General features: G+C 45.2%; 2 protein-coding genes across 2 annotated transcripts; both read left to right on the forward strand.

Moving 5' to 3' along the window:
• The first annotated feature begins 11,498 nt into the window (after positions 1-11,498).
• LOC149328793 (uncharacterized) lies at positions 11,499-27,333 on the forward strand. Its single transcript, XM_089559092.1, has 5 exons — positions 11,499-11,614; positions 12,030-12,278; positions 13,681-13,702; positions 26,060-26,377; positions 27,254-27,333. The coding sequence occupies exons 2-5, from the start codon at positions 12,036-12,038 to the stop codon at positions 27,331-27,333; spliced, it is 663 nt and encodes a 220-aa protein (XP_089415218.1). The 5' UTR covers positions 11,499-11,614; positions 12,030-12,035.
• Positions 27,334-29,613: 2,280 nt separating this feature from the next.
• Positions 29,614-37,601, forward strand: LOC149328794 (tenascin-like). Its single transcript, XM_089559093.1, has 4 exons — positions 29,614-29,918; positions 33,848-34,147; positions 35,344-35,628; positions 37,279-37,601. The coding sequence occupies exons 1-4, from the start codon at positions 29,684-29,686 to the stop codon at positions 37,599-37,601; spliced, it is 1,143 nt and encodes a 380-aa protein (XP_089415219.1). The 5' UTR covers positions 29,614-29,683.
• Positions 37,602-72,089: the final 34,488 nt, after the last annotated feature.

Consider the following 72,089-nt stretch of genomic DNA (forward strand, 5'->3'; position numbering starts at 1 on the left):
CTCATTACCCTTCCCTTGTTTGCTTAATGCTTAGCGAGGGCCTCGATTCTGGCAGCCTTGACGCCATAGGAAGCATAAGAGGGTTCTCACGCAGCTTCCACCCTCTCCGTTCGATGACGTTCTACGTCACACCTGCGGTAACTCAGGACGTTCTACGTCCGCCGCTTATGAACGTGGGTGGCGCTGATGAACACTCTCAAGGTTAGGTTACTTGTAAACATAAATACCCCCGAAAGCAGAAGAATTGACAGCCGTCGCCGTAGCTCAGAGGTAGAGCACCGGACGCGTAATTCGGAGGTCGTGGGTTCGGATCCCACCGGCGGCATGTGGTTGTTTTTTCTTCTGCTTTTCTAATCAATTATCTTTAAGCGATAACATATTCAGTAATATTCTAAATTGATCAACACCACAAAATAAATTAATAATAAAAAAAAATCCCCTGTGCCCCTTGGTTTCTGTGGCTGTTGGCTTCTGTCATATTTATAACGAGCCCCTCATTACCCTTCCCTTGTTTGCTTAATGCTTAGCGAGGGCCTCGATTCTGGCAGCCTTGACGCCATAGGAAGCATAAGAGGGTTCTCACGCAGCTTCCACCCTCTCCGTTCGATGACGTTCTACGTCACACCTGCGGTAACTCAGGACGTTCTACGTCCGCCGCTTATGAACGTGGGTGGCGCTGATGAACACTCTCAAGGTTAGGTTACTTGTAAACATAAATACCCCCGAAAGCAGAAGAATTGACAGCCGTCGCCGTAGCTCAGAGGTAGAGCACCGGACGCGTAATTCGGAGGTCGTGGGTTCGGATCCCACCGGCGGCATGTGGTTGTTTTTTCTTCTGCTTTTCTAATCAATTATCTTTAAGCGATAACATATTCAGTAATATTCTAAATTGATCAACACCACAAAATAAATTAATAATAAAAAAAAATCCCCTGTGCCCCTTGGTTTCTGTGGCTGTTGGCTTCTGTCATATTTATAACGAGCCCCTCATTACCCTTCCCTTGTTTGCTTAATGCTTAGCGAGGGCCTCGATTCTGGCAGCCTTGACGCCATAGGAAGCATAAGAGGGTTCTCACGCAGCTTCCACCCTCTCCGTTCGATGACGTTCTACGTCACACCTGCGGTAACTCAGGACGTTCTACGTCCGCCGCTTATGAACGTGGGTGGCGCTGATGAACACTCTCAAGGTTAGGTTACTTGTAAACATAAATACCCCCGAAAGCAGAAGAATTGACAGCCGTCGCCGTAGCTCAGAGGTAGAGCACCGGACGCGTAATTCGGAGGTCGTGGGTTCGGATCCCACCGGCGGCATGTGGTTGTTTTTTCTTCTGCTTTTCTAATCAATTATCTTTAAGCGATAACATATTCAGTAATATTCTAAATTGATCAACACCACAAAATAAATTAATAATAAAAAAAAATCCCCTGTGCCCCTTGGTTTCTGTGGCTGTTGGCTTCTGTCATATTTATAACGAGCCCCTCATTACCCTTCCCTTGTTTGCTTAATGCTTAGCGAGGGCCTCGATTCTGGCAGCCTTGACGCCATAGGAAGCATAAGAGGGTTCTCACGCAGCTTCCACCCTCTCCGTTCGATGACGTTCTACGTCACACCTGCGGTAACTCAGGACGTTCTACGTCCGCCGCTTATGAACGTGGGTGGCGCTGATGAACACTCTCAAGGTTAGGTTACTTGTAAACATAAATACCCCCGAAAGCAGAAGAATTGACAGCCGTCGCCGTAGCTCAGAGGTAGAGCACCGGACGCGTAATTCGGAGGTCGTGGGTTCGGATCCCACCGGCGGCATGTGGTTGTTTTTTCTTCTGCTTTTCTAATCAATTATCTTTAAGCGATAACATATTCAGTAATATTCTAAATTGATCAACACCACAAAATAAATTAATAATAAAAAAAAATCCCCTGTGCCCCTTGGTTTCTGTGGCTGTTGGCTTCTGTCATATTTATAACGAGCCCCTCATTACCCTTCCCTTGTTTGCTTAATGCTTAGCGAGGGCCTCGATTCTGGCAGCCTTGACGCCATAGGAAGCATAAGAGGGTTCTCACGCAGCTTCCACCCTCTCCGTTCGATGACGTTCTACGTCACACCTGCGGTAACTCAGGACGTTCTACGTCCGCCGCTTATGAACGTGGGTGGCGCTGATGAACACTCTCAAGGTTAGGTTACTTGTAAACATAAATACCCCCGAAAGCAGAAGAATTGACAGCCGTCGCCGTAGCTCAGAGGTAGAGCACCGGACGCGTAATTCGGAGGTCGTGGGTTCGGATCCCACCGGCGGCATGTGGTTGTTTTTTCTTCTGCTTTTCTAATCAATTATCTTTAAGCGATAACATATTCAGTAATATTCTAAATTGATCAACACCACAAAATAAATTAATAATAAAAAAAAAATCCCCTGTGCCCCTTGGTTTCTGTGGCTGTTGGCTTCTGTCATATTTATAACGAGCCCCTCATTACCCTTCCCTTGTTTGCTTAATGCTTAGCGAGGGCCTCGATTCTGGCAGCCTTGACGCCATAGGAAGCATAAGAGGGTTCTCACGCAGCTTCCACCCTCTCCGTTCGATGACGTTCTACGTCACACCTGCGGTAACTCAGGACGTTCTACGTCCGCCGCTTATGAACGTGGGTGGCGCTGATGAACACTCTCAAGGTTAGGTTACTTGTAAACATAAATACCCCCGAAAGCAGAAGAATTGACAGCCGTCGCCGTAGCTCAGAGGTAGAGCACCGGACGCGTAATTCGGAGGTCGTGGGTTCGGATCCCACCGGCGGCATGTGGTTGTTTTTTCTTCTGCTTTTCTAATCAATTATCTTTAAGCGATAACATATTCAGTAATATTCTAAATTGATCAACACCACAAAATAAATTAATAATAAAAAAAAAATCCCCTGTGCCCCTTGGTTTCTGTGGCTGTTGGCTTCTGTCATATTTATAACGAGCCCCTCATTACCCTTCCCTTGTTTGCTTAATGCTTAGCGAGGGCCTCGATTCTGGCAGCCTTGACGCCATAGGAAGCATAAGAGGGTTCTCACGCAGCTTCCACCCTCTCCGTTCGATGACGTTCTACGTCACACCTGCGGTAACTCAGGACGTTCTACGTCCGCCGCTTATGAACGTGGGTGGCGCTGATGAACACTCTCAAGGTTAGGTTACTTGTAAACATAAATACCCCCGAAAGCAGAAGAATTGACAGCCGTCGCCGTAGCTCAGAGGTAGAGCACCGGACGCGTAATTCGGAGGTCGTGGGTTCGGATCCCACCGGCGGCATGTGGTTGTTTTTTCTTCTGCTTTTCTAATCAATTATCTTTAAGCGATAACATATTCAGTAATATTCTAAATTGATCAACACCACAAAATAAATTAATAATAAAAAAAAAAATCCCCTGTGCCCCTTGGTTTCTGTGGCTGTTGGCTTCTGTCATATTTATAACGAGCCCCTCATTACCCTTCCCTTGTTTGCTTAATGCTTAGCGAGGGCCTCGATTCTGGCAGCCTTGACGCCATAGGAAGCATAAGAGGGTTCTCACGCAGCTTCCACCCTCTCCGTTCGATGACGTTCTACGTCACACCTGCGGTAACTCAGGACGTTCTACGTCCGCCGCTTATGAACGTGGGTGGCGCTGATGAACACTCTCAAGGTTAGGTTACTTGTAAACATAAATACCCCCGAAAGCAGAAGAATTGACAGCCGTCGCCGTAGCTCAGAGGTAGAGCACCGGACGCGTAATTCGGAGGTCGTGGGTTCGGATCCCACCGGCGGCATGTGGTTGTTTTTTCTTCTGCTTTTCTAATCAATTATCTTTAAGCGATAACATATTCAGTAATATTCTAAATTGATCAACACCACAAAATAAATTAATAATAAAAAAAAATCCCCTGTGCCCCTTGGTTTCTGTGGCTGTTGGCTTCTGTCATATTTATAACGAGCCCCTCATTACCCTTCCCTTGTTTGCTTAATGCTTAGCGAGGGCCTCGATTCTGGCAGCCTTGACGCCATAGGAAGCATAAGAGGGTTCTCACGCAGCTTCCACCCTCTCCGTTCGATGACGTTCTACGTCACACCTGCGGTAACTCAGGACGTTCTACGTCCGCCGCTTATGAACGTGGGTGGCGCTGATGAACACTCTCAAGGTTAGGTTACTTGTAAACATAAATACCCCCGAAAGCAGAAGAATTGACAGCCGTCGCCGTAGCTCAGAGGTAGAGCACCGGACGCGTAATTCGGAGGTCGTGGGTTCGGATCCCACCGGCGGCATGTGGTTGTTTTTTCTTCTGCTTTTCTAATCAATTATCTTTAAGCGATAACATATTCAGTAATATTCTAAATTGATCAACACCACAAAATAAATTAATAATAAAAAAAAATCCCCTGTGCCCCTTGGTTTCTGTGGCTGTTGGCTTCTGTCATATTTATAACGAGCCCCTCATTACCCTTCCCTTGTTTGCTTAATGCTTAGCGAGGGCCTCGATTCTGGCAGCCTTGACGCCATAGGAAGCATAAGAGGGTTCTCACGCAGCTTCCACCCTCTCCGTTCGATGACGTTCTACGTCACACCTGCGGTAACTCAGGACGTTCTACGTCCGCCGCTTATGAACGTGGGTGGCGCTGATGAACACTCTCAAGGTTAGGTTACTTGTAAACATAAATACCCCCGAAAGCAGAAGAATTGACAGCCGTCGCCGTAGCTCAGAGGTAGAGCACCGGACGCGTAATTCGGAGGTCGTGGGTTCGGATCCCACCGGCGGCATGTGGTTGTTTTTTCTTCTGCTTTTCTAATCAATTATCTTTAAGCGATAACATATTCAGTAATATTCTAAATTGATCAACACCACAAAATAAATTAATAATAAAAAAAAAATCCCCTGTGCCCCTTGGTTTCTGTGGCTGTTGGCTTCTGTCATATTTATAACGAGCCCCTCATTACCCTTCCCTTGTTTGCTTAATGCTTAGCGAGGGCCTCGATTCTGGCAGCCTTGACGCCATAGGAAGCATAAGAGGGTTCTCACGCAGCTTCCACCCTCTCCGTTCGATGACGTTCTACGTCACACCTGCGGTAACTCAGGACGTTCTACGTCCGCCGCTTATGAACGTGGGTGGCGCTGATGAACACTCTCAAGGTTAGGTTACTTGTAAACATAAATACCCCCGAAAGCAGAAGAATTGACAGCCGTCGCCGTAGCTCAGAGGTAGAGCACCGGACGCGTAATTCGGAGGTCGTGGGTTCGGATCCCACCGGCGGCATGTGGTTGTTTTTTCTTCTGCTTTTCTAATCAATTATCTTTAAGCGATAACATATTCAGTAATATTCTAAATTGATCAACACCACAAAATAAATTAATAATAAAAAAAAAATCCCCTGTGCCCCTTGGTTTCTGTGGCTGTTGGCTTCTGTCATATTTATAACGAGCCCCTCATTACCCTTCCCTTGTTTGCTTAATGCTTAGCGAGGGCCTCGATTCTGGCAGCCTTGACGCCATAGGAAGCATAAGAGGGTTCTCACGCAGCTTCCACCCTCTCCGTTCGATGACGTTCTACGTCACACCTGCGGTAACTCAGGACGTTCTACGTCCGCCGCTTATGAACGTGGGTGGCGCTGATGAACACTCTCAAGGTTAGGTTACTTGTAAACATAAATACCCCCGAAAGCAGAAGAATTGACAGCCGTCGCCGTAGCTCAGAGGTAGAGCACCGGACGCGTAATTCGGAGGTCGTGGGTTCGGATCCCACCGGCGGCATGTGGTTGTTTTTTCTTCTGCTTTTCTAATCAATTATCTTTAAGCGATAACATATTCAGTAATATTCTAAATTGATCAACACCACAAAATAAATTAATAATAAAAAAAAATCCCCTGTGCCCCTTGGTTTCTGTGGCTGTTGGCTTCTGTCACATTAAATAGCTGCAGCACGACGCACAGAACCCTAGTTTGGCAACAGTGAACATCTTGACACAGTCACTAACGTTTCGTGCAGTTTGCAGGTAAGTTCAATCTTTCTAGGCACTCTGTCTGTGGTTTTTGTGTGTTCCGCGCTGCTGTCAAATAGTTAACGGTGTGCAAGTATTTCTTTGTACAATCGTAAGCACTCTTAGCGCGAGAGTAGTGTATTTCCTTTGGTGTTTTCAAGTGTGCATCGTTTCGTTTTTTTTCGTCGTCTGCTGTGAACCATGACTATCGACCTTGGGATATTTCGTGATGAATTAAGAAAAGCACTTACGAAAGAGAGTGCAACATTGCGAATCATTCTTGAACGTGACTTGAGGAAGGAGCTGCGAGAAGTTTCGCAGAGTATACACTACTGCACCAAGCAATACGATGACATGGTGATTGAGTGTGCTGCCCTGAAGGAACAAAACAAATACTTAAGGGTTGAAAATGCTTAGTGTCTGACTATGAACTAAGGGTCAACAGCTGAGAGCAGTATTCCCGGAACCGAAACGTAGAGATCATCAGCCTGCCGGTTACCGAGAAGGAAAAGCTTTCAGAGGATATTTAGAGGATCAGTGAAGTTTCGAATCTACCTATGACATCCGATGACATTGATGTGTGCCACCATGTGCCTACTCAAAATTCTTCGTGCCAGAACATAGTGCTATAGTTTCAGAAACGCTCAAAACGATACGCCTTCCTTGAAAAAGCCAGAAGACAAACAATTACCACAAGTGATATTGGCCACCCTGACGAAGATGTAAATCATGTCTATATAAATGAGCACTTGTGAACGTCACTTCAGAAGTTGATAGGACTTACTGTTGCTCGTAAGAAAGATAAGCAATGGAAGTTTGCCTGGACGAGGAATGGCCGCATCTTTGCTAAGAAGGATGCAACTTGGTCAGTGATCCGGATCAATTGCGTCAATTACCTCGAAAAGATAGGCTGAAGATTCGTGCGCCTACTGAGAATTCCCTTTTGATTAGGCATGGCTTCCCAGTTCTTTCTGCCTGCAGATATGATAGCCTTTTTGCAAAAGAAGACAACAAAAAAGTAACGCCATTATTTCGCGTTAGCGCACAATCTCTGCGCAGTAAAGAGGCTGAAATAATCGCATTTCTTGGCTTGTTTGATTTTGAGTTGGTCATAATCTTTTTCTCAGAGACGTGGTACCGATCTGATCATGATGCCCATACCATGCCGCAATATAACTCAGACACAGTAAACCGCCTAAATAAAAAAATGCGGTGGAGTAATCATAGCTGCAAAGGAATCCTTTCGGTGTTCAGTTCTTCCTGACTTTACGAAATCATGTGAAGATTTTGAAATACTTTCTCTAAAGGTTGAACAGAACATTTTTTTCTGTTTTCTAGAGACATCCATGTGGCAGCGCCCCAATTTTTCTTTCGTTTCTTGACATTTTTTTTAACATGGATGACAGAAAACAGACGCTTCTTAGTCCTTGGCAGCGACATCAACGTATACTTTCTACACGCGCAACTCAGCAGCATCAGATAAAAAACCGGCTAGAGTGTAATGGTTTCATTGAAGCCATTATTGAACCAGCGCGCTTTCCACATCAACCGCAACTTCACTAGATGCTTTCATAACAGATTTGCATCAGAATCAGTGGTGTCTGGCATTATCTTTGGCAAAGTTAGTGAACACCTACCAATTTTTCACTTCATGGATAGCGGTCTAACACTGTCCAATAAAGCTATTCAGCAACAGCGACAGTTAAAAATAAGGATACTTTGACACACTTTCGGTCTAGACTTGAGCAAATGGACTGGAGTCGAGTTCAATACGTTACAGATCCTGATAAAGCATATGATCTATTTATAGTATCATAAAACCGGTGTATATTGAATGCTTCATATATTGGAACACCAGCACCAAAGAGTGCCCGTAAGCCATGGATAAACAAAGAATTTTTAAAGATGATAAAAAACAAAAGCCACCTGCAATTTTTTTTTCATTAAGAATAGAAACAATGACGAATTTCTGATATTTAAGGCGTACAGACACAAGGTGACATCATAACTTCGTCAGGCAAAGAAAGAATACTTCCATTGTTTATTCAACGAGGATGCACTGAAATGAAGTGATACAGTCTGGAAACAACTTAGTACTACTATTAATCGATCCACAAGCATTAACGAACTGGAAGTCATGATGGATGGCGAGACGTTATCAGGAAAAAGGCGGGCTGATTCATTGAACTATTTTTTCATACCATTCATGAGCCCACTTGCATCAGATCCGCTTCAGGTGCCAAAGGCCCTGGTTCCATTTCTTGCCTCGAGGCAGTTTATTTTTTACTAAAGACGCCGAAACGCGGACAAACCTGCGACACAGCTGCTAACGACAGGATGAGGCATTCAAGGCTTTCGCGCTAAAATTAGACCGATATGGTTTTCCAGGTTGTTTTTGTAGCATAATAAATCATATTTAGAGCCCCGGTTTCCGAACGTTGTAATTGATAACTTTCTATCAGATCGCAAGAGTGTTTCTGCCGCGGTAACACAGGGTAGCTTACTCAGACCGCTACTTTTTAATCTCTACATTAATGACATTGTAAGCATTGAACCTAACACAACTTTTGTAATCTACGCTGATGACACCGCCCTATTTTTCAGAGCACCATGTGTATAGAAACTGGAAGATGCTACAAGGTGCCTACGTTCGCTACACGGCTGATCACTTTCTAATTCGCTTAATATAAATACAAGCAAAAGAAAAGCGGTGCTTTTTAAACCCCGCAAGAAGTCAGTTTCTGTGTTAACGTTATCAATTGGTTCGTCCAAAATACACGCCTGCTCTTCCGGTACAAGCCTTGATGACAAATTTCACGAGATCTTATCGTGCGATCTTCGTGTTGATATTAAAGCTGCCAAAATTTCTAGACCAGCAGGTATCCTGCCCATTTTTCGGTGCTACTTTCCAAAATGCATACAAAAACTTTTATACGACTCTTTGTTCACCAGTGTTATAACTTATTGTTTCTTAGTCTGGGGGTACAACCACTGTCTCCAATACTACATAACTCCATGTACAACCGAAAAAAGCAGTTCTTGCAATTAACAACATGTCAAATGATGAACACACCAAACCTGTTTTTGGGATATTACACATTGCACTTATTGTGCAATTGTACTATATCCTGCTGTTCAAAAAGTGCACATCAAATAATAATCAAGGATTTTGCATTTCTCGCTGATTTGTCTAGACTAATATGCAGAGATCGCCCCTACCATACATGCATTGGAGACAATTGGTAATTACCGTGAACGCGAGGTACCTACGGCAGACAAATATTGTCTTATATTATGCCGTTCACTTTAAACATTTGTAATTAGAGAAGAGTAAAAACATATCGCTCTTTTTTATTGTATTAACTCATACTGCTGTTGTGCCTTCCCTCTTGACATGAATATTTTATGGTTGTTTCCTTATTCATGCCCAGAACATGTTTATTTCGTGCAATGTGCTCTTCATTTAAATATGTCACAGGCATACCATGTACACTACAGTTATATCACTGCGGGTTTTTGCGCACAATGACGCTGCTGTAGGGTGCGGGGACCACCGTCAAGCCTATACAATATTTTTGTACCCGCTCCTAACATCCCTGATGTGAAATAAAATTTGATTAATAGACTGTTTGATTTAGAGGGTGTGGATGAAATCCAGAGAGCATGGCTTCGAGAAAGTAGCAAAACAGTGTTTTATTGTCGGAGGCGCTTTTGGATGGAGCTCCTTATTTATGCTGTGTGGCTGTTGTGTTCCAATTTACATTCGTCTATGTTTGTGTTTCATCTTCGATCTTTAAGCCCATATCGGACAATCAGCCCTTGGTTAAGAAAACTTTTCAATGCAGGATGTTTGGCTTAATGAGGTCGTCCATCGTACGAAGAAGCTTTCACGAATGTGGATTTGTGCCGTGAAGTGATCAAGGGCGCACAGAAATAAGTTGAACGATCATTCGCAATGAAATGAAGCTCTGCAATTTCGGATAAATAATTGCGTTGGTTTATCTGAAGAGACGGCAGTGCGAAAAAGACAGGGACGCAGACAAGGTTGCAATGACGGCCAAATTCATTGTGAATGGTTGTAAATTGTGTGTTCTTTGTGACTGAATCTGAATATACATTCAGCTAAAACTGTGGGCATTACCATGAGCACACCGATCGCCACGACCCGAGCAAGTGTAATAATGCGCGGAACCATTCACAGTAAATGCTCTTGGAAGCTCAGTTCCGTCTTTGTCGTCTTGTCTCCGTACCGGCCCTCTTTACGCTGCGGTCTCATCAAACATGTACCAGCACACCCAATGCGCCACATTCTTCAAGGTTTATCTCATTGTTAGAATTTATTTTGTTATCATTAAGAAGATATATAAATGAATGATGGCGTCTAATAAACCAAACTAACTTCTCTATTTTCCAGGTACACCCGCTTCCAGTGCACTTGGCGATACTTTAAATCTCATAAAAGTCGTCACTGCGTAGTTACTCTGTCGCTGGTTTTACAGTGTGAGAAATAATAACCTCGTCAAAGCAGTCATCATTTTTCGCAGTGTTACGCTGTATTCCATGTGAAAACTGTATCCTTGAAGAATGATTATCTTAAGAAAGCGTGGTGCTTGAAAGGTTAGCTTGTCGATTTCTGTGAGCATGTGATCGTAGGTGACAATTACCGAGTTAGCTATTTAAAAGCATAGGTTGCTTTCTAACTGTCCCACAAAATATTTACAGGCCATCTAATATGTTTTCTTTATTCCACATTTTATCTTCAGAGCCAGCAACAAGTTCATACCGAATGCTTTCTACACTTCATTAAGAGAAACAAACAAGTTTCACCTGAATGTTTTTTCATCGATGGAATCACTGGGTATCGATAATGAGCTGCATTCGCTGATTACTTAAGATATAGGGAGAAACAGTTCCTTCCGTAAATTATCCCGCGTATAGGGCTCTCTGCTACTCACTCGAGTCCCTCATATACTCGCGACTGAGAAAGAAACTCTGATGGAGTAATCTTAGTTCTGAAGGTCCGTATTATTCAGTCTAATTTATGAACTCAGTCATTTTGCAACTGCAAAATGTAAACCAGTTTTTAATCAATGCGCTGAGTTGAACGGCCAGGCGATTCTTTCTCTGTAAATATTGTGCTCACAGGATTTCTTTACTAAATAAGCGAAAATTGAAACGAAATTGAAAGCAATAAGAAATTTCATTCTATTGATTTAGGCCTGCATTGAAACAAGAACATGTCATGATTGGAGCAAGCGGTTTTGAAAAAGCGCTCCGCGCTATAATATCTTGCGTTCATGTCAACCAGACGAGTTCCGGACGGAACGTCCGGTTGCTGCACTGCCATCCTGCGCGATAATAAAACGGTTCTGCATCTCCGCCAGCGCGTCCTAAGCGAGCAGCCCTTATGTGACAAGAAAAAGCTTCGTCTGGAATTTTCCACGCCATATCTCTATTCCTAACACTTCTCTCTCGCCAGGCTCCTCTCCTCTCTAGCAGTACTAGAAAAGTGGAGTTCAAGACACTAAACAGAGAAACGCTGTTCTACAAGCGGAAACAGCATTTCGAGGCCAGCTTCGGAAGTGTGCAACATTTTATTCCGCGGCCAAGAGGACACGACTCTACCAAAACCAGTGAGGCGCTTCTCCAAGTTTCATACTGTTGCTTTTAGGCTTATTGGCGGTGACTCGTAAGGTCTTAGACATCACCGCACGCGCTTGAAATGTAGTGGCGCCTTGGACTAGGGGTGCCACCCAAGTTGCTCGAGCAACCTTCCTCGATTTAAAAAAAAGTTTTCTCTCTCTCTCTCTCGCTACCAAAGGAGAGCTGGCACTGCTTTGTCACTATCATTGCTATGTGTTTCCAGTAAAAAACAGAAATATTATGAATGTTGCCGAAGGGTGCTCTGAACGACACCCTTAACTGTCTCCACTGTACCGGTTGGGAATGTAAAGCAAATTTGGAGAGCAATAAACCCAGTGCTCGCCTTTGCAACGACTTTGCAAAACACCAGCCTAGAAGGAAGGAGAAAATTTTAAATCTTTGCAGCTCGCAATGGAAAACGAGAATCCACCGATGGATCCGGGGCCGCCCTACGAGGAATACATCTCAGATGACGCCTCTGTGAGATTGCTCAACGACGTAGAAGCAATGTCACCTGGACCCCCGTCGCAATCGGCACGGAAGCCGTGCCGTAGCCGCTGCAGTCCGATGCTGTTCGTGAAGATCATTTTTCCGACTTTTCTCATTCTTATGTTTGCCACATTGACCGTCCACTTGCTTCACACCATTAAAAAGGTAAGTTCATTTTCAGGTGAGTCAACTCGCGCTCTGCTTTTGAAAGTCATATTTTTATTTTTAATGTATGAAGTAGTTTGAGGTGCAGCGAGGAAAAATCTCTAAAAATTTACCCTTACTAGAAATCAACTGCATAACTTCTTTGTAGAAGTATTCGTATTTCTACAACTACAAGAGATGCATTCATTTCTTAGGGAATTAGATTCAACAATTTTCCTCGAAATTGAGTCAAGAGCGTAACATCTTCTAAGAAAGGAACTCTGATCACCGCTTATAGGTGAATGACAGTACAGCCTAGCATTTAGGATCAGCATCCAAGTGACTGTCGCGGTTAACACAGCTTACATCCGGAATCAGCCAGTGGGAACGGCATTCTGTACTTCATTTTCTGGCCTTTTCAAGGTCATAAAGGCTCTGTTTTCAATTAATGTAGCGTCTATGTCATTAGCATGCGGCACTCTCTCGATGCAAACTAGTTGTTTAATAAAACTATTAAGTAATAAAACTGGTACTCTGTTTTCTACACGACATTATTCGCGAAACCATAGCGTACATATTCTGTATGCATTGCGGCGGATGCCATGTGTGTGTGTGTGTGTGTGTGTATGTATGTGTGTGTGTGTGGTTCTCGAGCTTTTGTGATCCTCGTTCACTGTGGCGAGAAATACCGGTGGGTCAGGCCATTTTTTATGCTGTGCGGGCCCGAATATTGGGTCCGCGAAGAAGCCAGAGAGAGATTTTATACTAAGGTCCTCCTCCTTAGACTTCGCAATAAAATCGGACCAACTGCTTTTTTACTTTACTCAGTACTCGAAGCCGTACAGCATAGATAATGTCTGTGACCTACGCCGCAGCGAACGTGTTAAAAAATATGAGGCACATCTAGCGTTTCGAGATATCGTAAAGCCTAGTGGAATTTTTCTATTTATTTTTGCTCGCTTTTTATTGCACAGAGAAATATTAAGGTAAATTTATTTAGTGCTTTCGAAAAGCATAACATAAAACACGGCCGCATGCTGCCGCAGGCATCCGAACAAACAACCTTCATATGTACACTATGATCCCCAAATGAATCCGATACAGCGACAGCTCTCTCGGCCTCCACTTAAGGCTTATCTTTTACCCCGAACCAAACCATACCGGAAAACGTTGAAGTTCGCGTTGTACCAATGCTGAGAAGTATAACATTGTTGAAAGGGTCGTAATGGGCCACGCTTCAACCTTCTATGCTTCCTGTGGTGTCTCGAGTAATGTAGTAGAGACCCGACATTATGTTATCGTAAGTTAGGGCCTGTATGCCCTTAACATAGCTGTACGTGGCCTGTGGGATACGCCGTACTAGATGGTTCAGTATTATATATGATGTGCGGTGTTGTTTAACAAGTACTTTCCCTTGTTTCAGGTTGAAGCTGATGCAAGTGTCGGTGAGTTGAGTTTGCTTAACACTGTAGTACGCATTGTTGCGAGCCCAGTCGTAATGCACATGAAATCGCAGAGACAATAGCGCTTAATTAATTCGTCTCGTGGTGATGTAATCGTTAAAAATAAAACGAAAGAAAGAGAAGATGGACACCGAAATGTTGCATGAAGTAACAATACAAAGAAAAGGTCTTCATTGTGTGCATTCGTCAAATGTGCGCATTAAATACAAGCAGAAAAGTAGCGCACATTCTGGGCCGGCTCATAGATGGCGATAGCCCCACTTGAGTCCCCGCCCGCTCCTTTGGCTGCGGCATCGACCGGCTGCCTTCTTCGCCGGCTTTTGTTCTTCCGGAAAGGAAGTGCGCTCGGGTTACCTGCCGCCGTCCATTGCTTAAAGTATGGAGTCCATCAGTAGCCTCCATTCGAGTTACAGATACGCGCGGCCTCAGATCCTGAGTTTGGCGATGTATGTTTCCGCTTCGTTCAGCAGCTGAAGCAGCTGTCGTCAAGCTCGCCACGACCCAGGCCCTCAGAATTACCCAATCTTTTTACAGCAAGTTCACGGCAATAGAAGCTTTCTTAAGGCTTGGGCTCGTAGCTTTCTTCGAATACAGCCCTTGAGCGGAGGAACCTAACTCACCAAGCAGGCCGAACATCTTGCATACCGTTACGGGTGCGAAAATATGCAATATGACCTCTAATAACATTCAGATATCTTGTCTGGTGTAGAAGAAGTTCATTGGTTCTCCAGGTTTATGCTTCCAGCAGGCGTTCGAGGTTGCGAAGTGTTAGCGTAGGTAGAGGAGTCTAAAATTTCTCCATGGTTTCCACATGATTCATAATAACAGCATGGAACCACTCTCGCACGGTCATCATACCGTACGAAATAGCTCTTCCGAAGGGCTACCTACGGACCTGAAAACTTCAACGCTTATCGTCGAGGATGGCTAATTAGGAAGATGCTGTTCGTGGCAGCAAGCTATCAATCTAAGAGGATGACAAACACTGAGGATCACAGCGAATCTACGTGTATGTCTTTCTTTGAAGTTACTATTGGTGGGGAAAGTAATCACTTCTGAAACGAAATCGATGGCTCTGATGCCTTGTCCCGTCTTTATCGATAAAGTTTTTATGAAGGATTGGGCTTTCGAGAAGGAGGCATAGTGGTCTGAAAATACCGTCACTTAGCTCTGGTTTTCTTTGAAGAAATTGGCGACCTTGAATATTGATTCACAGAACTATTAGTTTGTGGCCCAGGATTTGCTATCTGCATGCAAAACATTATCTCATAGACTGGCGTTTTTTAGTATTTCTTTTTCTTTGATGCTACATTTACAAACCATGCTGTACACAAAATTAACTTCATTTGATTTATTTTTTCCTCTTAAAGGCCCGGACGTATAATATAAGGAGCGAGCAAGGTCAAAATTTTTATGACTAGAACATATCAAAACAGGGAAAGAATAACTGGGTGAAAGAGAACAAAAACAAAAAAAACAGTATGTAACAGTTAAATGATATAGTGATGCTTATACAATGCTAAGTGGAATGAACGGGATGGAAACAAGAATAAAAAGCTGAAGACGCGCACGGTACTTCAAGACTGTTTATTTAAAGCTGATGAGGGTGCGACCAGCGTCGACCAAGGCAGGAGCCGAACTGGCCGCCCGAAGAAAGGAGGGAGCGGAGAAGCGTCCACGGGAGGGAGTGGCTTCCCCATAACAGGAGGAGGATGCGGTGGCGCACCGTGGGGGGGGGGGGGGGGGGGCATCTGGCGACAGCGCGCGAAGAGGGGGCAAGTGGCCGTTAGGACGGAACACTGCACTGGTAACACACACACAAAAGCAGTAAGGGGACACACACTTCCTTCCCCCTTAGAAAGTTGCCTGGTAGCGTGCAGGGGATCGGCGCTCACGCGTGGAGGCGCGCTGGCTTTGTGCGCTCGGGGGAGAAACACTTGTAGGCTGGCTGTTGTTCGCTGTGTCTCCTAGGTCTGTCCTGGGCGAAGTCTCTTCTTCCGGGGAGAGGTGCCAGGCTATGTGGGAAGATGGTGCACGCGTTTTCTCCGCTGCCGGACGGCTCTCAGACGGCGTCGTAAATCTACGCAGCTGGTTGAGGTGTCGGCGTGCTACTGTGTCATGTATGTTGACGAGCCAAGAGCGCAGGCCTATGCGTCTGACAATTGTAGCTTCCTCCCAGCGTGGCTTTTTGAGAAACTGTCGGACGAGGACGCGCTGCCCCTCATTAAGCGTACCGCAGCGCGGAATTCGTTTTTCTTCCCGGAACGTCTCTGCCTTTGGCTCGGGGAGGATGGCTGTGAGCGGGGTTCGCATTTCGCGCTCGAACATCTTTTTCGCTGGGGTCTGGCCTGTTGTGCTCTGAACCGTCGTGTGCTGCTTGAAGAGAAAGCGCGCAAGGCGGCGCTGCAGTGAGCCTGTCTGATCTCTTTCAAGGGCTCGTTTTAGCTCGGCCACGTAGCGCTCGTCTTGTCCGTTTGTCGCTGGGTGGTAGGGGGCCGGTGTAACTGATGAGATCCCGTTGTCGCGATAAAACTTGAGGATCTCCGCAGACACAAACGGTGTTCCCTTGTCAGATACTACCTTTCGTGGCAGGCCGAACGTAGCAAATAGTGATCGGAGGTTGTCAATGACTGCGGCTGAAGTCGTCTGCCCCATTTGCCTTATCTCAAGCCACTTTGTGTAGGCGTCTACGACCACAAGAAAAGTGCAGCCCTCAATGGGTCCCGCAAAATCAATGTGCAATGTGTGCCATGGTGTGTGTGGCTTTTCCCATTCTGGGACAGGAGCTTTCGGCGGGGCGCTTCGGCTGCTCTGGCAAGGCTTGCATTCTCGCACCACTGTATCGATGTCGTTGTCAATGCCAGGCCACCACATGTAGCTTCTGGCGCACTTTTTCATTGCAACGATGCCCCGATGTCCAGCGTGGATGAGAGACATAGCTTGTGCGCGTAGTTCTCTCGGAATCACAACTCGGGGCCCAAATATGATGCAGCCGCGATGAGTGCTCAACTCAGTAGCTCGCCTGCGGTAAGCGTCGAAGTTGTCCCCTTTGAGTTTGTGCACGTCGCCTTGTTCAACAGCTGTGTAAACTAGCCGGAGAGCTGCGCACTTCTGCGTAGATGCTGCAACTGTGGCTGCTGTAAGCGGAGGTTCTGGCAGTGCTTCGAACATCAGAACGTCTCCTGGTGGAAATGGTTCGTCAACAGTTGCGTCTAGCGGCAGGCGGCTCAGCGCATCGGCGTTTTGATGTTTATTCCCATTGCGGTAGACCAGATCGTAGTCGTACGCTGAGAGTTTGATGCACCAACGTGTCATTCGCGGAGACAAAGTTGGTGGCATAGGCTTTTGTGGTCCGAGAATGCCCAATAGCGGTCGGCGATCGGTTATAAAGGTCACCTTTCGGCCGGCAATGTACTGGTGAAAATGTGTCGCCGCGTAGACGATGGCTAGCCCTTCTTTGTCAAGTTGCGCGTAGTTGCGTTCTGCTTGCGACAACGTACGTGAGGCGAAGGCGATGGGGGCCTCTCTTCCTTGGTCGTCAGTTTGCGACAGAACCGCGCCGACTCCGTACGGAGATGCGTCGCAAGCCAAAAGCAGAGGCTTCCTTTCGTCGTAGTGGCGGAGGACTGCACATCTTCGAATCAGGTCTTTCAGGGCATCGAATGACTGCTGATGAGGGTGCGACCAGCGTCGACCGAGGCAGGAGCCCAACTGGCCGCCCGAAGAAAGGAGGGAGCGGAGAAGCGTCCACGGGAGGGAGTGGCTTCCCCATAACAGGAGGAGGATGCGGGGGCGCACCGTGGGGGTACGCAGGCTAGAAGGTTTTCCTAGTGTCGCGACCGGGCCGGCGCAGCTGAAATAACTTGCTATGCTCAAGGCATATGGCGCTGCCGCCCGCTGGCGTGCGGGCGGGCTCAAGAAGCCTCTATGGGTAGTGCTCGCTGGTTCAGCCGGTTGATCGTGTGTGGGTTGCTATCACTGCTTTGACAAGGCGTTAAAGTGTTAAATACGGTGCAAACACTGGCATAGGTTCTCTTCTCATTTAGATTCGACATGGACTAGCTGTAACACCGACAGTGTGGCGCGGCAGGAGCAAATGCAAGCGTCACGTCGGGCCTCACCTACTGCGCCGTAAAGACGCGTAAAAACGCATTTTGTACATGATACCGAAATGAGAAAAGGAAGCGGCACAAATTGCAGGGTGGAACGTCTTTATTACACAAGGTTCCATGAAAACAATGTACTAATGCCTTTTTTTGTGCGAAGTGCCCTGTGCGAGGCTACTGACAGCGCCTCATTTTCAGCCACTTTTTTCTTTTCTCGCTGCGCGCCGCGCTCTTTGTTTACCGACTTTACAAGGAAATGCATCCTAGTCAAGGTGTAAAACTTGACCACTTCTGTCGTAATTCGACGTCCATGCTCCGCGCAGCCCACACCTTAAAGCTCACGTCACTGAAGAAAATGCAGAAAGCTGACCATGCTATCTGCGTGTAGCTCATTGCGGCTGAAAAACACCGTAAATGCGTCCTCAAGCTTAGCTATGTGCTGTTCAATTGGCCTTGATGGATAAACTAAGCCTCCATGGTCAAAATTTCGAGTAAGTGAGGCATTGTTGTTTGACTCGGCTTGCAAAGGCGAAGTGCTGAAACAAGTTGCACATTCGGGGCAAGGAAATCTTTTAAGGATTTTTCTTACAACATACCCAGCTACATAAAAAATTAGTCTGCTGTCACTTTTTTTGTCTACAAAGCCCTGAGAGTGGGCAAGGCAACAGCGGCGGCGACACGATGTTAAAGCGTTGTTTCTTCATTGTGCAGATCCTTGGATGTGTCGTCGAACCAGTATCGTGGAACTGTGCGCCGAGTGATGTCATATGCGCGCGCTTCCCCTACGAGTCATCGTTCTACAAGCAGCGCGCGTGGACCTTCGCCCGTGCATCGCCCGACTGCCCTATCGCTGTGTGCGATGGTTATGGCTTGCCAGGGGGATCAGCGGCCTGGCTCCTGCGTGTTCCATGGAACTTTGGCACTTGTGAGCGCACAATTGACATCAGCAGCACTACGACGTCACCGGTCAAGGGTATAAGAACGCCATCTCAGGCTTCGATCGTCAGTGGGCAAGGCAACAGCGGCGGCGACACGATGTTAAAGCGTTGTTTCTTCATTGTGCAGATCCTTGGATGTGTCGTCGAACCAGTATCGTGGAACTGTGCGCCGAGTGATGTCATATGCGCGCGCTTCCCCTACGAGTCATCGTTCTACAAGCAGCGCGCGTGGACCTTCGCCCGTGCATCGCCCGACTGCCCTATCGCTGTGTGCGATGGTTATGGCTTGCCAGGGGGATCAGCGGCCTGGCTCCTGCGTGTTCCATGGAACTTTGGCACTTGTGAGCGCACAATTGACATCAGCAGCACTACGACGTCACCGGTCAAGGGTATAAGAACGCCATCTCAGGCTTCGATCGTCAGTGGGCAAGGCAACAGCGGCGGCGACACGATGTTAAAGCGTTGTTTCTTCATTGTGCAGATCCTTGGATGTGTCGTCGAACCAGTATCGTGGAACTGTGCGCCGAGTGATGTCATATGCGCGCGCTTCCCCTACGAGTCATCGTTCTACAAGCAGCGCGCGTGGACCTTCGCCCGTGCATCGCCCGACTGCCCTATCGCTGTGTGCGATAGTTATGGCTTGCCAGGGGGATCAGCGGCCTGGCTCCTGCGTGTTCCATGGAACTTTGGCACTTGTGAGCGCACAATTGACATCAGCAGCACTACGACGTCACCGGTCAAGGGTATAAGAACGCCATCTGAGGCTTCGATCGTCAGTGGGCAAGGCAACAGCGGCGGCGACACGATGTTAAAGCGTTGTTTCTTCATTGTGCAGGTATGTTACCTTGAGAATTCCCGATGCTTGAAATCAGACAATCGATTGTTGCTGCTGTTCCTTTGCCCACAACCCGCGGCTGATTTGTGTTCAAATGTCTTGCACTGTATCAGTCGCCTTTTGTTGAGTGGTGACGTGGAGCTCAATCCAGGCCCCCCTAAACAGGACCCCTCAAAAAAGCCCGGTAACTCATCGAAATTCAATGATCCTAATGACAATCTTTCTGTGCGCTCTACGCGCTCTGCAAATGCCACTCAACATTCGGCTCCTGGCTTAAGTTCGCCCGAAACTGCTAATATTGTCACCATGCTTGCGGAAGTTATTGAACGCCAAAAGCAAATGGCCGAAGACCTTAGCAATATTAAGACATTCCAAGCTTCCGTGAACTCACGTTTTGATGTGCTTGAAACCCGTTTGGTTGCTCTTGAGTCGTCTCCGTCAAATCAGATGGCTAGCGCCACTGATTCCGACGATTTGCGCTCTATCATTGAAACATTATCTGGAACTGTGGCTCGGCTGGTTGCAAAAAATGATGAACTTGATAACCGCTCACGTCGCAACAACATCATCATACACGGCTTAGACGAAAACTCGGATGAAAATGAGAGTACTTTGCTAGATATGGTTGCCCCGATATTCTCCGATAAACTGCAAATTACGCCCCCCCACATTGAGCGATGCCACAGAATCGGTCGAAAGCGAGAAGGGCATCCACGCCCAGTCATTCTTAAGTTGCTGGATTTCCGCGAAAAGTTGTTGGTGATGAAAAATGTCTCGAAACTTAAAGAGTCTGATTACTACATTAGTGAAGATTTTTCCGCCAACGTCCGTGCTATTAGAAAGGGAATTTGGGATGCTTCAGCAGTTTTCCGAAGCCAGGGTTCTGTGGTCAAGCTACGCTATGATCACGCTTTTATTGACAGAGTTCGCTACATTTGGGACGACGTGTCGAATGCTCTTATCAGAGACCCGAGGTTTTCCATTAATCGCATTTGCCGATCATCATCTCGCGATGCCTCTCCTACAGATCAATTTTCTCAGTCACCACGTTCCGCTTCCCCTCATTGACTGCCACATAATTCCGATTGTAACCTTTCAGTTTTGAACTTAAATGCCAGAAGCATAACTAACAAGTTCGCAGACTTCCTATCTTTAATTACTGCACACTCACCTCATGTAGTTGGTATCACAGAAACTTGGTTGCATGACGACATATTAGACTGTGAATTCACGCCTCCTGGCTACGTTGCGGTTCGCACAGACCGACGTCACACTAAAGGTGGTGGCGTTGCGTTGCTTTTTCGGTCTGATCTCAAGTTTTCAATAATGTCACCGCCAGGTGACATAGAATCAGTCTGGTGTAAACTTTATCTAAATAAAACACATGTAGTAATAGGCGTATTCTACCGTCCGCCTAATTCCTCTGTAAATGAAGTTCAATCTCTTATGCAGTATATTAACGAGCAGCATTTCAATGCGGGCAACCTTATTTGCATGGGTGACTTTAATGCCCCCGGCATCCACTGGCCTACTTTAAAGCTGGTAAAAGAAACCCCCATAAATAGAGAACTACTTTCCTTTTCCCTTTCATTTGACCTTATTCAGATTACCAATCAACCTACAAGATGCGACGCTCTGTTAGATTTGATTTTCGTTAGTTCTAACATTGTCAGAAAGGGCTACGAATGTGATGTCATTGAAGGAATTTCCGACCATAAGGCCGTTCTTGCCTCCTTAAATTTTTCTATTACTAAACAGAATTACGTTTTTTCCACATTTCCCGATTTTAATCACGCTGATGACGTTTCAGTAATTGACACCCTAGCTGATGGATTTGAAGAATTCGTTGCACTGAGTTCTACATGTGATGTCAACACATTGGTGAGCTATTTTGAATCCTTAGTTACAAAATGTATTCAGTGTTTTATTCCTCAGAAAACAAAGAAGAATAATACGAAAATTCCCTGGATGACACGAGATATACTTCATCTTACACGGCGTGTACATAGACTTAGGCGTACGAAGCGCTTAGGCAATCAGGCAGCCACGACACGTTTCATCAAAGCGAAAGAAGAGCTTCGATTGAAAATGAACTCCGCTAAGAATTTTTTTTTCCGAGTACAGATACAGGATCTACTAAAGACTAACCCGCGTAAATTTTGGTCATCTGTTTTTCCACGGGATACGACAGCTACTACAATGAGGGTTAACATTGAATCGACTAACGATTCATTTCATATATCCAATGCATTTAATGAGTACTTCCACTCTGTATTTTCTCGTGACAATAACGTCATCCAACCAGTCACCATTGCTCGTAGTGCCGTGCCAATCAATGATATTAATATCAGTGAAGAAGGTGTTCTGAACCTAATTTTGAAACTTGACACTAAGAAATCTGCTGGACCTGATGGTATCCCGAACTTGTTTTTGGTACGCTACTCATTATGGACCTGTCGCTACCTAGCTGTCATATTTCGAGAGTCTCTTGCTTCCTGTACAGTTCCTTCATCCTGGAAAATGGCCCAAGTCGTCCCTCTATTCAAAAGTGGTGACAAGCAAACTATATGCAATTATAGACCAATCTCTTTAACCTCTCATGCATGTAAAATTTTAGAGCACATTATTTACAAACGCATCATGGAATACCTCGAATCACATAATTTATTAACAAATGTTCAGCATGGCTTCAGACGCGGTTTCAGCACTTTGACACAACTTAACGAATTTACTCACGACATTTGCAGTAACCTTGATGCAGGCAATCAGATAGACGCAATATTCATTGATTTTTCGAAGGCATTCGATACAGTGATTCACTCAAAACTTATGTATAAACTTGACATGACCCTCAATAACCCCCGCCTTCTCAATTGGATTTCAAGTTTTCTTTCCAACCGTTCTCAATTTGTGTCCTTCAACCGAACTAATTCTAGGGTGGCAGACGTGCCCTCAGGAGTTCCACAGGGTTCTGTATTGGGCCCATTGCTTTTTTTGATTTTTATAAATGACTTACCTTGTAACATCACCTGTAACCTACGTTTGTATGCTGATGACTGCGTGTTGTATCACAAAATTTCCTGCCTTGATGATCACTTATACCTTCAGAAATCATTTTCAGAATTTAGCTCTTGGTGTGCTACATGGCAAATGACTATTAACATCCGCAAAACCATTGTTATGACTTTCACTAATAGAACGACACCTTCCGTGTTTACTTACACAATTAGCAATACCCCCATCCAGAGTGTGAGTCAATACAAATACCTTGGTCTTATTTTCACACCCAGTATGTCATGGTCCAAACATATAGATTTCATAACCTCAAAGGCACTTAAAAAGTTAGGATACCTCCGTCGCACAATAAAAGCTGCTCCTAGAGATACGAAACTACTGATGTTTAAATCGCTAATCCGTCCACTACTTGAATACGCCTCCCCTGTATGGAACCCGCACAAACAACGCGAAATTAACCAAATCGAGGCAGTGCAGAAGAAAGCCGTTCGTTTCATATGTCACAGGTTTGGTAGAGATTTTTCGCCTTCCACAGCACTTTCATCACTGGGCCTGCAACCACTCTCATCTCGACGAAGGACTGAGTCTTTAAAATTTTTGTATTGCATTATTAACTCTTTCTGCCGGACATCTGCAAATGATTACCTAACCCCTGCTATACCATCTAAAACTAGAAGTCACCACAGCCTAAACATCACGCCTTATTTTGCCCGCACGGACACCTTTAAATAGTTTTTTTCCGCGTGCAATCGAATATTGGAATTGTTTACCCGGTTCTACTCGCTCTCTTCCTTTAGAGCTGTTTTTAGCGGCTATTGAATAGTTTTTTTCGTTTTTCTTGTTTTCACTCATACTGTTTCGGATGTTTGCCATTGTTGTGCTCCATGTTTTCCTAAACTGTTGTTCACACCCACCCCTGCAATAGCCCAATAGGGCTGCAGTATGTATAAATAAATAAATAAATAAATAAATGTTCGCTCAGGCTACTGTGCTCCTCGAGCAGCTCTGCAGCAGAAGCCAAGTTTCCGCCATCCAGTAAATTATCGACAAGTTCAGTTATTCATTCATTTTTTTCTTTGGGAACATCAGATGGTTGCAAGAGGGCAGTCACGACTTCTGCAGGTACGTTTGCGCCTTTTGGAGGCTTTGCGAGGCTGTAGAAAAAAAGGTTGTTGATAATTATCAAAAACTGCCCCACAGTTGGATGATCATTGCAACCGAAGCACTGGCGCACAATCCCAAATACATTCTCCATCCTGTCTTGGCTTAGGTTCGCAGTCAACAAGTACTTGTATTGCAGCGACGTGGTGAGGTATTTTACAAACGACAGTGTGCTTTGCAGCGTTACACGCAGCCCAAGGGCAGTTCCTGCACTTAAAAAGCCGCCACCATACTGTGCAGCATGTTCCTCCCATTCCTTGAGAAAAACAATGAACTCATTCAAAAACTGTGCACTTCTTGAATCAGCACGAAGGCCTTTTGATGGGATTCTAGATGACATTATAAAAATTAGTCTTTCCATTAGTTTTACAAACCGTTCTGTCGGTTCGATGTTTCTGACGTTGTCCCTTTGCAAATGGTCCCGGTAAAAGAAAAAAACTCTTTAGTACCTCCTGACTGAACAGCTGAAATGCAAGGTTTACTCGCATTTTTTCGAATGCGTTTGGATGCACATGTGATTGGGTGATGTGTGGCATCACCTTCAATGTCACAAATCGCCCGCGCGCACTTGCCAACTGGCTGGGCGAACGGCGCGGCTTGCATAGCGCGCTAAAAGCCGCACGCCTGGCAGCTGCAGCGCCACCTACGCTGTGCATCCAAAGCGGTTTCACAGGGGCCCCTTGAAACGGCGGCCGTTCACGACACTAGGGAAACCTTCTAACCTCTGTAGTGGGGGGGGGGGGGGGGGGGCATCTGGCGACAGCGCGCGATGAGGGGGCAAGTGGCCGTTAGGACGGAACACTGCACTGGTAGGGACACAACACATATACATGCAACACTCAATCAATACAAGAAAAATATACAGTGCAAAAGGCATGACATCAAAAAGAAACTTTACAACAAACACCTGTTCAAAGTGCCGAGGTGAATATAGCGGAAACGTATTGCCCTCATGAAGAAGGGTCGCTTAGTTTCTCCCGAAATGATTTGCGGATAGTGCATGAAGCGATGTGATTTGGTAGGCCATTCCATAGTGTTGTCGCGTCTGAAAAAAAATGAACACTTTAGTGCTAAATTGTGACAGTTGATGCGCGCAATGCGTGGCTTGGGCGGCTTGGTCGGCTTGGTCGTGGCTTGGGCGGCTAGACGCCCTCAGTGGGAAGGGGGGGGGGGGGGGGGTCACATTTAACGTTCTTTTGCTTGAGGGGTCAGATCTGACGACCGACTGCACTGTGAGAGTTTCTAACTTTTTTACTTCACTGAATTCCAGCATTTATTATTAGTATGCGCTCAACACGAGCTAAGATCCTCAAAAAACATTTGGCACGTCGTTTGATCAGTCGAAGAAAGGCCGTATACTTCTCGAAAATAAGCATCAGACAGCCCTTTACACGACTTCAAAAGATCGCCTTAAATTGCTTATCAATTTTATGGCTTTAGAGCGTTACCTAAGAAAGCAATTGTTAATCTGTGATTGAAAACTTTAATAAAAATACACGAGATATACAAGTGCCATAATGCACAAATTGTAAGCAGCAATCTCATACAATTCGTGACAACATAAAAAAGGAGTAATTAATTTAAAAGTGGTCTTTATACAGCGCACCTGAACCCACAACTAAAGGTTTTAAGTTCTATTTGCTAAAGGTGGCTAAAACAACTCTTCCAACTATCTCTCAACCTGCCGGTGCCTTTCTAAAAGATGGAAAATAGTGCGAAATTTGTATACCTTCTTTTCCTTAGAATGAGAGTGTCTTTATTCATCGCATAGGGATTAGAAAATGCGCGCCCAATAAACTCTCGTTTCTATCAAACAATACATGCAGGTTACAGTTAAAGGAAAGACGAAGGTGCAAATTCCACAGTCTAAAAAAGCAGAAGTGGCATAGAGGAAAAGCGAGAACTGCAACAGTTACTCGGGCACAAAATATGCGTTTGATAATGTAAATTGTTAGCTTCTAGCATGAAATGAGAGCTCCAGGCTCTACACAATGAAGGTAACAGAAATCTTTGTGAGTATTGAACTGCACCGAGAAAGTGCAGGGTGGCGGGTCCTGGCTCCCCGTAAACTGCCCGCATGAAAACAACTCATGGTTTGTATACACCGCGAGGCGGGTTTTGTATTTTTACGCTTGAAACAGATTAAAATGGCGTCATTGTTGTCTAGTTTAGACGTGAACCTTGTTAGCTGCGTTGATTTGAAAGAGCTGGAAAGGGAGAATGCATGACACCGGCTTGAGTACTATTGCGCTGTTCACCGCATCACAATTAAACTTGTTTACAGCACTTCCCGAAGCATCCAACTTGACTCTGATAGCCGTGGAGGCAGGTTCTTTCAGTGTGACCTGGGAGAAACCGGAGGGCTATTTTGACAACTACTGGATCGAGGTCACCAGCCGCCAGGGTCTAGAAAGCTCTGTGCGCCATTCCGTCGGTTCCTGCTACAGCGGCAGAATCCTGGCCCCGGACGAAACTCACGTCGCATGCGACCAACTCGAAGCTTGCACCACTGTGAACTTTACTATTGGGACTCACCTCGATGCGAAACCATTGCGTACATCCACGGGAGCCGTTCTCCGAGACATCTTCATTCTTGGGAAAGGTAAAATTCACTTGTGGCACCGCTATCGCGTCTAGTTATTTAGTTTCTTGACTTAATATCGAAGCAAATCTTTTAGAACTCTAAAAGCGGCTGAGATCAAAGCGTAAAGCCGGTATTCAGTTTAACTAGTAATTTAAATATTTAAATGGAAATAAATACTTTCAGAGAAGATCAAATTTTTTCCTCCAGGCTTAATTCCTACTAGCCTATAACATTAATACTAAGGTAGTAGAAGCGTGCGTTGAAGGCAGAGAGATCCGAAACTTGACAGGTGCCGTACAAAACATTTTGTGCAATTTGCGCCAGTGCAGCCATGACCAGATCGTCTGTCAGCCAGTCCAGGGCCGGGCAGGCGGCCACGTTGATTAGCGGGGTTGTGAGACATAAGGCATATACTAATAATGTACGGCGCCAATTTTCCTCCCCTGCTGTAACTATGTAGGTCCCATCAAGGATGAGCAAATAATTGCGACGACCAGGCTGCACACGTAAAAGTTCCTATTTTCATGGTCAGACTGTTAGATATTAAGAACGCTATAATTAACAATTTAGAAAATAAGCTTCTTTTCTGTTGAAATAGTTCTTGATCTGTGCGAAGCTTTCGATTCTGTTTAACATACGATACTACTCCATAAATTAAAGACTTACGGGATCAGTGGAGTGGCAAATTCACTTTTAGAGAGTTATCTAACTGCACGGATCCAGTATACTCGATGTAAAATCCAGTTTTGGTACGACAAAATTTAGTCTCCCTCAGGGTTTCATTTTGGGACCACTTTTATTTGGCCCCTATATTAACGACATTGTAAACATTCGTTTAACTCCTAATATCAAGATGTATGCCGATGATACTAATGTCTTTTTTTCTGGCTCCAGTCTCCAAGTACTTCAACACCAATGCAATGCCTGGCATGAGGAGTTACTGGCTTGGCTCTGTGTTAATCAACCTCAGTTAAACGTAAACAAAACAAAGTTTATGCTTTTCCATCCAAAAAACAAACCATTAGATCATTACATCAAATTATTTTTTAACGACTTTAACATCGAGCAAATCCATAGTTGCCGTTTCCCTAGTGTGTTTTTTCGCCTCCATTTGGGTTGAGCTGATCATATAAACTACATTAGACTGAAAGTGGCCAGATCTATTTATGTTATGTACCGTGTTAGACATCTCCTACCACTACAAGGTAAACAACAATTATATTTTGCCCTTGTTCATTCTAGCCTAGTGTATTGCAACCTAGTGTGGGGTACTACAACAAAACTGATTCATACAAATTGCTTTCACTCCAGAAAAGAGCTCTACCTTTAATAAGTTCAAGTTCATCTGTTGAAGCAAATCTCTTCGAAACATTTTATGTTCGCAATTTCTTTTATTGATAAAATTTTAGTCTGTTCACATTTTTTATAAAGTCGAGCATGACTTTACTTCTTTTTTCAATACTTACAATTGAAGAAACGTTGCATATGGTGTACGTTCCCTTGCCCTATCTACTGCAAGACCCAGATCAAATTATGGTAAACAAACAACAGATTATCAAATTATAACATTGCATAATGCTTACCAGTCTCTTGTTCAGATTGCTTTAGAAATGTATACCGGGTGTTTTTTTTTAGAAGGTCCAAAATTTAAAAAAAAAGGTAAATTGCTTTAGATTTATTTTAGCACTGGGGCTATACTGGAGGCTACGGCGGGCGCCAGGCAAGAGGAAAACTGCTTTAATTAGTTCGCTGATTAACTAAATATGTTAATTAACTTTTGTAATTTTTGTTTTAGGGGATATGTTGTATTCGCAGAATTGGAGATCGTCCTCTAAACAGTCCAACCGAGAAAAAACAATTTGAATTAAAAATTTTTCACGCACGTTACGAGGCGCGAAAAAATCACCCTGGTAGGCATCTTCACACCGTAACGCAGCGGCGGGAGCGCCTCTGACGTAGTTCACTCCGCCCTGCGCTTTGCGTCACGCGTCCCGGACTGGCGGCCTGCGCTATCGCTGCTTATCTTGCTTAGCTCCGCGGCCTCACGGAATGCCGCGCTGGAACAAAAACGCATGGACACAAAGTGCAGGGCGGAGCGAGCGCTCACAGACGCTGTGTTACAGTGTGAAGCTGCCTACCAGGGTGACTTTTTCTCGGTTCGTTACGCGCGCAAAAAATTTTTTCATGAAAATCTTTTTTCTTGGCTGGACTGTTTGGAAGACGATCTCCAACTCTGCTAATACAACATATCTTCTGAAATAACAATTATAAAAGTTAATTAACGTAATCAGTTCATCAGCGAACTAATTCAAGTAGTTTTCCTCTTACTTGGTGTCCGCCGTAGCCCTCAGTATAGCCCCAGGGTGAAAATAAATCTAAAGGAATTTACCTTTCTTTAAAAATTTTGGACCTTCTAAAAAAAACACCCGGTATTGTGTCTGTATTTAAAAAAAAACTGACGATTATTTTCCCCCGGGTTAAATTTCCGCTAACTAAGTACACTTAGTTTTTTTTTGTGTGTGTTTTCTTCTTTCTTTTTATTGTGCGTATTATGAAATGTTTTCTTTATTGTTAATTGAATTTATATTGTCTACCATTCACTATTTTCTGTTGTGTTAATATCTGCTCATTGTTTTTCTACCTTTTGTCCATTCGGCCACCGTTTCCTTGATGTGTTAATCGTGGTGTAGGCCTTGTCAGGAAGTATGCTTTTTCTGCCACATTTAGCCTCACCTCGAAGGCATTTAGTACATAATATGGCCAAGTAAACATACTACTACTACTACTAAGTGATAGACACGATTTTGGGACTACTCTTCAAAGCGTTTTTTTATAATGCATGCAACCGTTGCGTAATAACTAGCCGTAACAGAGTTGTAAGATTAATTGGATGCGGCATGTCATCTAGGAAATTCAACAGACTCTATGAACGTTCCATAGCTTGTGAAATTGTTGTATTAAACATACCGCACCTCATTGTTACCATTTTGAGACATGTCCATGCTGTTGGCTCGGTGAACCACAATTCTTTACCTTGGCCTTTACTTGGCTTTTTGGGACTCACCAGGAGTCTCAAAAGTGGACGGTCCATTAGCGCTTAGTGACTAACGTATCTGTATGCTTTGTCGAGTTGCTTGCAGAAAAGCATATTGCAGAAAAGCAATCAGGGAGTTACTGAGTTATAGGCCTGCAAATTTGCGGTCTTTAAGTTTTGCGGTCTTTAAAAACTTCTTACCTCTTCTTTGATCAGAACCAAGCTCCCCATCGGCCATTACTATACACTCCGAACCCTCTCGGAGTCGAATAACATGGCTGCCCCCGACAATGTGGAACGGCGTCCTCGATGGCTACGCAGTGAAAGTCTGCAACTTCGTGTATCCATGCCACGGGGACCGATCAAGCAGCTCTTGCAGAGAATACAACACATCTGAAACCTGGCAAGAATTTGAAAGCACTGTCGATACCTCGTACTGCATCGTTGTGACGGCTATCGCCCGCTGCGGGAGCCAGGTCCTGGAGAGCCGGCAAACTGCTACGAGAGTTCGAACGCCAGCATTTTGTAAGTTGTTAACAGTTGATGCTTATAGATTTTTCTATAATGTACGTGCTTCAAACTCTGCTTTATAGTTACTTAAGGCTGTCTTGTTTTGCAGACTGGTGTGTTAATGCAGTGGGCCGCTACTGGGCCCTGTCATTGTTTTCTGATCATTCATTTAGCTCTCATATTTACGGGCGATGAGGAGTATCCCATAGCAATGCTTTCAGTGAGAAGTCTTTTACTGAAAAAGCAGCACCATGCTTGCAGCAAGCGAAGAAAGACTGCCACTGTACTGCAGCATGGCAAGACACCTTGGAAAGCAATCAAACTACTTATGACGGCTGCCATTCAATGTGCCTATACACCTCGATTCTGCAAAAAAGGATCGTTAGTAACGCGGCTTTGAAAACGATGCCACCGATGATTTTTTTGTGTATGTGTAGACGTGTTGCAGTACGTTGCATTTGAGAATCAGAGCGCCGACATGCTAGTTTAAGGGATAAAAAGTTATTACAAGATTTTCGAAATGGTGTCTTTGCGGTTATCTACCATGGGAAAGCTCCTGAACCGAAGAAGCTTTTAACATGCGCGCACGTGTGGTTACGACAGGGTTATAAAAGGTTATAGAATACTTCGCACCCACTCCCTCACTTGAAAGAAAAGTTATCTTGTGAAATATTGTAGTAGCGATCGCTAATTCCGTTTTTTAGCTCCGTAGCCAGCTTTCAGCTCTTCATATCGTAGGCTCGCCTTGGTTGCCAAAATCAGCTTTCTATCACAAAGTTTTCACGGTTGGTGATTTGTACTGATCAGTATAGAGAATAGTTGTGAGCTGCTTTTGGTTTTGAGCTGTTCTTTGCTGTGCAGAAATCTCAGAGACTAATAACAAATTTAAATTATTTTTCTCGTGGCCTTACGGAGCACTAGTCGGTAAGATGTTCGAAGAACTGGGAAGCGATCTCACGTGAAGATACTTAGTGGTGTTGATCAGGTTGCTTCTGTGTCCGACTGGTTAGCGAGATCCCACCCCACCTACACGTTGGGGCCACAAACGGATGCTTCCATGACCTGAAACCCTCAGTAGGAAAAGCAGATTTTTTTTGCCCTCTCTAGGAAGGCGAGCATGTGGCTACGTAGATGTTTTGTAGAAAACGTACGCAGCGAATCCAAGCATAGTGCATTTCATTTATGCATGGAGTTCCTCCATTGTGGTCTTTTGGTAGACTGTTTATGCTTCTGTTTACAAATGCCCTTTTACAATCCCTAAAATGCTATGAGAAACAAATATAAAACACTTCCGAGGAATTTCTATCAAGCAGTCAGGATTTGACCCAGAAAATGGCATTTTTCTGAAATCATTTGGTGACGTAGCTTGCCGGACACAGTATCAATGGTAAGCAGAGAAATAGCTAATTACTTAAGGCTATCGCTGTTCGTTATAAAGGAATACAAAACGTGACGTAAGAATATTCGTGGCGCAAGCAGGAGCGCACAAATTTTATCACAAGAAATTAGACATTTTTATCCAGTCGGCAGTAGTATATGTGGTGTAAATACTACGCATCTGCAACGCACAAACCGCAGTATACGAATTACACCACAACCTGAATAGGTGCTCTTGTTTTAGATGAATTCAATTTTCCTTCTTTTTTTCTTGGAACCAGAACAGCGCACTATAAACTTCGATCACTAAGACTTATAGCACATATGTTCGCTCTAGCATTTCGGCTTATGTGAGAATGTTCATCTTTTGGTGTTATTAAGAGAATATATACAAAAGGGAAGAAACTAGTGAAGTGGTAGCCAATAAACTAGTTACCAGCAAGAGGGAAATTCGAGGAATTCAAGATGCCGCCGCAAAAAGAGTTATTCGACTTTAACTAGATCTTACTGCTCAAACAATAAACAATAATTCCTCAGCTATTACTACAGAGTTTTGCAGTTGAAGTGAGCGGTAGCATGGTTCGTCAGGATGAAGACAAGCTATCTCAGAAGAGAAAAGATGTGATTACGAAACGCCAAAGCATGAAAGCCTCTAACCCGAAGGACAGAACATTACTGGTAGAGCTATCTAAGTTAATCAATAAGAACAAGGTGGCCGATGTAAGGAGGTTTTGATATCACTGTAATCGAGCGTGCTCTGAGGAAGAACAATGGTAGCCTAAAAGCGGTGAAGAGGAGAGTACCCATATGCAAAAATCGGACGTATTTGCTAATAGTCAAGAGGGCAATGTGAACAGCAACTCCAATAAGTTAGTTAAACTACCCGAAGAGTACTACAGAAATTCATTCACCTGCCAATGTAATCAGCACGTCAATGACACAGGCTTTAGCTCACGCCAGTGGGACATCCCGCCAGGAACGAAAGAAAATGAAAGCCTTGGGAGCAGTGCAAAAAAAGAAAGCGGCTGGTGAGCATCAAGTGACAGCAAATGTGTTGAAGTACGGAGGGGATATTGTGCTAGAAAAACTTGCCGCCCTGTATAAGCAATAAGTTATGACCTCGAGCACACCAGAAGTTTTGAAGAACCGTAACAAAATCGGGGTGCATAAGGAAAGAGACCTCAAGGACTTGAAAAATCGGCCGGTCAGTGTACTGGATTTTCCCTACAAGAGATTTACTAAGGAAATTGCTAATAGCAATTACTAATAGCTTAGACTTCGATCAACCAAACGATCACGCAGGCTTTTGTAAAGGATACGCGATAACAGACCATATTCACGCCATCAGTCAGGTTATAGAGAAATGCGCAGAATGTAGCCAACACCTACATATATACCATTAGTTACGAGAAAACATTTCACTCAGTGGAAGCCTCCGCAGTCGTGAAGTCATTGCGGAGTCGGTGTGCAACAGAGTTCGGCCGTGAAATTACAGAAATTCGTCTAAAACAACCCCACAGGAACCATAGTCCTGAATAAATTAAGCAACAAAATTCCAGTAAAGTAGGATGTCAGGAAGGGAGAGACGGTCTTGCCAATGCTATTCACCGCCTGTTTACAGGAGGTATTCCGAGGCCTGGAGTGGGAGGAATTGGCGATCATAATTACTGTAGAATACCTAAGTAATTCGGGATTCCCTGAAGACTTTGGCTTTTTATATCACTCAGCACATGAACTGCTCAGCATGGTCAAAGAAACAGGCAGAAGGAAACGTTGTGTCTAAATATTAAGACACAGACAGCCAAAGTAAAGTTCAATAAACCCGCAAGAAACAGCTGTTCATAATTGGTAGCGAGGTGCTGGAAGTAATAAAGGTGAACGGCTATTTATGGCAAGTAGCAACCGCGGATCCTAGTCCTGAAAGGTAAGTAATTAGAATAAGAATGGGGTGGAGAACATAAGGCAGGCGCTCTCAGATGATAGTTGTCAATATCCTTCTCCAAAAAAGCGAACAGCTGTATCTTAGGGGAACTCATTTATGGGGCGCAAACTTGTACACTAATGAAACGGGTTCAGCTTAAGTTAAGGACACCGCAGCGAGCTATGGAAAGAAAGGTGATATGTGCAACGTTGACTGACCGCAAACCGGAAGCGGGCAGAGTGGATGAGGGAAGAATCGTGGGTCAACGACGTCCTAGTCGAAATCAAGAGGAAAAAATGGGCTTGGGCAGGGGATGGAGTGGATTTGAAGAGAGGGCAAGCCTAGAAGCGGGATGCGGAAAGTTATGCGGGCGGATGAGATTTAGAAGCTTCCAGGGATCAGGCGTCCAAAGCTAGCAAGGAACAGGGTTATTTGAAGAGACGTGGGCGAGGCCTTTGCCCTGCAGTGCGCGTAGCCAAGCTGATGTTGACGATGACGGTCATCTATATATGAGTTGGCACGTGCAATTATGAAGGTAAAGCTGCTTAGAAGGCAACGAATCTTACTTCTTTTGAAACTTAGCACACAGTAATTCTGCTTTAAATGTATATTTTTATCGTAATCAGCTCCAACGAATCCTATGCAGCTCCACCCGAAGTGACGAACTTGACCTTGAAAGAGGTTGGCAACGACTCCTTCACCGTCGCTTGGAATCACCCAAATGACCATTTCGACTACTATACAGTCGAGGTCCTTGATCCTGGGCAGTTAACCACAGGGTCTTGCCGCTCGGGCACCATCCTTCCAAGCAACAAGACTAGCGTCCCCTGTGATCGCCTAGAGCCCTGCAGAAGGGTGTCCTTCAAGATCAGCACACACATCAGTGGACCCCCTGCCCGCACTTCAGCTGGTGTCACGTACGAAGGAATACTCGTCAGAGGCGGAGGTATGACTTTGTACTTTAAGCACAAAAACTGAAAGCGCGAGAACAATTTCTCTTCCCTCTGTGAAAGCTGACAGGAAATAAATTGATTGCACGCTCGCTAACGTGTACCCAGAACGTGAAAACTCCTTGTGGAAGGGGATTGCATGTCTTGAAGACTGTCGCATATCCTAGAGAAACTAATATTATGTAAACTGCTTCAACGGGAATCTTCATGGGAAGGCTACAGGAAAACCACCGTACAGTGTGTGCTATTCCGTCAAATTCTACCACGTGCTCTGTTTGAACAAAAACAGAAGTGTGGACGCCAAATGGTTATGAATGTAGAAATCTATTCACAAAGCCTATTCTTCGTGGAAGCTTATTTCTCGAGCGAGTTTTTCAAAGCGTAAACGACGGCAGATAAACTTTGCAAAAGTAAGAACGGCGAAGCAACGAAAGATGATGAGCATTGCGCACAGCAGAAGAACAAATCTATTTCAATTGGCTCACAGGAAAAGTTAAGCACCACGTTCCACAAGTAAATGTTCCCAAGCTTTTAAACCGACAACCTTCTCCTCGACTACGAGCCCAACTTAGAGTTGTTTAGAGAAGATGGCTATTTCGCACTCTTTATTTCGTTCTGGAACGTAAGGAAATAATTAATGCTAGTTTGATGACTTATTAAGCATTAGCTTCTACATAAAAAGTGTAGACTGTTGGGTGGTTCCACTTCGTCCCCTAAAACAGCGCACTTAAATGTTTACAAGAAACCGTGTACTTAAAGACTTTTATCCCCCACAACGTGTCTCTCTTTTACTCTTCCTGTCCCTTATCTTTTCCTTGCGCTGTATATCATCATGCAGAACAAGCTATCCCGTCGACTCGCTTTTGTAAATGAAAACATGTATGTGCCCTTGTTAAAAATTCTTTGCCTGCCAAATATCGCCTGCGGTAGCCACATCACTAAGAGCGATGTGGATGTTCTTTTTTAAATTGTTTGCAAATGGAAGTACATCACAGGGCTTGTGCATACTTTTTTAATATACTACGGCCAGTGAAAAGTTGTGCCTTTGAATCCTGCAGTCGGAGGACACCGCTTACATCGGGCGTTACTTCTGTGTCCTCTGTGTTGTTGATCGGTTCTGCATGTATGCAGGAAGCTGTTAGGAAGCCGCGATGCTTATATCTTACCAGTGTTTCTTTTATTTCCCTCCTAGATCAATGGAAGAAAACGTTTGGATCGACAGCTGGCCGCGATACGGCAAAAATCTGGCCGGTGGAGTCGACATCCAAGACCTGTCTCACCGGATGCACCGGCCGCTGTCAGGATCCAGACCGCAACTACCATGATGTCACATGCCATATCTCTAGCGGCCGTCTTTCCAGTGCAGATGTGCACGGGCTCCGCTCGGGCACTGATTACAAATGTGTCCTAAAGCTGATCTACGAAACCAGCAGATCGAGTCGTGAAACTGGCTTAAATGTGTCGTTCAGCACTGACCGTGAGTATTTATGAACGCAAATATTAGTAACATTTGGAGTAATTGAACAAAGAAAAACATAGCTGTTTATTTTGTGTGAAGAACAAAAACGACTCCACAGTGACGAAGGAACAACGGTACACGATCTGGCAGTCGTTTCTGCGTTTCTACATATGCGTGCCGTGGGTTTAAGCGCTTCATCTTCTACACAATAAGCCCCAACTTAGACCTCGACATGTTCTGTTGCTCTTGCTACTACAACCATTTCGGTCTAATTTCCTCGGTATATGCGCCGAATTTTGTCCCCGATGTCTCTGACAGATGGCCGTTATAAATGTGCAAATTACTTAAAAAGATGATCGCTCCATAATAGAATGAGGAGTATGACCTCCTATTTTTCAATAGGAGAGCCTATTTTATGACCAAGATGAATTAAATGCGACGACTAAATAAAGCGTGACTGAAATTTTTGTACTCCGCTGGGTAAAAATCACTTAAGGACCAAATTTTGAGGCGTTGTTTTCAACGATGTAACGCTGTTTTTACCATAGAACTACAAGATATAAATTATTTTTGTTTTCTCTATTTAATAAGACCGATTATTTTTCGCGTGTTTTGCTTCAATGACATTGACAGGTGTTTCCATTATGAATATTCCTCTATTAGCTAAAAAGTGCTACCCCACCTGCTAATTATCTATTCATATGCTGGAGTTAATTCTTAAGTTCCGTCATACAGTTTCGTGCGTAGGTTTTGTTATGAGACACCTAAGCTTCTGAGCCATGCGTTGCGGAAATATCGTTCTAAAAAGTACCACTCAGAAAAACAAAGTAATGTTCAATAGTCCCGCAAGAAAATAGCAGTTTAGAATTTGTAGCGAGGTGCTTGAAGCAGTGAATTAAAACGTCTATTTAGGGCAGGTAGTGACCGCTGATCCGGGTCATGAAAGAGAAATAACAGGAATCAGAATGGGGTGGAGAACATATGGCAGGTTCTCTCAGATCATGAATGGCAGTTGCCAATATCCCTCAGTAGTAAAGTGAACAGATCTATCTTGCTGGAATGCATTTATGGGGCACGAACGCATAGAATAACGAAAGGGGTTCAGCGTGGGTTAAGGAAAAAGCAGCGAGCTATAAAAAGAAAGATATGTGCAACGTTAGAGACCGGAAGCGGCTGAGGGGAGGAAGGACCAAACGCGGGTTAACGACATCCTAGCCGAAATCAAGAGGAAGAAATGGGCTTGGGGCAGGGCATGTAATGCGAAGGCAGGATAACCACTGGTCCACAAGGGTAACGGTGTGTGTTCCAAGAGAGGGCAAGCGTAGCAGGACGATGCGGAAAGTTAAGCGGGCGGATGAGGTTAAGAAGTTTCCAGGGATACGGTGTCCGCTGCTCGCAAAGGGCATGGTTAGCTGAAGAGTCGTGGACGAGGACTTTTGCTCTCCTGTTAGCGTAGTCATGCTGATGATGACGATGATGGAGAGAGAGAGAAAGGAATTTTAATGAGGGAAAGGTGGAGAGGTCGGCCGGTGGTAACATGGCCGACCACATGAAGGCAAAGCTGCTTAAATGGCAACGAAACATAACGTCTCTTGGAGCGTAGGATAGTGTAATTGAACGGTAACTATCAATTTTTATTGTAATCAACTGAACGAATATCTACTGCAGCTTCACCCGGCGTCATGAACTTGGCCCTGAAAGAGGTTGGCGACGACTCCTTCACCGTCACTTGGGATTACCCAAATGACGAATTCGACTACTATACGATCGAGGTCCTTGATGCCGGGCAGCTCTACACAGGGTCTTGCCGCTCGGGGACCATCCTTCCAAGCAACAAGACTAGCGTCACCTGTGACCGCCTGGAGCCCTGCAGAAGGGTATCCTTCAAGATCCGCACACATATCATCGGGCCGCCTGCAAGCACCTCAGCTGAAATGACACTCGAAAGAATACTCGTCAGAGGCGGAGGTATGACTGTGTTTTCAGCATAAAAACTAAAATCGGCTGAACAATTTCTCATCCTAGAATGAAAGCCGAAAAGAAAAACAAAACTGATTTCATGCTCGCTAGCGTGTATCCTGAACGTGAGAACTGCCTCGGAAAACCGATTGTACGTCTTGTACGCTGCCGCATATAGTAGAAAAGCTACTGGTATGTGAAGTGGTTCAATGGGAATTTTGTTTGGGAAGTCTACAGACATTCCACCTTATAGTACTTCCTATTCCCGAAATTTCTGCCACGTGATCTATCTGAAAAAAAACGAAACTATGGATACCCAACGTTTATTCGTGTAAATATCTATTCACAAAGCTTATTCTCCTGGAAGCTTATCTCCCATACGGATTTTTGAAGGCATAAATGACACCGGATAAACTGTGCAAAATTAACACGGCAAAACAACGAAAGCTGAGGAGAATTCTGCATAGCAGCATGCACAAAGTTGTTTCAGTTGGCTCACAGGAAAAGTTACGCACCACGCTCCCTAGGTAAATGTTCCCAAGCTTTTCAAACCAACCGCCTTCTCCTTGACTAGAAGGCCAACTTAGAATTGTATAGATAAGGTGGATATTCGGCACTTTTTATTTCGTACTGCAACGTAAGAAAATAATTATCTACAAGCTTGAAAACTTACTAAGCATTAGCTTCAACAAAAAAAGTGTAGGTTGTTGGATAGTTCTACTACATCTCCTAAAACAGCGCACTGAAATGTTTACAAGAAGAGTTTAGTTAAAATTTTTCATTCCCACCCGTGGCTCTCTTTTACTCCTGCTGTCCCTTGTCTTTTCCTTGCTCTGTATATTATCATGCAAAACCAGCTAGCCTGTCAACTCGCTGTTGTAAGTGAAAAGAAATCTGTGTCCTTGTTAAAAAATCTTCTCCCGCCAAATATCGACAGCGGGAGCGACATCACTACCCGCGTTGTGTTTGTTCTTTTTTTAAATTGTTGGCAGTTGGAAATATATCGCAGCGCTTGCGCATATTTCCTTACTAAACTACGGCCAGTGAAAACTTGTGGCATTGAATCCCGCACTCGGAGTTCACTGCGTACTCCGGGCGCTCCTTCTCTGTACTCTCAGGTCTTGATCGGTTCTGCATGTATGCGACAAGCTGTTAGAAAGCCACGATGCTTATATCTTAGCTGTGTTTTCTTTCTTTCACTCGTAGATAACTGGAAGAAATCGTTCGCAAAGCAAGTTGGCCACGACTCGGCGAAAATCTGGCCTGTAGAGTCGACATCCAAGACTTGCCTCACCGGATGCACAGGCCGCTGCCAAGATCCAGACCGCCATTACCGTAATATGACATGCCATATCTCTAGCGGCCGTCTTTCCAGTGCAGATGTGCACGGGCTTCGCTCCGGCACTAATTACAAATGTCACCTAGAGCTGATCTACGAAACCAGCCGGTCGGTGATAGGAACGACCTTCATTGCTTCGTTCACCACTGCGTGTGAGTATCTATGCTTGCAAATATTAGCAACATTAGGAGTACTTGAGCAAAGAAAAACATAGCGCTTTGTGTAGTGTATGAAGCACAAAAGCGATTCTTCAGTGACGAAGGAACAACAAGACACGAGCTGGCAGTCGTTTCTGCGTAGCACATATGTGTTCCGTGGTTTTAAGCGCTTCATCTTCCACATAATAAGCAACAACTTGGACCTCGACGTGTTTGGTTGCTCTTGCTGCTACGACCAGTCTAAACTTGCTTCCTCGACATTTGCTCCAAATGTCATCACCAATGTCCATTAGGTATGGCCGTTATAAATGTAAAAATTAGTTAAGAAGATGATCCCTCCATCTTTTTGTAGTGAACTTCATGATGTGCTCAATCGAATTTTAGTTAGGTTTCCTTCTTCGCCAATCTTTTTACTTGGGGATTTCAACATGCCAAAAATAAATTGGTCTGGCGCGTTTCCTTCCACTCTAGATTCGTCGCCTGACACGATTGGTTTCACAAATCTGTGCAATGACTTCAATTTCTCCCAGCTCATTACCCAGCCAACCCGTACCACCACTACTAGCGCGAATATTCTTGATCTTGTTCTAACTACGCTTCCTGAACTAGTTCATTCATTGGCAATTCTACCAGGCCTCAGTGACCACTCCTTCATCCAGTTTGAGCTTAAAGACACTAACACACGTGTGCGATCCAATCCCAAATATATCAGAGATTATTCAAAGGCAAATTTTCTGTCGATTAACGCAGAACTCGAAATCTTCTTAGGTGAGTGCATGCCAAACTTTTATAACCGTTCTGTGGAAACGAACTGGCATCTTTTTAAAGAAAAGGTTGATTTTCTCGTCCAAAAATACATACCTTTACGCGTCATATCAGGCAAGCAACGTTCCCCGTGGTTCACTACCGCATTAAAACGCCTTTTAAGTAAAAAAAAACGAGTTTATCGCAGGGCGAAAACCACCGGTTGCTCTGATCACTGGAATTTGTATCGTGCCATAACATCTGATTATCGAAAAGCCTTGAAAAACGCCAAGCAGGTTTTTTTCCAGAGTACGCTTCCGTCTTTGTTGGTTGATAATGCCAAAAAATTTTGGAACATCATTTCTGGTCCTAAGCATAAAGCAATAGCTCTAAACGATAGCAGCGGCGCAGCCATTCCTTCATCAGAGTGCCCTCAAGTGCTCAATGACGCCTTCTCTAATGCTTTTTTACAGCAATCATCTGTTTCTCTGCCCTCTTTTCAGTCTGTGCAGAATCCACTAATGGACCCAATTGTGTTTGACAGTATTGGTATAGAAAGTCTAATTAATAATCTCAAAATTTCTTCATCTTCGGGAATCGACGACATAAATTCTAAGTTTTTAAAGAATACAAGTGTTTATTCTTCCATTTACTTGTGTTCACTGTTTTCGCAATCTTTGAATTCAGGACAGCTGCCCGGGGACTGGAAGGTGGGTAAGGTGGTACCAATATTTAAGTCTGGTGATGCTCATTGTGCCCTTAATTACAGACCCATATCATTAACAAGTGTCCCGTGTAAACTGTTTGAACATGTCATTTTTTCTAATCTGGTTAAATTTCTAGAAAAACATTCGTTCTTTTTCCCTCATCAGCATGGCTTTCGTCAATCATTTTCTTGTGAAACACAACTCATTTCCTTCACCCATGATTTATTTGACGCATTAGACAAGGGACTTTTCATTGACTGCGTATTTTTAGATTTTCAGAAAGCATTTGATCTTGTTAATCACCAACTACTTTGTTTTAAGCTCGGTAAACTGAACATCGACCCAAACATTCTTTCATGGATCGAAAGTTTTTTGCGTAACAGAACTCAATTCGTCACTGCAAATAACGCTGATTCCTCACCATGCTCTGTTACCTCCGGCGTGCCTCAAGGTTCCGTACTCGGGCCGCTATTGTTTCTAATATACATTAACGACCTGCCAATTTCTAATAACTCCACAATTAGGCTTTTCGCAGATGATTGCGTTATTTATCGAGTAGTCAAATCCGCTTTAGACTCATCCATACTTCAAAGTGACCTAAATAAGGTATCTAATTGGTGTAATAATTGGCTCATGAGACTGAATACTAACAAGTGTAAGGTCATGCGTATTTCACACCGATCTGCTAACGAAAGTCTTATTCCCTACAATATTTCAGGTACTCTCCTTGAGCAAGTTACCGCATATAAATATTTAGGGGTTCATATAACTTCTAACCTTTCATGGCAGGCACGTGTTGATTATGTTGTTAACAATGCTAACCGCATGCTTGGCTACTTGCGTCGTAATTTTTCCATGGCTCCATCTTCTTTAAAACTGCTACTTTATAAAACCTTAGTTAGATCTAAATTAGAATATGCGTGCTCTGTGTGGGACCCGGGACATGAAACTCTTACTAATCAGTTAGAGTCAGTACAGAATCGTAGCGCCAGATTTATTTTGTCTAGCTTTTCCCGCACTGCTAATGTAACTGCAATGAAAAATACTTTGAACCTTCCTAGCCTTTCCCTTCGTAGAAAACTCGCGCGAATGCTAACTTTTCACAAGATTTACTACCAAAATCATCAGCTAAAACGGGATCTTTTATCTGAACCATCATTCATATCACCTCGCACGTATCATCGCCACAAGGTACGCATTCCTTACTGCCGAAGCAATCCATACTTCAACTCATTTATACCCAAGACGGCGAGCGATTGGAACCACCTGCCCACCTTGGTTGCCGATATTTCTGACACCTGTTTATTTAAAAATGCCGCGGAAAACTATGTGTTTGACTAGGCTGTTTTGTTACCTAATCTGATATGTATTTTGTTCAAGCTTACGTTTTTTTCTTTCTTTGCTGTATTACATTACATTTTGCATTTACTTTTTGTTTCCATTTTGCTGCATTGTCTATACTTTTTTTAACCACTCCCTTCTGTAACGCCCCACTGGGGCCCTGAAGGTATTGTAATAAATAAATAAATAAATAATAGAATGAGCAGTATGACCTCCTATTTTTAAACAGGAGAGCCTTTTTTATGACCAAGGATAATTAACTGCGACAATTAAAAACAGTATGACTGAAATTTTGGTACACCGCTGGGTACAAATCTCTTAAGTAAAAAAATTTGAGGCGTTGTTTTAAACGCTGTTAAGCTGTTTTTACCATATAACAGCGAGATATAAATGATTGTTGTTATCTGTGTTTAATAAGCGCGGTTATTTTTTGCGTCTTTTGCTGAAGAAGGCGTTGCAGGACGTTGACAGGTGTTGACACCATAGGTATTCCTCTATTAGATAACAACTGTGACATCACCTGCTAATTACCTATTTATATGCTAGGATTCATACCGAAGTTCCGACAGACAGTTCAATGCATAGCTTTTCTGAGTAGACGCCTAAGTTACTGAGGCATTGCAGAGCTGAAGGAAGGGTCGAAATATTACAACACAGAAAACCAAAGTAATGTTCAATAGTCCCGGAAGAAAACAGCAGTTCAGAATTGGTGGCGAAGTGCTGGAAGCAGTAAACTAAAACGGCTATTTAGGGTAGGTAGTGACCGTTGATCCCGGTCATGAAAGGGAAATGACCAGAATAAGGATGTGGTGGAGAACATACGGCATGTTCTCTCAGATCATGAATGGCAGTTGCCAATATCCCTATGTAGAAAAGTGAACAGCTCTATCTTACTGGAACATATTTATGGGTCAGAAATGTGTAGAATAAAGAAAAGGGTTCAGATTAAGTTAAGGACAACGCATTGAGGAATAGAAAGAAAGACGATATGTGCAACGTTGAGAGACCGGAAGTGGGCAGGTTGAATGAGGGAACGAATGTGGGTTAACTACATACGAGTCGAAATCACGAGGAAGAAATGGACTTAGCCAGGGCATGTAATGCGAAGGCAATATAACCGCTGGCCAGCAAGGGTAAAGGTGTGGGTTTCAAGAGACGGCGAGCGTAGCAGGACGATGCGGAAAATTATGCGGGTAGATAAGATTAAGAAGTTACGGTGTCCGCAGCTCGCACAGGACACGGTTAATTGAAGAGTCGTGATTGAGGCCTTTGCCCTGCATTGGGCGTAGTAAGGCTGATGATGACGATGATGGTTGTCTAAGTATGAGTTGGCACGTGCAATTCCGAAGGCAACGCTGCGTTAATGGCAACGAATCTTACGTCGTTTGGAACGTAGCGCCAAGCAATTGAACTCTAAATCTCTATTTTTTAACCTAATCAGCTGAAATGAATATCTACTACAGCTGCACCTGACGTGGCGAACTTGACCCTGAAAGAGGTTGGCGACGACTCCTTCACCGTCACTTGGGATTACCCAAATGACGAATTCGACTACTATACGATCGAGGTCCTTGATGCCGGGCAGCTCTACACAGGGTCTTGCCGCTCGGGGACCATCCTTCCAAGCAACAAGACTAGCGTCACCTGTGATCGCCTGGAGCCCTGCAGAAGGGTATCCTTCAAGATCAGCACACATATCATCGGGCCGCCTGCACGCACTTCAGCTGGTGTCACGTACGAAGGAATACTCGTCAGAGGCGGAGGTATGACTTTGTATTTTAAGCATAAAAATTGAAAACGGCAGAACTATTTCTCGTGCCTCTATGGTAGCGGAAAGGAAATAAATTGATTGCACGCTCGCTAACGTGTACCCTGAACGTGAAAGCTCCTTGTGGAAGGCTATTGTATGTCTTAAAGACTGTCGCATATCCTGGAAAAGCTAATACTAAGTAAACTGCTTCAACGGGAATCTTTATGGGAAGGCTACAGGAAAACCACAGTACAGTATGTGCTATTCCGTAAAATTCTACCCCGTGCTCTGTTCGAACAAAAAGTACAATGTAGACACCAAATGGTTATGAATGTAGAAATCTGTTCACAAAGCCTATTCTTCATGGAAGCTTATTTCTCGCGCGAGTTTTTCAAAGCGTAAACGAGGGCAGATAAACTTTGCAAAACTAAGCACGGCAAAGCAACGAAAGATGATGAGCATTGCCCTCAGCAGAACAACAAAGCTATTTCAATTGGCTCAGAGGAAAAGTTACGCACCACGCTCCCCAAGTAAATGTTCCCAAGCTTTTCAAACCGACGGCCTTCTCCTTGACTAGGAGCCCAACTTCGAGTGTTTTACAGAAGATGGCTATTTCGCTCTTTTTGTTTCCTTCTGCAACGTAAGGAAATAATTAAATACTAGTTTCAAAACTTATTAAGCATTAGCTTCCAAACAAAAAGTGTTAGTTGTTGGGTAGTTTTACTTCGTGTCCTAAAACAGCGCCCTGAAACGTTTACAAGAAACCGTTTAGTTAAAATTTTTTAATCCCCACCCCCTGTTTCTCTTTTTGTCTTGCTATCCCTTGTCTTTCGCTTGCGCTGTATATCGGCATGCAGAGCCAGCTAGCCCGTCAACACAATTTGGTAAGTCAAAAGAAGTCTGTGTCCTTGTTAAAAATGCTTTGCCCGCGAAATATCGGCTACAGGAGCCGCATCACTACCCGCGATGTGGATGTTTCTTTTTTTAAATTGTTTATAGTTGGAAATATATCACTGGGCTTGCGCATACTTACTTACTAAACTACGACCAGTGAAAAGTTGTGGCTTTGAATCCTGCACTCGGAGGCCGCTGTTTACTCCACGCATTCCTTCTCTTTCCTCTGAGGTCTTGATTGCTTCTTCATGCATCCAACAAGCTGTTAGGTAGCCATGAAGCTTATATTTTAGCTGTGTTTTCTTTCTTTCACTCGTAGATCAATTGAACGAAACGTTCGCATCGACAGCTGGACACGACAAGGCGAAAATCTGGCCGGTGGAATCGACTTCCAAGACTTGTCTCACCGGATGCCAAGGCGGCTGCCACGATTCAGAGAGCCACTACCGTAATGTGACATGCCATATCTCTAGAGGCCGTCTTTCCAGTGCAGATGTGGACGACCTTCGCTCAGGCACTGATTACAAATGTGAACTAGAGCTGATCTACGAAACCAACATTGGGAACATAACTAGGACCTTGGATGTTTCGTTCAGCACTAAGTGTGAGTATCTATGCTGGCAAGTACTAAGAATATTAGCAGAGCATGAGCAAAGAAAAATATAGCACTTTATGTAGCGTATGAAGCACAAAAACGACTCCATATAGACGTAGGAGCAACGAAACACGAGCTTCTATTCCTGTCTCTGCTGCTACATACGTGTGGCTTGGTTTTAAGCCCTTTATCTTCTACACGATAAGCACCAACTTGAGCCTCAACGTGTTTTCTTTCTCTTGCTGCTACGACCGTTTCATTCTGAGCTTTCTTCCTCGGCATATGCGCCAAATTTCCTCACGAATATCTCTTAAGGATGGAAGATACTCAAAGTAATGAGTGCTCCCATAATAGAATTGGCACTACGACCTCCTGTTTTTCAACAGGAGGGTCTCGTTTGTGACTCAGATGAATTAACTGTGTTCACTAACAACAGCGTGACTGAAATTTTTGCACTAATCTGGGTCAAAATCTCTGACGGACAAAATTTTAACTTGTTGTTTTCAGAAATGTTACGCTGTTTTTTCATGGAACTACAAGATATAATTGACTGTTGTTATCTGTATTTAATGAGCGCGGTCTTTTTCGCGTGTTTTTCTAAAGAGGACTTTGCAGGACCTCCATATTTGTTTCCACCATGGATATTCCTCTCTTAGGTAACAAATGAGACCCTACCTGCTAATTATCTATTTATATGGTGGGGTTCGTTCTGAAGTTCCGTCAGACAGTTTCATGCATAGGTTTTGTGATGAGACACCTAAGCTACTGAAGGCCCGTAATCTGCTCACCACAAAAAAACTCATTTATGCGAGTGCAAAGATTAGGGGGTAAGCTAGCAGGGGAGCAGAATTTCCAGCCCCGCAGAGCTCGGCTCTCTTAAATGGTGGTTAAAAGCTGACTGTTACCTGGCCGGGGAAGATTAACTTGTTTATCTATGAATATAGCAAAAAATGGTGTCTGCAAACGTCACGGAAAGCAGCAAAAAACCTATAGAGCGTGTACATGCACCAACGAACGTTGTAAGGTTTTGTATAACACGATATAGCGTAGACGCTGCCAGTTTTTTGTTTTCACGTTGTTTCCGAGACCGTTTTTTTTTTGCATTCTTTGTGTGAAAGGAGTCTGCTTTTAGCGCTTTTATAGGGAGCAGCGCCGTTCGGGTGTAGTTAAGTGGAACGTAAGTGGTACTTCTTGCGGTTATTTGAAGAGCCTCTCTGTGGTTTTCTTACGTCGTTGTGGAACGCAGTTTAACTTCATAAAGCGCTGCAGCTACAGCTGGCTCACTTATTATATCACATCCCTATTGTCACAATTATGTACGTCAGGTAGAAAAATCAATGGCCCGGTTTTTCCCTAAGATTTAGAGAAGCGCTCAGCGAGGTCTCTGCAAGAAGAGGAATTATCGCCGTTGTGTTTCCAACCCGTATAATCTTTCTAATTACCACTTTCTGCGGACGTAAGTGGTGTTCCGGGTAAGCGTCAGTTGTGTTGGAGGAAACTCTGCCCACTCAGTGTGTGGAAATGTTGACGTTTACTTCTCGGCCAGAAACTTGCAGATGGATTCAGCTTTAGTGCTCATACCCGTTGCATACCAAACAGAAGGGAAGAAGGGACGAAAAAATACTCGGGCGGCTCATGAGAGTTGAACAAGTGACTTCGTTGTGCCTACACGTAGTTTTCCCGCCAAATATATTTTTTTCTGTCCACGACTGCCGTTGCGCGTTCTAAATTTGCAGCGAAGAAGAAGGGTGTGGGCTGTGCCGGTTCGCTGAAATAAGGTTTTTTTGCGCGGTACGCTTAGAAAACACCTTCCTTTCTCTGGAGCCAATTTATGGTTTGGGTAGGCATCCTGTGTGAAATTCTGGTGAACGAGGTTATTCTTGTTGTGAAAGCAAGCCTACGCTAGTCAACGAGCAATTTCGCGGAGCCGAGAAAAGGCCTTACTGTGCATGGGTGAAAAGCAGTGACGTCAAACGGCGCATAGCTGGCACGCCGCCGCCGTCGCTGCGCGGGTGACTCAGAGGTGTCGCCGCCCCTCTGGCCAGTTGCGCATGCGCAGTAGGCGGCGCATAGCTAGCGTGCCGCGGCCGCCGCCGCTGCCGTGCGCTCTCCATCGCCTCTTTCTCCCTCCACGTCGCTTTCGTAATCCTCTAAGTTTAACCAGAGCTAAACCACCGGCAATGTTTTTGCTTTGTTTGCGTTGAAAGCCCCTCTTAACTGCCATTAAAGCAAAGTAGTACGCTATTCCGAGCTTTAGATGACTTCAGCGGTGCTGGAGTTTAGTTCGTTGAAAAATTATTCGTAATACCTTGCCCGCGCGCCCATTGGAAATAGGTTTTTTTTTTTATGCGGAAGCACTACTAGTGTCATTACAACAAAATCTGTCGGGACGTGTTAGTGTGTACTCACAGATTGTACAGAAAATCTCCTCGATGGCTGGAAAAGTAGGACTACGTCATCAGGTGGACGTAGGATGCTAAAAAGCAAGACGAACACGACCACTTCAGACAATCATATACATGTTCGATCCTCTATATACACCTTCTATTGGCTGGCCTGAATGTAGCGTCAGTTTTCCCCACTACATTTGTAAATAAATGGATGAGGAAATGTTTGTCGTACAGCCTTCCGGGTAGGTTCACAAATTTCTCGTTGTATAATAACTTACATGTGTAGATCAATTTCGAGGCTAGGCAGCTACAAGTATTTGAGCCCATATCAAGATCTCATTCATTCGTATGCTTTCTCACGCAGTTCAGGTGTCCAGCGAGATGCGAAACAGTTTACATGCATTTTCTCTCCTCAAAAATTAATTTTCATATCAAAACTTTGATGCAACCGTTCGTCGTAGGCCATTGCGGGTGGTGTCAGACGATTTCTTCTTGCGTAAAGCATTCATCTTTCATGTTGGAGGCTAGCTCGTGACAGGTATTCGGATCATATGTCCGAGTGTTTTGCTCATTTTTTTTTATTCGTCAAAACATGAGAAATTGAACAGAGGCAGTGGGCGGGGCTCCACGGTAGCCACTGTTTTGGCAAGAGGACTTGTTTTCGCCGAGGAAGGTGCGGTTACCATTTGGAGGTCGTAACTAGATACTTCACTCGTAAACGGAAAGACCAGTGACCGATACGCGTGTGTGTTGCATACAGGACGGCAAGCTTCTTGAAGATGCGTTCTCCCTACTGCCGTCCATTCCGGTCAAGTGCTATACTTCCCTAGCATCGCTCTGCTAGTATCAAATACCCTATTTAAACTTTGGCAATTATAACCGTACTTGTCCGGACAGACATAAATCTTCTATTTAAAATTTTCGCTACCCGACTGAATCTGCATCTCCACTGTCCCTAATTTTGTTTTGCGTTGAATGATTGTGATTTGTTTTGCAGTGCAATTAGGAGTGAGTTTTACGTTCCCCACTTGTGCCACTGCAGTCAGTGTCAGTTTCCTGTCGTAAAGCGTTTCTCTTCTCGTCAGGAGGCCGCTTGGAGGGCTGGCAGGTTTTTGCACTGTATGCCGCTCTTTGTATTAAAGAGGGGCAAACTAGGGAATTTCCGTCCTTAAAAGATTTAGGCTACCAACGCACACGAACAGTCAGGCTTGACGAGAACTAATCTCTTTTGAAACATTGAAGGTTAGATACCGAGCACTTTGTCGTGGTTCTCAATAGTAATTGAAATAAACAATACGGTTTTCAGTCAGAAAAAAAAACGTACAGTATGATAACATAAATTTTTACAGTTGTTGTCTACTGTATAATCACTTATAGTCCGGCGAATTATTCATGTTTGATAGTTGTATTTATTTTATTAGGGGTCTGTATTTTCTAACTAACTGAAAACATAGGTCAGGAGGAGCTTCAAGTTGTTGAACAGGATACCTTCAACGCTGTTCTATAAAATTTTCTTAGTTAGACAACCGAAAAAATCTTCAAGAATCTCAAGAGAAAAGTATAGAACAGGTGTATCTTACCAGTACTCACCTATGGGGCAGAAACGTGGAGGCTAACAAAGAGGGTTCAGCTTAAGTTAAGGACAACGCAGCGAGCTATGGAAAGAAAAATGATAGGTGTAACGTTAAGAGATCGGAAGCGGGCGGAGGGGGTGAGAGAACAAACGCGCGTTAATGATATCCTAGTTTAAATCGAGAGGAAGAAGTGGGCTTGGGCAGGGCATGTAATGCGAAGGTAAGATAACCACTGGTCCTTAAGGGTAACGGAGTGGATTCCTAGAAAAGGCAAGCGTAGCAGGGGGCGGCAGAAAATTAGGTGGGCGGATGAGATTAAGAAATTTGCGGGAATATGGTGGCCGCTGCTGGCGAAGGACAGGGTTAATTGGAGAGAAATGGGAGAGGCCTTTGGGCGCAGTCAGGCTGGTGATGATGATGGAAGATTGTTCCGCGCAGAACTTTGTATATAAATAAAACGTGCTTCCCGCATTTAAATGACCTCTCTGCCAGGAATAGAGTTAAAATTGATTTTTCAAATAAAACACATTTTATACTCGTCCATTGGTTCCAGGTACTATATTATAACGGAGCGGAACCAAGTTTAGTGCTGACTTAAATGTAATATACGCTGAACGGTGATAGAGCAGAAAGGTACGTTTTAAAAGTAACATGCTCAAAACCAAAATAAGGCTCAACAGCCTCGCGAAAGACACCAATTGGTGGCGAGGTGCAGGAATTTTAAGGGAGCATGAATACTTTGGCCAGGTGGTGTCCGCTGATCCGGTTCATAAGAGGGAAGTAACCAGAAGACTGAGAATGGGGTGGAGCGCACTTCGCAGGTTCCCTCACATCATAAATTACATTTATCATTATCTCTCAAGAAAAAAGTATACAAGCAGTGTTCGCGGGTACTTATCTACGGGGCAAAAAAGTGGGCGCTGACCTAAGTTCAATTTAAGTTAAAGACAACGCGGCGAGAAAAATGATAGGTGTAACGCTAAGAGACCGGAAGCGGGCAGAGTGGGTGAGGGAACAAACGCGGGTTAATTACATAGTAGTCGAAATGAAGAGGAAGAAATTAGCTTGCAGTAGTGCATGTAATGAATGGAGTGAATTGAATGGAGTGAATTTCAAGAGAAGTAAAGCGTAGCAGGAGGCGGCAGATAGTTAGGTGGGCGAATGAGATTAACAAGCTTGCTGGGATATGGTGGGCGCAGCTGGCAAAGGAAAAGGTTAATTGGAGAGACACGGGAGAGGCCTTTTCTCTGCACTGGGCGTAGTCAGACTGATGATGATTATGACGATTTACTTGCCCCGGACATCCAGACTCAAAGTGCTCATGAACGACAAGAAACCTTTTGTAACACTGGTTCTCTTCGTGCGCAGTCACACGTGCTTTGTCGATTTGGAGCGCTGTGCAGCTTCATTGTGAAAGCATTAGCTTGTTAGCGTCAGCATTGTTAGCGTCGGTATTGGTGTTGTCGGCGTTGTGAGCGAAAAATCATGATCATGGCTCTGGCAGGTGGTTCCCGAGAGAAACCTATGAGGCAGGTTGGCCGTCTGGATCCCATGACATTGCGGTGTCATCAAAGCCTGCCCACCGAATGGAAGCTAAATTATATATCTTTATTTCCGGAAGAGCAACCTTGGCAGCACAGGGCCCACCACTGAGATCCCCTGGCATCGCAAAGCACTTGCGCATCGCTTAACTGCTGCAGCACCTGCAGTACGGGTATGAGGGCTCCCAGGGATCTATGAGTGGAATGCACGGAATGGCGTTCTGCATATATGGGAATTAACTCATTAATCTATCGCATCACATCCTTAAGGCGAAGCTTGTGTGCCCATTTCATTTTTTTACATTCATTTCGTTATTGGAGTACCTTCAGATACAAGTCCTTCATTGCGTTTGTTGTCCTACGTCTCTTTTTAGAAACGGCGCCTACCGTTGCGGTCTTCAAGGAGTCCGACCTGACCACTGGGAAGTGGATGCAAGCAGCCGGGGTCCTGTCTGGCCTCAGACGTCTCTGCGAACAAACAATAAACCTACGCCAGGAAATGAGTCCTTCTGGTGTATTTGCACTTTTTTCGTGTCCAGTCGACTTGACAATGGCTCTGCTGAAAATCATCACCCGTCACCGAACTACACTCACTTCATAAAGAAGGCATCTCCCAAATATTACAATCGTCCTGCTCTGGAAGCGGTCACCCTTACGAGGGAAACTTTTTTTTTACATTATCTCTCACTGCGAATCTTTGCAGCCCCCGGCTAAGTTAGTCTTTAGTGCTTCGTTTAATGCCACCCATCCATCCAACAAGATGAAGCTGACACGTCATGTCGTTTGTTTTTTGTTCTGGACCCTAATCACCTCTTGAATTTCGTCATAGTTATTTCTGTAACTCGTAGAAACGCAGTAACCTGCATGTACAGTCTTTGTCAAAAGTAACCAGGCTGCACGTTTTTGTTCTCTGTTGTACATTAAACCTGTTATGCCAGCCCTCAAGCTCAAAATGTCTGTATGGCAGGAAGAACCACTGTTCTCACCTTCAAAGAACTTTGTGATCTTTAAGGAAGCCGTGAGGGCTCTGTTATACGAATGAGAAGCAAACCATGCAGCCTGGTTACTTTTGACAAAGGCTGTACAGTCCCCGTAAAAAGTATAGAGCCCGAAAGGTTTCCTTCAAATCAAATCAAATCAAATTCAATCAAATCAAATGGCAGTGTGGTAGAAGGAGCAACAGCACCCTCTAGTGCAAATTAGACAAAAAATGCAAATTACGCAATAACAGGACACACACGGCAAGCTCCCCAAGAATAATATTATTGCACCTCGGCATTAATCTCCATAGCCATTCTCTAATGCAGCAGTGTGTGAGCAGTCCTGACAAGGAAAAGAATGAGTCCATTGTTCTTCACTCGCGAAGGCGCTTCCGCTGTCAAAAGGCGGCGCCGTAGAGTCCCACACCAGTTAGATATGATGCCGGCATTTGCCTCGTGTCAGATACATAAGTCATCAAAGGCAAAGAATACAAATGCGGAAGGCGAAAATAAGGTTACGCGGCGCCTAGACCCCCCAGTGTCGCAGATTTAAATCGAACATCGTTGCATTTCAGTTATGTGGGCGGAGTAGATTGTATGAATGAAACATTTGATGTTGTCATGAACGTCCCATGCAGCGCTAGACAGACCGTAACATCGTCGGTTACGGAGGAGAAGTTGCATTCAGCACCCTTGAATGTTAAGTTCAGACTGGATGAGATACGTCCCGTCTCAAATATAAAGCGAAACTCGTCCCGTCAGTCATGACATCAATACTTTTTCTTTTCTAATGAGCCCCAACCGCCAATCATTGACGAAGAGAAGGTTCTTTACGAGGGCTTGGCCTCTTGAAGAAATGGCTAGTGGCCTGCATGAGTCTCTAGGCTCTGTCCTTGTACATTTTCTTTTGTTTAGCCAATAACCCCATGTTTTCTAAGATGAATGTCTGGGCTTGTTGGTAGCTGTTTCTTCTAAGAATCCCAATGCTGTCATTTAAGAACGTGTTAATTGCATTTATTTTATGGAAAGGTTATGTATAAGACCATGATTTCTGCACAATTGACAATAAAATGTAGCAGTTTGGCTTTAACAATGCACATGTGTGAATTTCGATTACTATAGAGCAGTTAAGAACACGGTCACGTTCTCAGCACACCTTTAGCTTACAACATTTAGCGAGATTGTGTGGTGTGAGCTTCAGACTCGCCCTTTTCAGTCTCATACCTTCCACCAGCTCATCCACCCAGCTATCTACCCTCCTCGGCTTGTAATTTCTTCCTAGTCAGAGCCAATTTCGACTGCGTCATGTGGTGCTGTGTTCAAAACGCCCTCCCCCCTCCCTCCACGCAGAATTCCTCAACATTCATTCTAAGCAGCAGCAGGCGGCTTCCAGGCGCACTAAGAGCCTGATCTCGAGGACATGATTCTGGATTGGTCCCAGAGAGTATTCTCTAAACAGAAAACAGCAAAAAAAAGGAGTAGTCTCCATTTGTACTCTCATATAGCTGTATGTCAATTCACACTGTAGCAGAGCCCTACCCCGAATAGGACCTCCTTGTCTACCCCGCTGCCCCCTTCCCTTTTGGGACAAAGTTGTTACTGATTCTCTAAATAACCCAATGCTAGTAATATGATTTAAATGGCATTGACGGGTTGGTTGGTTTTGAATGAAACGCTTAGGAACATCCTCACGCTTTAAGCACCCTAGGTAAAGAGATAGTAGGCCCCTTCTATTCATAAAGACCTAGTAGTTTAATTTACATTCATTGCAGGATTTCAGGACCGAGACCATCCAGTGCCGCTCAGCCTAGCGGCCTATCAAATTCTCTTCTGCAGACACTCGGTCATTCTATTTATTTCTTACGCCATGGATGATGTGAACGCTCTATTTTTTAATGTTCAAAGCCATATACCACTGTTGGCAGCCAGTTGAGCTTCTTTGAGCTCGTCCCAAATTCGTGGATAGGTATGCGCAGGAACAACATGATCACGTTCTCAACAGGTTTGAAAACGAGGTGATGCAACAAATGGGTTTGGGTAATGCACAGGAACAACATGATCTCGTTCTCAACAGGTTTGAAAACGAGGCGATGCAACAAATTGGTTTGGGTAATGCACAGGAACAACATGATCACGTTCTCAACAGGTTTGAAAACGAGGCGATGCAACAAATGGGTTTGGGTAATGCACAGGAACAACATGATCATGTTCTCAACAGGTTTGAAAACGAGGTGATGCAACAAATTGGTTTGTGTGATGCGCAGGAACATGATCTCGTTCTCAACAGGTTTGAAAAGGAGGCGATGCAACAAACTGGTTTAATAATGAACAGGGGTTCATTGCGTTTTTCATGACGCCTTTAGGAGAATGCCCCTAAATCGTTGCTAGAAAAAGTTCTTTCAGGGAAACAGAAGAGGAAATGTAATCTTTGGGGATGCACTCAGGCATATGATAGCAATTTCATGGGAATATTAAATGTGACAATGATTGCGAATTGCTTAGAGCGACGCACAGGTTGTTATTTAATTTTCTATCAAACTCGCAGGATCATTATAAAAATTATGTCCACTCTAAAACGAGCCAATACTTAAAGCTTCGGTTTAGTAATCAAAAAACACTAATTTTAGGTTTGCTAATATATTCAAGATTACAATCAGGATTTAAGGTCTGCATTAAGAAAGCGTGTGATAGCAGATTAGGAGAAATGCTGGTATACTTTTTTTTTCACTGGCTCAGCAGGATAATGGGAATTCAAGCGCAGTGGTAAATAAGCCAATGATAGAATCTGCTTGCGGTCACGCAAATATTTCAGTGATTGTATTTTGATGAAAAAACTTATCGACATGATCTGCTTTCAAGACACTGGTATATGAGCCAAAACAACAAAACTGCTTTCAGTGACGTACACGAGCTTAATTATTTTTCCACCACACGCTGAGGAACAACAGCAAGATCATAATTTGAGCGTGGTTATAATAGCTTGAATTCTAACAATCTGTCGTCAGTGTTCCTCAAGCATTAATTTCATGTTTTGTGACACTCTTGGGTGGTAATGATGCTTTCTGCCGACAAGTGAGCGATTCAACGCCAGTAAACAGCCTTTACCACGCAGTCGAGGAAATCGCTGAAGGAAGTGACCGCTTACTTTTATGTTGCGTTTTCACTCTTTAAAAGCGACAGTTGCTGCGAGGGGCTTTTTTCTGGCGGAACATCGTCGACGCCGGGTTAAAGGCAAGATACCTTAATTTTAGGTGCGTATTGTCTTGTTCGTAATGATTCGTAATGCATTTTTATACATGGATTACCGTCTGGCACTCTCCTATGACTGCCAAATGGAGTTCCTTTCTCGTGTTGATTCGGTCACAGCCGACCGGTGACTGTGACGTCAAAGTATAGTTACAGGCCACGTGAGGCATGAAAAACTGCAATATATCCGCTGCTGCTACATTCATCCTCTGTCTCTATGCGCTGCTGCTGCTGCTATATATAGGTATATATGCGCTGCTGCTATTTTAGACCTCTGTCTCTAGCATTTTTCAATATTGTTCTTATATATAGCCCTGTTTTCGATCTATATATTGTTTTTTTTTTCACTGTCCCACCCCGTCTGTAATGCGAAAGCCCTGAGGGTAAAATAAATAAAATGAAATGAAATTGGCAATCCTGCTCTTGAGAAAGGCCTGCTTCAGGACTACAGTGAATTAAAACGATGACGCAGTGATTACTTCGCAGTTCCTCCTTGCCTCACGTGACGTAAAACCAAACATTGATGTCACAGCCATCGTTCGGCTGTTGAAACCGAGACCAAAACAGCACTACAGAAAAATTCGATTGTAAACTATTTAGCGGTTGCAGACAAGTAACACATGGTGATTCGTGCATAGCAGTGTCTTCCGCATCATTGTAGAGAATAAAACATGCCACCGGAATTAGGTGCCTGTAGTACTTTAATACTATGTCCTTACTACACAAGGTCACCTACATCAGCTGCGACAAAGGGGTCTTGCGGTATTTCCGGTCGACTTCTGCTCGAGGTGTCTTTGGGAGTCAGGTCACTGTTGGTGGCAAATGATGGCATGGCGTAGAGTTACGGTTAACACTTTTTGTTCTCGCGAGAGCGTTAACGACAATGTATTGAGTGCTTTTCTTGTGAATTCAAATGGCATTGAGGACAACAGAACTAAAGTTTTACCGGGAACAGTACATTTATCAGAAATATTTTGTCTATGAATGAATGATACACTTCTGGAAGTCGTCTTCCAGCGGTTTCAGGCAGAAATTTTCATCGAGCAAAATTTAGATTTGAACGCTTCAGACGATGGCTTCGTGGTCATATTTTTTTCTTATGCACTGCGCACCTAAATCTTGGCAGGCTACTAAATACGCAGGAGTGATGGCCCTGTCTTATCCGCACAGCTGCATGCAGCTTCAGCGGCTACCGCCTCTCAACGCCGCCTTTGCTGATGCGAATCACTCACTCCTCCCAATTGGTTCACTGCGTTGAGATTCGCCTCCTACGCAACACGCGATTGGCCACCTAACGCCTTGGCAACCACAGGACCTTGACGGAACCAATCGGAAGGCCTAGGGCCGAGCCTTTTGCAGCCAATAAGAAGCCCCTGCCGACAGGCCCATTGTGCAACTCCTAGCCGTCCCTGTTATATGCAAGAAAGCTGCTGCGTGAGCTCAGTGAAGATAGGACGGAGCTCGCGAGTGGAAGCAGCTGAACCTTCTGGGAACCACTCCCGTTCTTCACTCTCTTCAGCGCAGTCGTCTGAGGCGGAAACCTCGTTGGTTCTTTTTTTGTGTGAGTATTGTACAGCTAAGTGTAGCAACTTACAGAATCATGCGGGGAAAGGAAGTGTGGTGCTTTCTTACGCAGGCATAAAACATATTTCAGGCAGGTCGGTTCGTTGGAGATCACTTTGCAAACGACTTCGCGCCGAAGGAACCCACTAAATCTGCCCATTCTGAACCAACCAGGATCATCTAGTGTATGCATGGAGGGCGTTAAATATACTTTAAACGGCCATTTACAGTTCCTCAAAATTCCACAGGGAGGAAATGCTTACGACCGAGGTACCTCATCCGGAGGCTCTGTCCGATAGAATGAATCCTCACCGATGCTGATAAAGATCACATGATAATAATAATCAATGGTCGAGGAGGCTAAGTTCCCCCACTTCTGGTCCGCCAGGTTCGAGTTATTGATCAATTCGCTCTCGCTCTACCATAAGCTTGCCGCTCCCGGTTCGCTCAGTTGGTAGAGCGACTGCTCCAGTGAAGCGGTGGTCCCGGGTTCCAACCTCGGACCAGGAAGAATTTTTCTATAACTGCGAAATATCTTAGAAAGCTGTATAGCTTTCCTTTGTAGCCGTTTGGCGGCGCTTGGGTGGACGGCAATGAGTAATTACTTCCTTATTACGAGGCTGTATAGTTTTTGGCTGCGGTCACATCGGTCAACATAAAGTGGCGAAAAGCTACGAGCATACCTAATCCGCTTATCTCCACCTCCCCGGATCTCCCTTTTGTCATTTAGCGGATTAATCATGCGCGTGGCTTTCCGAAACGCTACATTCACCAGCATAACACCGTGGGAACCGCACGGAACGGAAGTGGCCCTTCATGTGAAACCTAATCAACGAGCGTAAACTGGCACGTTGTCCTTCTCTGAATTCATCTTAACGAACATGAGAGGCGCATACTCAGCCCACTCGGACATGGATTGAGATGACCGTCTAAGGACCATTAACAGAATCGCCCTTTACGACTCATCGAGTCCTGAGTAACGTCACCTTTAGGCAGCCATTCAATGCCTATCTTTTCGGTAATTCTGTATTATGACCCGTACGAATATCCGGTTTATTTAGAAAAAATTGACGATTACGATGGTCGGGGTTGGTCCGGGATCTAACCGTGGCAGACACCTTACGGGTGCTGTAGTAGAACTTTTTGACGGGTTAGTTGGTACATTGTCTTGAAAGAATGTCGTACGCCAAAAAAGGACGAAACAGGAAGGAAAAACACAGAACAGGAAAGAGGCGCAACTTCCAACTTTAATAACAGGAAAGGAAACCTGGCGCTCTTTTATAGCCGCTGAGCTGCATGAGGGTGCGTGAACTAAAAAACAAATGCGGTGGTGGACGAGTGATAACAACACTACAACACAGCACAACAAGTCATAGGGAGGTCGCTATTACAAAAGGCATCTGGCAAAGAAAAGACAACTGCGTTAGCACGCCTTCTGTTCTCCTCACCAGAAACGAACTAGCTTTTTTGGACGGTTTCGTTTAGATGCCCTTTGCAAAGTCCGCCTGCTTCCTTCAATTGGTTTCGTGATTGTTAATATCTTAGAGGTAGTTCTTATCCTTATTCATAATAGTTCAACCTGTGCTATCATTCACGCTCGCATGAGTTATCCAGATGCCTTTTGTAATAGCGACCTCCCTATGACTTGTTGTGCTGTGTTGTAGTGTTGTTATCACTCGTCCACCACCGCATTTGTTTTTTAGTTCACGCACCCTCATGCAGCTCAGCGGCTATAAAAGAGCGCCTGGTTTCCTTTCCTGTTATTAAAGTTGGAAGTTGCGCCTCTTTCCTGTTCTGTGTTTTTCCTTCCTGTTTCGTCCTTTTTTTGGCGTACGACATTCTTTCAAGACCTTACGGGTGTCCATTCCTCCACTCTCGCGGTGGCAGGTGGCGTTTCGCTCTCCCATTACCTGCCACGGTTGTCAGGTGGTTACGCCGACGCGTAATGCAGAAACGGGCGCCTAAGACCTGCGCTCTAAAGGCAATATTGGCAACATGTACGCTATGACTCGCAATGCACTAAGCACAGCAAGAGCTGAGCTGCATCAGCGCCCTGTATATTTGTGTTGTCGGCTTTGCGTGAGGTTTCAGAACGCCGTCTCACCTAGAACCGAGGCTGCATAGCTTCGCCTTGATGTCCAAACTTCCACCATGCTTGCCCTGACCAACGCCTGCCACCCTCACCAGCTTTTTCTCCACAGCACGGAACGGGCTACGTATGGGCAGTTACGGAAGGTAACCCATGAACAGTTCTCGTAGTAAAAGATCCCAAGGGTAGCTTTAACAATCGCGATGTAAAACACTTGGCTTGCGTCGAAATGATGCTGAGGCGTTATAAGAATAATTGCAATGAGCTTATATTTTGGCGCCCGCAAGTTAGGGCATTCTGTGGCGACTTTTTACCCTAGCTTGTGGCGCAAACATTCCTTGTTTCCAGAAACTGAGTGATAATGCGGGATAGCATACATAGTAGACGTTGTGTGGAGAGGCAGGCTCCCAAGCGCCTCCCAGTGAAGTCAAGTCACTTGGTTGCTCGATGATGCCACGTCTAAGAGCTACAGTTATCTTTATTGGGTATAGGAAGAGTGGTGGATTCTGTTCGCTCCAAGTATAGTGAAAGAACATAATCATTCCTGTACCGGGCTTTATTCATCCATCCATTTCTTCTGCACGTCTCGAGCTTAGCACTGAACCCTGTACCACATAAACTAACTAGCCCAACTTCATGTTGTTTGAACTTCATTTCTTCTACACTGGGCTCTGCCCATTTATTTCTAATTTGTACCTTGTTTCTTGAGCTAATTTCTGTAAGACATGAAAACTAGACGAACTTCATGCTCTGATGAACATAGCTTCTATACCTAACTATATCGATTCATCTTTTCTGTACGTCCTCAGTTTTGCACTGACTCCTCTGAGACCTCCACTAGCCCAACTTCACGCTGTGACGAATTTCGTTTCTTCTACGCTCTATCCGCCTCTTCTGCGTTCCCTGTTCCTTGCGCTATTTTCGGTAAGATATGAACCGACTAGCCCCAACTTTACGCTCTGACGAACCTAACATCTATACCGGATTTTATCGATCCAACTTTCTAGTACGTCTCGAGTTTTGCACTGGCCTCTGTACGACATAAACTAACTAGCCCAACTTCATCTTCTGACGTGCTTCATTTCTTCTACATTGGGACGTATCCGTCTGTCTCTTCCGCATTAGCTGTTTCTCACGTTAACTTCCCTCAGACATGAACCAATTAGACAAACTTCACGTTCTCCCAACTTAACTTCTTCTACACTGAACTCGTCATCCGTCTCTTCTGTAAGCCTTGCGCTATCTTCAGTAAAGCATCCACCTACTAGCCCAACTTCACGCTTTGAAGAACTTCAATTCTTGTATACCTGACTTTATCCATCGGTTTTTTCTGTACGTCTCGTGTTTCTGACAGGCTTCTGTAGGACAGATTCCAACTAGCCTAAGTTCACGATCTGACAAATTTCATTTTTTCTGCATCGGGGTATAGTGATCCGTCTCTTCTTTATTTCCTGTTTCTCGCGCTAACTTCTGCAAGACCGGAACCAACTAGCTTAACTTCAGGCTCTGATAAACTTCGTTCCTTCTGCACCGGGCTGTATCGATCCGCCTCTTTTGTAGGCCCGTTTATTGCCCTAATTAGAGAATCAACCTACTAGCCCAACTCCACGCGCTAACGAACGTCGTTCACAGTATAATTGGAGTGTCGGTTCAGTGGAGGCACGTGATGTCACGCCAAGCAAATCAGAACGGTATATTTCTGTCGCCGGCAATACTCGAACACGCGGGGAACGAGAAATGAAGGTAGTTGTCAGCCAGTCGCACCGATTCACCTAACTACAATGCTATCATGCAGTAAAGCCAACTTATCAAGGGAAATTCAAGTTATGTGGCAAAATTTATACTGAAGGAGTGCAAAACTTCCATAGACTTTGCTGACACTCGACGAAACCACTCTACCATGGTGCCCGTAGCTCGTTTGAAAATTGGGGACGGCCGTAGCTCGGCTGGCCAAAAAACCAAACGCAAGCGTACAACAGGTGAAGGCACAAGCCCATGTTCCGGTGGCCGCGTAGTTGGTTGAGCTGCGCTACACTACATGGCAGCAGTGTAGTTAGGTGAGCGGGTACGCCTGACTCACAACTACCGAAGTGAAGAACTAAATTGCGTGAAATCATGACTATAACGGCTTCGAACCTCGTTATTTTTAGCCAAAGCTACATTGGCCACGAATTTGCGATTTCGCTGTGGCGGTGCTCCGAGGAGGCACAGAGACCGACCTTCAACCGTTGCCTAGCAACCGCCGCAGCTGGCGTACGCCGCGCGCTCGCCGCGCCACTTGGCATGACGTCACGCCGCGCACCTCCACTTACTTCGTCAGCCGAAATGCGACGTCGCTACCGAAATGTCATTACACGAAACTGTTTTCGCTATGTATATCCTAGCCTAGCTGAGCAAAGGCACTGTGATTTTCCAGGGTGCCCTAATTCAAGAGCCTGCAATAGCGATGGCTGTGTTCATGCCCAGCGACCCCATGCCTATGAAGATATACGAGCAGTGGGTCACCGTCCGGGAAAATTACGGACTCCACATCATTATAGCGGTGAGTAGAAAGACGATGCTTAAAAGAGTGATGGAGGGGAGATTAAGGTAGCGAATAGCTAATTATATATACCTTTATGTATTGGACACACATGGTGTTCAGAGTTGGAAGTCATTTTTCCTTCAGAACAGTTCTAAGCCAATCCCGCATGCATGTTTTGGGGCCAGGCGCCTGCGATGTTAGTCATCATAAATGTGAAAAGAAGTTGAAATGAAATGACGAAGTTTTTCTCGCTGTAGCTAGAGTGCGTTCTTATACTGGGAACTTTCAACGGTCGAAAATTTGAAGAAGTCTCGCAGCAAGCCAGTGCAGTTTTGGAGCGAATTGAGCGTAATTAGATATCTGGATAATGGCTATCTACGCGGGACAGGGTGCATTATTATTCCTTGCATTCAATCTAGAGAAAATTTTGCTCCTAAAACAAGCTTCGATTCACAAATCTAAATTTATTCCTAAACCGGAGAGTATTAGAGTTGCTGTGGAAAATGATCGCACTACTTACTTTTTCCGGTCGTTAAAACCATAGCAAGAAAGAAAATTCACGGGAACACCTAAGTACAGCATGTTTTGCCAATGTGATAGCACTGGACGCTGTTGATTTCTTTAAATCATGTTTCGTGCAATTTATTCATGGTTGTGTTTGCGGATCCCTATAAACAACCAGACAACTCTTATGGTCATCTAGGTGGTGGTTAGTTGTTTCCCCAGGATGTCTATAAGTGACGGCATGGTCGGAATGAAGATACATCGAAACGCATACTTGTCACTACCGGTCTGCCGACGTCACTCCCTTCGGATTATTTGACAGAGGATGCATTTTTTAATCGGTGGGGCTTCTAATGCTGGCCCATTAAAAAGAAACGCCACATTTGTGGAAGGTTTTTCGGAATATATCTGAACAAGAGATCGCATCACAGGTCGAGGCACTGCTCATGGAATTGTGAGTATAGTTGAAGAAGAGGCCGCGAAAGCTACGTCTAATTTCATGACATAATGTTTTGGCGCGAAGATATGGCAACGGCCTTTCCTGGTGTTATGGCCTCACTCACAAGACGCCAAAGGGAGAACGGGGGTAACGAACAAAAGAGTGGAAGCAAGGGAGAAGGAAATAAGAGTGCGTCTCAACTTAAAAGGCTGGAACAGTTGCATGTAGAAAGGATGGCGCCGCAGGCGAGATGTGTCAGTGCTCGGCGAGTTGGAAACGCGGACTTCACCGGTTACAACCGGACTCTTAGTGGGTGGCAAATAGAATCTCAAAGCCAAAATCACCGACAGACTCGCGGGTGATAAAGAGCGCCCGCTATGGGTACGGAACTCACAAAGGCGAAATACAGCTTCAGCAGTCGAGTGTTTGACCCTATAAGCGTAATGCCTCCGGCAGAATAGTCGGCCACACACTTGACAGGCTAGCCACAGAGATGACCTATACAGTCGGATACAACTCAAGAACGAAGCGGCTTTTCCCCTTCAAAGGACCCCGTTCCAGCCAATAGCGTAGGAGGATTTTCATGAACCTGCTAGCGTGACAATGCAGGGAGTGGCGCCACAATGTAGGGAGGGGTCTATTCCCGACTATGGAGGGAGAGAAACTATCCCCTTTCTGCTGCCTGTATTCTCACACTAGCAGGCTGATGAGAATCGGCGGACGCCATTGGCTGGAAGCGGGTCCTTTGGCGCGAGAAAGCAGCTTCATTCTTGAGTTGGGCTCGACTGCAGTGGCCTGAGCATTCGCCTCGCATGCCGGAGATGAGGGGTTCGATCCCCAGTTCCGCAGGGTACACACCGGTGGTGCACTGGGTACAAGCCTTCCCCGGGCCTGGTTTCGGTGTCTGTAAGGATGAAATAGTTTGGAAATGAATCTCTACACTAGCTTGTTAAAAGGAAATGCCTTGTACCCTGGCGCTCCTTAGCCGAAGCTGCCCTTGCGTGAATTAAATTGTTCATCATCATCGTCACCAAAGAGTCAAGCCTTTATCACCAGATCAGAAAAGCGCTGAACGGCACATGTGTTCAAGGTTATCCATAACCTCTGATACAATCGCCATTACGTTTCTAAGAGCCACATTCGGCGACTAACGAGGCAAGGCAGCCGACAGCGGCGACGTCTAGTTTTAGCTTTTTCTGTTTTTGGAAAATGAGATTTTTTTTTTTAAATAGCAATTTGTTCACTACAAAATGGAATTTCATTCTCATAGTGTGTGAACTTAAGCTTGCCCTCCGTTCCCGCTTGTCCGCGGAGATGAGAAAACGGTCCGCATGGTGTCTGCATACGAATTTTGATATCGCTATTTCTGCAGCAGCTAGCGGTCTCTAAAGGAAATGTTTGCTGGAACTGTGAGAAGAAAGGAGTCGTGAGAATGCAGTAGGCAGCCATAGATCGACGGCAGTGTTGCGAGAAATGTTCGGCGAAGAAGAGGAGCTAATAAGCTGCATATAATGTATATATAGAGGGCAAGCATAGCGGGGGACGCCAGAACGTTAGGTGGGCGGATGAGGTTAAGAAGTTGGCGGGGATACGGTGTCCCCAGCTGGCAAAGAACAGGGCTAATTGGAGGGACATTGGAGAGGCCTCTGCCCTGCAGGGGGCATAGTCAGGCTGATGATCACTTTTTAATATTTCTACTGCGGGGGCTGTTGAGACTGTTGGTGTTAAAAGCAGGCGTATGTAACTTCTGTTTGGGAACAGTGCGTTGATTGCAAGTTTCTGATTGATTCATGACCCTGAGCATTTGCACATGTTGATATCTGGTTAGGAAAACAGATGGGGGCTCATTATACTGGGGGATAGCCACGTTTCTTCCCGCGCATAATGCATAGCACAAGCTGTAGTGTGTACGTTAATTAAGCTAAAGGACGCCTGTTTTCTTAGCAAATGCAGTCACATCTGCAGCGCGAAACGCGAACTTGAACAACGAGGGGAATAGGGGAGCTCGAGTCGGCTGACCACACTGTACGCTACTCAAATTGGAAAGAGGTTTTGAAGAGAAGTTATGCCAACGTTTTCCCCATCATGCCCTCCCTTTCTTTTGTAGCGAGAGCTACACTACGCCAGCTCTTCAAGCCTTCAGCGTGGCACCCCTTGAGCTCTGTAGCGGCGCCGTTGGTCACGTGGGTTGGTCACGTGGTGCGGAGCAGCTGCTGCTGCCGGCGGTGCGGTGCGCCGGCGAAGCCGATCTGCAACAGATGTGCGCATGCGCAGTGTCGAGTGGGAGGGGAGTGGAGAGGGGGAGAGGAAACCACTCCAGCTCTCGCGTCACACCAGGTTTAAGCAGCGCTAAACCACAGCCATTTTTTTCTGTCTTTCAGTCGTCCCTTTCCACTCTTTAAAACTTCGAAGGGCCAACAGAGCCTTCGCAAAGTATGACCGAATGACCATTACCGTACAGACGAGTACAGCTCATTCGGCCGAATAGCTGGCTACCAAATTTAGTCTCCCGCCCTTTGTACCAATTCGTGCTTCAAGGAGCGTCTTCTACATTATCGTCGGGCTAGAACTTCTGCACGAATGAGCGTGACAGTTATAATGTAGAGACCATGCGCTCTTAAGAGAGAAACTCACTACTAGTGTACTTGTAGTGAGTTTGGTAGTAGTAGTGAACTAGCGTACTAATACTAACGTATTTCTGATGGGAGGTCCACCAGACAGTTTTACTTTGGAGCCTTCTACTGTAGTAACTTTTGTTATAGACTTATGATTGATCTGTATTTGGTTTTATTAAACCTTTAATAAACAGCAAGATGTTGGCGATTACACAGAAGGATACGGGAGAGTGAAGGACGGTATGAGGTTTTTTGTTCGTAATAATGAAAAAGCACATCTCAAATGGACGCGAAGGAGCAGTCTCGAAACAATGAAATTGAACACAGTCACAGAAAGGAAACGACTGCACCAGAAGGACTAGCTAAATTACAGCACAAACACCTTGCTTGGCGAGTTGGTGCATAGCTTGAAAAAATGAGGAACTCGTATCCCCGTCACCCCTTATTCTATGTGCCGCCATTTTTTTCGCTTCATCTTCTCAAGCTAGCTAAATTACGATTGCTAAAACCGAATCTGCACCTCTGTCTAAGCACAAACTTTCTGCAAGAGATCCATCGCGATTGCAGCTCTTACGGTAGGGCTTTCATACGAATGGTAACATTTGCGCGAAATGGACAAAATGCTCACTGTCACAAATTCGCGACAGGCCAAATTCAAAATCTCCAACGGCGTTAAGAAATTGATGAAAATCATATTTCGATCTAGGTACATTAGCTAAGATAGCATAGCCAACATCGCAGCATAATTTGGGCTTTAAAGCTAAGATGTCTATCTCCCCCTCCCCCCTGCTGGTACGTGGAGATCCGTGTGTGTCCGTGCGTGCTTTAATTTAACGCGGATACATGCGATAGCGTTAAATGGCCCGTTGTCCAGAAAACCTGGTGTCGGCGTTGTCGGCGTTGCGAGCGAAAAATCACGAGGCTGACTCTGGCAGGTGGCGCGCAATGAGCAACCTCGGAGAAAGGTGGGCCACCTATGTGACGTAACCTTGCGGCGTCATCACAACCTGTCCACCGAATAGAGAGCAAACTGCACACCGTGGAAGGTGGCAGTTACATTAATGATTGGTCGTTCTAGAACAGTGACCTGAGTAGCACAAGGCCCACAGCTGGGAACACCTCCCATCGCAGGGCTGTGGCGCATTGCTCAACCGCTGCCCCACTACACCTGGAATATGACTCTCATAGAACTGTGAACGTAGAGAATGACCTTCTGCATGCAGGGCAATTGACCCATTACGCTATCGCTTCATACCCTCAAGGCAGAAGCTTAACCCAATGGTCATCTGATCCCCTTTGAACGTTCCATGGACATCCAAAATGTCCACAGGAGATCCAGGGTAGATTACTGCCCGTTGGGAAGTGTCCGATCCAATTTTTTTTATCGGTACGTGTTTAATATGGCTTTGCTCATGCGCAGTGAGCTGCATGGCTGTCCAAAGCTCCCGCCTCATACTATTCTGCATCGCGTATCTTCCTTTCATCTTTACCAGAACGGTTACCCAAGCATGAAGAGCATAAGCACAACCGACTTTATTAGACCGATCTACAACGGGTACACTCTTCGTGTGTTCTTCTTTGCAACAGCAGCCACGTAAGTCCCTTCGACTGCATCCCACATCTTCATAGACCTCCTGACAAGTTGATGAGTAGGAAGAGAAGTATCAAAAATTCAGGGGGGGGGGCACTTTGTTGAAAGTGCGGTGAGGCAAAAGCCTTTAGCGCGGTGTTGCTGCTTGTGTCACTGGTGTGTGGTTAAGATGCTAGTTAGATACACAGTTGTTTTTGAATCTTAAATGCTGGGGACGGTGGAAGGCGTTTTGGAGGCATCCGTGTGATTCGACGTCTTGCTGCAAACACTCTCCAATGTCCTAGACAATGACAACTAAATATGCGTTGGCAGGAAGTAGCGTAGCCATTAGCACGCACGGCTGCGGAACGGAAGGATGGTGGTTCGAATCCCATTGTGCACAATGACTTTTTTTTCTGGTCTGACCAGAAAAAGCGCGACAGTTCTGCTGACAACCATCTGTCGACAACTATGAGGCATTAAAGGATTTCGCCTTAATACATGCGGTATCAATTGTTCACGCGGAGTGTTACCTCGTAATTAAAACATTGGCCCACAGCGGTGCTGACGAGGAACGGTTAGAAGCTGAACTGACTTTAATAGTGCTTGAACTGATAAGAAGTCTTCAGTGTGGACCAAAATCTTATTGGTAACGAAAACAGAAGACGCCGAAGAGAACATAGTTTTTGATTGAGGAACGCTAATAGAAGCTTAATCACAGCCAGACTACCAATAGGCTCTCAAGCTTAGGTCTAAGCCTGTCACCGTAGTGAGGGCGCCATGTCACGGTATAATAATCACTTCTCGAACATTCACTCACCGTCCAATCTGCTCTTCGTGTCCGCATAGCCACACTCTAAACAAAAACGAGTAAAAGGGAGTAAGCTGTGTTATAGAACACTCCCTTATGGGAGTGTACTTGACCCCTGCTTGGCCACAGGGAATTGACCACGGCTTTGAATTAACTACAGCGTAATGAAAATCGGCGACGCCATTGCCTGTAGGGCCTCCTTTGAGGGCAATCTGCCTCTTCATTCTTGTGTTGTATTCGGCTATAGGCAAGCAAAGTGCCCTTCCTTCATCAGGAGGCCGGAGAACATAATATTATTTTTTTTTTGGGGGGGGGGGCGCCACTGGCTACTAGGACAGCAGCTGTTCGCCCGCAGGAAAATCTCAAGAGGGGAAGGTGGCTAAAGTGGCTGGCGCAGAACCTCTACTGCCCTTCCTCCCCGAGCTCCTACAAGCCGCCGCTGTGGCTCAGCGGTTATGGCGCTCGGCTGCTGATATGAAAGACGCGTGTTGGATCCCTGCCGCGGTGGTCGAAATTCTATGGAGGTGAAATTCTAGAGGCCCGTGTACTGTGCGATGTCAGTACTTATAAAAACCCCTGGTGGTCGAAATTTCCGGAGCCCTTCACTACGGCGTCCCACGCATTCTGAGTCGCTTTGGCACGACAAACTCCCCAAAACCATAAACCCTATTCCTCCATATCCTATGCATCCTCTTCAGCTGCCAATGCCAAAGGCTCCCCAAATGTTCTCTTTTTGGTTCATGCGTTCACCTTGAAGGGACCAATCCTAGGTCATGGCATCTAGGTGTCTGAGGACACACTTCACCTATCAGGGCATGAGGCGGGGTTCCAGTCTCGCTGACATTAGAAACCGCCATTTGCGAAAGGGCTGGACAGGACTTGCCGTAGAAAACGTTCGATCTAGCTTCAACACGCCACGCAGCTAAAAAGCCTCCTCGGAGAACTGGTCGGTCCAGGTCGTCATTGGTAAGTGCGGCCCTTAGGCAGTGATGCCAATTCAGGTCAACGTTTTCTCCCTAGATTGAACCTCCAAAAATCCCTAGATTGAAGAAAAATCCCTAGCCTATAATTGTTTAATTGTTAATGCGACCATTTGGGCATTAACAATGTCTCAGCGCAGTTCACTGTTTCGTCCATTGGTTATATATTTTGTCAGACATAAATAAAATCGTGTTAGCACAAGTGCACCTTCTTTTTGGTTTTTTTTTGTAGATTTACCTTACATAGAGGGCCCACAGATGGCGCCAGCTTTTACAGAGACGTGTGGTCACTGGAGAGAAAGATAGTGAGCAACGGCGCTCACGCGCAGACGACTCCCGTTTCGCCGCACCGGCTTTTGAGCTGCTCCTTCAGCCTGCATATCTTTACGCGCAAAGAACCTATGCAGCCCTTTGAAAAATAAATGCAGTTGATACCAAGCTGAAAGAGCTGACATTTTCTGCTAAGCCCCGTCAACCCATTAAGGGTTGTTTTAAGGCTTGTTTTAAGAGGCACACAGAAAGACGAAAATGTTTGAATTAATGAAAGGCCCCTTTTCGCCTCATAGAGAACATTCAGAAGCGGTGAAATGGCGTATCTCACCGCACAGTTATTTATTAATCATAGTCGCAATCAAAGACCTTCAAATAGTTTTGGAGCTACTAAGGATTGACGTCCCGAGAAACTGACACAACCAAAAATATAATCTTGTTATAGTTACACAGCAATGATACAGACGTAAGATTAGTAATTACAAAATCAGCAAGTGATTCCTTACAACTTTGAATGTGTTTTTGGTTCAACAGCACGTTTAAATCAAGTGGTCTAGTATACGTGGAGAATGCGAACAATTGTGGCACTTTTTGGTAAAGGCAAGCGGTGAGCGTAAACGTAGCGCGTTGATCCAGGCACTACAAGTCAAAATTCAACTTCGTCTTTCGTAGAGAAGCAGTCACTCGATGCGCCAGAGATGGCACGCACGTTAAACAGTTTGAAACTCACATGGTTTCGTTTTTCCTCCCTGTGCAGGAGTCGATAAATTTGCGTTGCAGAACTGCTTTCGCCCTCTCTCGGCTCGGCAGAATACTAAAAATAAAGGAGTAGTAATTAGCATTTTTCATAGTTTTTTCTGTTCCAAGCGCAAAATAATCAGATACACTTGCCATTAAGCCGCTTAGAGTAGCAATTCTACGGCCTCTCAAAATCCCTAGATTTCACAAAAAAGACGCTAGATCCCTAAAGCAAAGAAAAAACCCCTAGATCTAGAGATAAATCCTTAGGGTTGGCATCACTGCCCTTAGGCCACATTCTCACAGCCGGTTTTCCCCTTGCACCGTCGCCTCCGTCGCGCCCGCTGCGCCCGCAGCTGACGGAAGGACCAGTTTTTGAACCGTTCCCCCCCCCCCCCCCCCCAAATCGGGCGGCCGGTGCAGCCGGGTGCTGCTCTACGTTTCCGTCGAGCGGCGGCGACGGAGCCCCGCCCCACGGAGAGCGCGCCAGTCGCAGCGCGAGCTCGCTTCACATGACCCACCGCTTGCTTGCTGCGACGAAGAGATGGCGCTGGCGAGCGCCGCGGTTTCGGCGACGATGCGCGGGTGCGTGGGTGCGCGGGCACTGAGCAGCGAGTGCCCACCTAAACTGGCTTGCCGGTGTCCGGTGCCTATTTCGATTAGAACACCACTCCATTCAATTGCAGCCGCGATTCTCCGCCTCCGTCGCCGCCGCGCCGTAGAGGAGACCGGATGTGAGAATCAGGCCTTACCCTGACGGCACTGGGAATGCTGCTAGGGATGCGCGGGCGGATGGAAATTTTAAACCTTGAAGACGAAACGCTATCTATCGACACTGTTTTTGATTCGGTGGCCAGCATCGGTATTGCCTTTTCTGGAGGCAAACGTAGAGGTTCGCGGTTCACGGACTCGTGTCCTCATCATCGAGAAAACTTCGAAAAACTGCTCCCAAAACGTCTGTCATCATCGTCAGCGCTGTGTCGGTGTACAAAAGATAATCGTTCCTGCTTCATGCAGTCTGATTAGTGCGACAGAACCGGAAAAGAACCACGCGTGCAAATCTAGGGATGCAATATGCAGTCACCGATTACACATGTTTAAGCAAAGAAAGACCAATTGCCATTTGGACTAGTCGGGCTATCAGGTCAGAGTGAAGCGCGAACACATCGTGTGGACAAAACACTTTACCTGCCCGCTTTCACGTATATACACAGCTCTCGATTCATATTGCACTAAAAAAGAGTCTAGTGAAGTATACATTCACAAACCGGTTGCGAGGAGATATCTCGCTGCAGAGTAGAACTGATTCTCACAGCCGGTCTCCTCTACGGCGCGGCGGCGACGGAGACCGAAACCGCGGCCACAACGGAACGGAGATTTATGCTAATGGAAAGAGGCGCCGGACACCGGCAAACCAGTATGGGTGGGCGCTCGCTGCTCCTCCCTGTTTTATTCGTGCCCGCGCACCCACGCACCGGCGCATCGCCGCCAAAGCCGCGACGCTCGCCAGCGCCATCTCTTGGTCGCAGCAAGCAAGCGGTGGGTCACGTGAAGCCAGCTCGCGCTGTGACTGACGTGTTCTCCGTGCGACGGGGCTCTGTCACCGCCGCTCGACGGAAACGTAGAGCAGGACCCAGCGGCACCGGCCCCCGATTTGGGGTGTGTGTGTGTGTGGGGGGGGGGGGATAGGTCCAAAAACCGTCAGCTGCGGGCGCGATGGAGGCGACGGATCAAGGGAAAAACCGGCTGTGAGAAAGTGGCCTAACGCGTGCTGGCGTTTCATTGAAGTCCGTATTAAAGGTGCCACCACTTGCCATTAGCATTGTCAGAGTGTCTGAGAAGGCTCACACGCAACAGCAATTTTAGTTCTGAAGGTGCGCTCATTGCCTTCTCCTTGATGTCACTGCGAACTTTACTACGCACCGCAGCGGTAGTCCAGTCATTGAGAATCCGCCTAGCATGCAGGAGGTGCGGGGTTCGATCCCCAGTGCCGCCGGGTGCCCACCGGTGATGCAATCGGTACAGGCTTCCCCTGGCATGATGCTCGGCTTATCTCGGATGATTTGCTTGGAGAATGGGTCGTTGACCCTACCTCGAATAGTCGAAGACACCTTGTGTCATGGGGCTGTTTGGCCACCCATTCCCTTGCGCCATAAAAATCCATCATCATCATCATCAACTTCACTACACAATGAAGTGCGAAAATGTTTGGCAGAGATAAGCCAAGCTGCGCGCAGGCGCTCGCAAAAGACCAATACAGCAAAGCTAGACCGGCACCGCTATCTCCCAGCACACAGGAAAGGTATTGGACCTTGTTCCATATGCTAAGCGGTCTCCTAGGTTTGTAACACCGAAAGAGGGCGCTAGAAACAAAGAAATATGATGCGTCCTTGTTCAAGTAAAAACGCTAAGCGACATGTGAGTTTTCTTTTTCTTAAGAGCTAAATCCAGAGATGGAAACTATATCAGGTTTGGTTGTAATGGAAGGCTCATCCACAGACATTACCTTTGCGAAATCTTTGATAAAGAAACGTGCCCAGTAAGTGCCTAGGAAACAGGATTGCAAACCATGTCAAAGTTTACCGCTCAGCTATTGTCACTTAGGAGTGTTGAGATATAATAAATATTAAAATAAATTGATCTAATAAAGCTCCTACTCACTCGTTCACTTGGGCAAACCCGTAAAATGCTCCAGCCACCGCAGTGGCTCAGTGGTTATGGTGCTCGGCTGTATCAAATCAGAAATGAAGGAGATGCTGCTGATGTACCGACAATGAGAGCCTCCTATTTCAGCTTGGGCCTCACAGGTCGGACTGGTTTAGAGCGTGGCTTCATTTATTACTTCCCAGCGCGAATTTCATCTCCATTTCGAAGGATGTGAAGGGATTGGCGTCACATCTGAACGAAGAAGATGACGATAAAGATGGGATAATTTGTCCCGTCTCAGATGAAGCCAGGATGCGCCTTTGCTACAGTGAACATTAAAGCGCTTAGTTGGACTAGTTTCCGGTGGCTTTCTCAATTCATTCTTGCAAGCGAAATGGCTGAAGTAGACAGGAAACGACAATAGTAGCCGTTGTTCTTCGTTCTGCGTCCTGTACATATTTTCCATTTCGCTACTACTCATGAATTCAGAATGCTACACTGTAGTAACATAC

Source organism: Amblyomma mixtum, chromosome 9, assembly GCF_055824585.1.
Source record: "Amblyomma mixtum isolate Tamu chromosome 9, ASM5582458v1, whole genome shotgun sequence".
In the NCBI taxonomy this organism is placed as follows: domain Eukaryota; kingdom Metazoa; phylum Arthropoda; class Arachnida; order Ixodida; family Ixodidae; genus Amblyomma; species Amblyomma mixtum.

Excerpts from the sequence above, each read along its gene's own strand:
- LOC149328793 (XM_089559092.1), top strand. The coding sequence starts at position 12,036 with ATGGAAAACGAGAATCCACCGATGGATCCGGGGCCGCCCTACGAGGAA. Across the intron at positions 12,279-13,680 it reads TGCTTCACACCATTAAAAAG|GTTGAAGCTGATGCAAGTGT; the intron begins GTAAGTTCATTT and ends CCCTTGTTTCAG. Across the intron at positions 13,703-26,059 it reads TGAAGCTGATGCAAGTGTCG|CACTTCCCGAAGCATCCAAC; the intron begins GTGAGTTGAGTT and ends ACTTGTTTACAG.
- LOC149328794 (XM_089559093.1), top strand. The coding sequence starts at position 29,684 with ATGTGGAACGGCGTCCTCGATGGCTACGCAGTGAAAGTCTGCAACTTC. Across the intron at positions 29,919-33,847 it reads AGTTCGAACGCCAGCATTTT|CTCCACCCGAAGTGACGAAC; the intron begins GTAAGTTGTTAA and ends AATCCTATGCAG. Across the intron at positions 35,629-37,278 it reads TGTGTCGTTCAGCACTGACC|CTTCACCCGGCGTCATGAAC; the intron begins GTGAGTATTTAT and ends TATCTACTGCAG.